A 72,089-nucleotide genomic window follows, 5' to 3' on the forward strand; every position below is an offset into this window, starting at 1 on the left:
CACGTATTTCGAGACATGCCATTGCCTCGGTTTGCGTGCCCGTGTGCACGCATTTTGAGGCACCTCATTTTCATAGCATTCTGTCATTGCCTCGGTTTGCGTGCCCGTGTGCACGCATTTCGAGACACCTCATTTTTATTGCATTCCGTCATTGCCTCGGTTTGCGTGCCCGTGTGCACGCATTTCGAGACATCTCATTTTCATAGCATAGTGCATACTAGGTTGTATCTTAGATCGCATTCTGTCATTTTCTCGATTTGCGTGCCCGTGTGCACGCATTTCGAGACATCTCATTTCCATAGCATTGTGTATGTTAGGATTGTATCTTAGTTGCATTTCATGCATATCATGCATATTGCATCGTGTCCGGAATAGGAGTTAGTCCGGGCACGGGAAACGAGGTACATTTCGTACTCCGAGTGACGGAATGTGTCTCAATTCCCCAGTCACCGACACTCCGGATTATCCATGATGGAGTTAGGTTTTAGCTGTAGTTTCATGTGCATTCATCCTATATTGAGTTGTGCATTTCGACTCCTCTGCCATCATGCCTCGGTACGCGTGATTGGTGGTACGAGGATCGAGACATGCATATATCTGTGCAAATACATTGCTATGCCCCTTTCCTGCTCTCTGTTGCAGCAAAACGAAGAATCAACGACCTTTTGGGGCTTGGCACGCATTTCAAGACAGGTGTAAACAGAGGCTAATTGGGGCATTCCGGTGGATTTCCGCGCAAGGCAACCCGGACATGCATCATCCATCAGAAGCAAAGCAGTCCCTGGCTTGCACGCCAGTTTTACTTGCTTTCTTAGTTAATTCATTAATTAATTGGAATTTTGTAATATTTTGGACTGTAATATTCTTTTATTCGGGACTGTAATATTTGGACTGTATATTTATTCGGACCCTCCGAGTGGGGGCACAACTGTAATAAGTGTGCGTGAGTGTGTTGTATGTCTTCCAACCCCACGTCTTTCTCCCTTTTATTTACCTGCTTATGATGGTTAGATTAGGGCATGTTTAAATTAGCATACAGTATGACAGCATGTTTACATCATTCATCTGTATTGCATGCACCGGGCTCGGCGCATCATACTAACTGCATTGTACCTTCAATTTCAAAGTTGAATACATGATAGTTGTAACATTTCATATGCCATCTTAGAATAGCCGAGCCTGCTATAATTGCATTTTGCATGTGTTGCATTAGGCATTTCTGTATAGTTAGGATCATGCATGATTTCTAATGAAGTTTCTATTTTGGCTTGGAGTACTCGGTAAGCTTTATGCTTTAGCATCCTTGCATGCGTGTGAGTGAATGCCATGATAGCATGCTTACCATGAGGCTATGTGCTTATCTGATATATCTGCCTGAATGCCTGTGGGTGAAGGTTGGGTTACTTAAATTGGAATAAATCATCAAATGTTTTAAAGCCTACCTGCGGGTAGCAAACCACTTTAAAAAACAAGCATGAAATGTTTCGTTCCAATTCAGGCGGCTCGGTCTATATTTGTATGCTGTGCGCATCACATAGTAACCTAGGCTAATAAACCGGAATAAGAACTCACAATGTTTTCAAAAATTGATATCATGGTTAGTAGAGGCCGGTCTATGATCGGGCGAGCGGGGGTGCTCACGAAGTGACCTTCCCCAATCGTACCCAAGTTCCCGAGCCGAGGCAACTTTGGTGATGACGGACACGTGGCCTTTTGGCACCGAGTCAGGGTTTCCTAAATTTCCCAAAATAAAATATTTAGGTGGCGACTCTGTATCTAGCAAAGCAGTCCATGTTTGGCACTTCTTTCACAAAAATCTGTTTTCTAAAAACGATTTGCCGGATTTGGACTCTTTGGTTCAGATTAGGAACCGTGACTACAAAAAGTCGAGTCCGAGCTGTAGCGAGGTCCTCCGCGGGCTTGTTATAGGTATGTGAACTCAGGGGGACGATAAAGAAGGCAGAGCACCTGAAAGAGGTATTAAATGCACAACCTGCCATCAAAAAGGGCAAAACAGAAGCTACGAATGTCATATCATTCTCACACAAGGACCTAGCAAGACTACATTGCCCTCACAATGACGCACTGGTGGTAACTTTGCGCGTCAAGTTCATGCGAGATAATGTATTATGAAACCTTCAAACAGCTGAAACTAGAGGACAAAGACTTGGCCCCTGCAATATCCCCCCTAGTTGGCTTCAACTCAATGCCAGAATGGCCAGTAGGCAAGATAATCCTCCCAGCCAAAGCTGGGACCATGACTAAACAAGTGGAATTCTGGGTATTGAAGCTCCCTTCCACTTACAACATAATCCTGGGAAGAACATGGCTGCACGTCATGTGATCAGTAGCGTCAACCTACCATCAAGCACTGTGGTTCCCTAACGAAGCCGGAGTAATTAAAAAGGTCTTGGGAGACCAAATCATGTCAAAACAGTGCTTCATCACAGTAAATGGCAGCCGGGCCGCAAAAGGATATGTACAGATGATAGAAGAGCCTGAGAGCAGTGAACTATTTGCAGATGTTGGCAAGACAGCAGAACAGAAAGGGTAGTGGAGGACTTGGTTGAGGTAATGGTAGATGAAAAGAACCTAGAAAGGTTCTTTTTGCTAGGCTCGTCTCTGTCCAGCACTGAAAGAACTGAGTTAATGGAATTCTTAATTTCAAATATCGAAATGTTCGCCTAGACGCCATATGGCATGCCTGGTATAGACCCTACCTTCATCTGCCACCAACTTAATGTCCACCCAAACGCCAGACCAATCATACAGCGCACTCGCAGATCAACACTCCACCACGCGGAGATAGTGGCGGAGGAAATGGGAAACTTGCTGGAGGCAGAAGCCATCAGAGAAGTGCACTATCCCAGGTGGATATCCAATACTGTAGTAGTGCCAAAAAAGAATGGAAAATGGCGTGTTTTCATGGACTACAAAACAGTCAACAAGGCATTCCCAAAGGATACCTTTCCCTTAACCAGGATAGACCAACTGGTAGACTTGATTGCAGGGCACAATCGACTTAGCTTCCTTGATGCGTATAGAGGTTACCAACAGATCGCTATGTATGAACCAGACTAGAAGGTCACATCTTTTACAATGCTCAGAGAACTATATTATTACAAGGTCATGCCCTTTGGCCTAAAAAATACAGGGGCCCCATTCCAACGGATGATCACCAAAATGTTTGAACCATTGTTAGGAAAAACAATGAAGGCTTACATAAATGACATGGTGGTCAAAATCAAAGATGAGAAAGACCATCTCAGGGACCTAGACGAAATGTTCCAAACACTAAAGTAGAACAAGTTACGTCTAAATGCATCTAAGTGTGCGTTCGGCGTAAGATCGAGAAAATTCCTAGGCTTCCTGGTGACCAATCGAAGTATAAAAGCAGACCCCTCTCAGATCAAAGCAATCCAGGATCTAGAGAGATCCAACACAGTAAAAGAGATGCAGCATCTCACTGGTCTAGCTACCGCATTCAACCGGTTCATAAGTTGGTCATCAGACAGATGTCGATCATTCTTCCAAGCATTGAAGGCCAAGCTTGAGTGGGATGAAGAATGCGACCGCACCCTAGAGAGCTTGAAAGAGTACATGACCTCTCCTCCATTGCTAGTAACCCCAGTATCTAGAGAAGAACTCTTCTTGTACTTAGCAGTTTCACAGCATGCGGTCAGCGCAGTGTTGGTCAAAGCGGAAGGAATCCAACACCTACCTATCTTTTATGTTAGCAAGACCTTGCTAGGGGCAGAAACCAGGTACCTACCATTGGAAAAGCTGGCCTTAGCTTTGATGATAGCCTCAAGGAATTTATCACATTACTTCTACGCCCACACCATAATCGTCCTGACAGCTTTTCCCTTAAAAGCTTTGTTTGAGAGGGCGGACTTTTCTGGACAAATCTTAAAATGGGCGGTGGAGTTGGGACAGTTTGACATCAAGTTTCAACCTAGAACTGCAATAAAAGTCCAAGCTTTGGCAGACTTTGTGGCTAAGTTCACACCAGGAAGCCATCACATCTGCCCCAGTTGACTTAACTGATACAACCGAAAAGGGAATGGAAAATGCTGCAGGAATTGTGCAACCCCCCAAACAAGACGCCTAGCCACATCCCAAGTCATACTGGATTAAATAAATGGAGTAAGAGGCAAACCGTGCTATACCCGGTAAAGACTCATCAACAAGTAAAAACTTGGTACAGTCAGATAGTGAAGAGCAAACCCCACCAGTGGGCATGGACTTGGAAGAAAACATCAGTAACACTCGTAACCCCAAGACATCATCCGACCCCTCCAATTGCTGGAAGCTATTCATTGAAGAGATGTGGAAGCTCTTCGTGGATGGAGCATCCAATAGGCATGGTGCAAGACTTGGCATAGTCCTCATCTCACCAGATGGCCAGATAGTGGAACAAGTGGTCAACCTTGGCTTCCCAGCATCAAACAATGAAGCAGAGTACGAAGCACTTCTAGCAGGCCTAAAATCAGCACTCTTCATGAAGGCCACCGAGCTAACGGTTTACAGTGACTCCTAACTGGTAGTAAACCAGATTTCAGGCGACTACGAGGCAAAAGATGAGAGGATCGCTAAGTACCAAGAGTTAGTCAGAAAGGAGATCATGAAGTTCGAAGTAGTGCGAATAGAGCAGATTGGCCGAGACGAAAACAGCAGAACAGACGAACTGGCAGGTTTTGCCTCCATGATAGACACATCTATCCCACATCCATTGCTGATTGACTTCTTACCCAAACCAAGTATTGAAGAACCCAAAGTAACAGAGGTATGTTATGTCGAACTAGGCCCTTCATGGATGGATCCCATTATTGTATTCTTAAAAGACGGCATCTTACCCAAAGAGAAGAAAGAGGCCAACAAGATCAGAGCAAAGTCGCAGCGATTTTGGCTCTCTCCATCATTGGCGTTATACAAAAAATCCTTCATAGGACCTTACTTGAAATGTGTCCATCTTAGCAAGGTCGAGGCATTCTTGTTCGAGATACACGAAGGCGTATGTGGAAGCCACCAAGGGGAAAGATCATTGGCCTACAGAGCAATTTCACAAGGATATTGGTGGCCTTACATGCAAGCAGATTCAGAGAAGTATGTCAAGAAGTGCAAGAAATATCAGAAGTTCACACACCAAATACATCAACCAACCAGAGAGCTTCTATCATTAACTAGCCCATGGCCTTTTGCGATGTGGGGCTTGGACATAGTAGGACCACTTCCAACAGCACCAGGCAATAGAAAGTTCTTTCTCGCAGCAACGGATTACTTCACAAAGTGGGTAGAGGCTGAAACATTCGCATCAATAAAGGAGAAAGATGTTAAGAAGTTCGTTTGGCATAACATTATAACCCGATTCGGCATACCAAAGGCTCTGATATCCGATAATGGCACTCAGTTCAACGGCAAGATCTTCAGAGGCTTCCGCGAGGAATACAAGATAGAATACTGCAACTCTACACCAGCATACCCTTAAGCAAATGGCTAGGCAAAAGCATCAAACAAAGTTGTTTTGGATGGCTTGAAGAAAAGGTTGAAAAGAGCAAAAGGCAAGTAGACTGAGGAGTTTCCTCATGTTCTATGAGCTTACCGCACCACACCTCGGCGGTCAACTAGTGAAACACTTTTTTCTTTGGCCTATGGCATGGAGGCAATAATCCCACTGGAAGTAGGCCTCCCCACCATTAGAAGTGAAAATTTTGACCCAGACTTGAATGGAGAAGCCATAACCTTGGAACTTGACCTAGCAAAAGAGAGAAGAGAAAGAGCACTGGTTTACATTGCCTCGTACCAGCAAAAATTATCTAGAAAATATAACAAGATGGTACATCCGAGGCAATTCAAGATTGGAGATTGGGTGCTGCGCAAAGTAATGGGAAACACTCTGGTACCCGAAGATGGCAAGTTAGGGCCTAATTGGAAAGGACCATACAAAGTGGTTGGTTTAGCAGGAAAATGGGCATATCACTTGGAAGATGGAGACAGCAAGGCTGTACCTAGGCCATGGAACACTGTCAATCTCAAACTATTTTATTTTTAGCTTTCCTGTAAATACTTGTAATTTTTCTTTCCCTAATAAAACAAGTAGTTTCTCTTTCAGCATAAATCTTTCCATTGTAAAACAAGTAGTTTCTCTTTCCATTGTAAAGTTGTTCTTAGATAGCCGAGATAAGGATTTAGGCTAAAGATAGGTTGGTAGGAAAAACCTACTTTGAGTACTCTTCAGCCGAGATAAGGATCTAGGCTGAAGAGAGGTTGGCAGGAAAAACCAACTTTGAGTACTCTTCAGCCAGGGTAAGGATCTAGGTTGAAGAGAGTTTGGCAGGAATAACCAACTTTGAGTACTCTTTAGCCGAGATAAGGATCTAGGCTGAAGAGAGGTTGGCAAGAATAACCAACTTTGAGTACTCTTCAATCAGGATAAGGACCTTGGCTGAAGAGAGGCTGGCAGGAATAACCAGCTTTGAGTACTCTTCAGCTGAGATAAGGATCTAGGCTAAAGAGAGGTTGGCAGGAATAACCAACTTTGAGTACTCTTCAGCCAGGATAAGGATCTAGGCTGAAGAGAGGTTGACAGGAAAAACCAACTTTGAGTACTCTTCAGCCGAAATGAGGATCTAGGCTGAAGAGTGGTTGGCAGGAATAACCAACTTTGAGTACTCTTTAGCCAAGATAAGGATCTAGGCTGAAGAGGTTGGCTAGAAAAACCAACTTTGAGTACTCTTCAGCCGAGATAAGGATCTAGGCTGAAGAGACTTGGCAGGTATAACCAAACAGATTACAAAACTCTTGAGTCTAAATGTATATCTCAACCACAAAAAAGAAGATAAATTACAAAGAAGAGCATAACCGAACGAAGAGTTCAAGAAAAAAACACATTTCATTCCATTCCAAATATCACAGTACAGAGGAGGGGCCTTAGCCTGGTTACAAATTCTTGGCAGTAAAAGAAAAAATCAGGCAAATAGATCGTCCAAGGCTGCATCAAGGTCAACCCGAGCTTCACCACTCGGCATCCCAGTCCCAGCAGGAAGGTCGGCCGTAGGCACATTTTCAACCGTGCTTGGCGCCAATGGCTCCACCCGAGTTGATTGAGCAGTCTGGTGACCTTGATTTCTGGCAGGAGGTGGGCGTTGTTTGACTCTGGGGACTTTTCCTCCTCTCCCTCTTGCAGAAACTTCTATTGAATGATGTGGGCATATTCTGCCATATAGCTTAGGATGAAGTGAGGAGGAGGGTTCTGGAATACCTCGGTTTCTTCCCCTTGACCGAGCTTTAGGACGGCTGCCTTCCACCCACACTTGAAGAAAATATCTTCTGTAGCTTCGCACTGCAAAACGTATGTGGCTTCTCTTTCCTTATAACCGCGGTCCTCCGTGTCTTCCATCTTCTTCTTCAGCTCGGCTATCTTGGTGTCTTTTTTCTTCTCAAGCTTAGCTAGCTCACGCAGATAGCGGTTCTTTTGCTCGGCCAAGGCCTTTTGCTTGCCCACCTCCGCCGAGTTGACCAGCTCGGTGAGTCGGGCTACTTCAGATTCGAGCCCAGTCATTTTTTCCTTCACTTCTTGTAGCTCGGCTGTCCTGGTGTTGGCATCTGCCACGACCAGCCGTGCTGTCTTACGAAGCTCCAAAACTCACTTGTGAGCGATGTGGTTCTTTTGCATGGCCTACAAAAGAGGTGACAGTTATGAACAGAAACCGAGCAAACAGTTGTTGATTAATGAATGACAGTTAGGGGAACACTTACCAGCACCATTGACTTAGTAGCCGAACTGATGGCCTTCAGCTCGGTGAGGTAATCGTGGTGCTCCATGTCAACGGGCAGACATACGCTTTTGGCAAGATTGAAAGCGAGCGACTGGTCCTTGTCTGCTACCATCGAATCAATACTGGAAATAGGCCGGTTATTGTATGTTATCTTTGGGGCCCATTCAGAAGGGCTAGCCCAGTCAGAACCCGCGGGCTCTAGGCTCGGTTGCGTGGACTGGGGGAGCAAGACGTCATCTTCATCCACAAGGTGTTGTGGCTCGGTCGAGGGAGTACAAGCGCGCTTATGCGGCCGAGATGACGAAGGCTGGGCTGATGGAAGGGCTACCACGGCTTCTTGTGTTTGGCCAGCTTGTGATGACACAGTTTGATCTCCGTTGGCTTGAGCTGTTGTTTTAGTGATCAAAGCTCGGACAGCTCGGCGCTTTGCCATTTCTTGCTCTTCGGTTAAGGGAACAAGGTTGATTTGGGCAAGAGTTGGATCTAGTTCTGGTGAAGGTTCCAGAAGGAAATCTGTCGCCCTGGTCTTCCTCCTACTGTTGTATCTTTATGTCGGTTCAAAATTGAGTAGCTCGGCCCAACCTCGATCGCGATATCGAAGCGCGGCGCGGAGAGCGTCCAAATTAGGGTATTGGCATTGAGACTTGAGCTGGTCCAAGTCTGCATAAGGAAAAAGGCAAACAGTTAGTGTGGTAAGAAACTTACAAGCAGCAAGGATAAAAAAACATACAGAAATAAGAACCGAGGTGTCCTTACTAGCAGGCCCTTTGTTCCAATTTATGTTATAGCCCGGTATTTGGGCTTCCTGGTCCTCGAAGTTACCAGAAACCCAGAAAAAGTCATCATCATTTAGGTCTTTATCCGGTGTGTTTTTTATTATTTTCTCTCGGCGGTGTCTTATTCTTAAATAATATACCCAACCATCTTCATTCTGGCCAAGTGAGTATTGGTGAAATAGCTCGGCCAAACCGAGGTTAAAGCCAAGCGGGTGATTTAGCTCGACGATGCCATTTATTATTCTGTAAGAATTGGTGCTAAGTTGGGTTGGGCATATTCTAGTCTGCCTAAGGAATTCGCATAATAGTGGTTGAACAGGGAATCAGAGTCCGGCCTCTACAATAGAAATGACGGTGAAGGGAACGAAGTCTGGTTTTCTCTATGGAGTGGTATCTAGTTCGACTAAACTGAGATGAACATCATCAGGGATGTTGTAGTTGTCACGACCCAAACCCGGCCCTATGGGTTTAGCACCGTAACCGGCCAGTAATCCGAGATTACCGAAGGCCTGCTTAACAGTAATACAGTAAAACAGAGTACAGGGCCTGGCGGAAGCCAATACAGTAAATAAATAATGTCCATTGAGCTGTGACAGTCTGTATGCCAAAAGATTTTTCATACATTTATACATAAACAATACAGAACAGTATGCACAATATTTACATTCATTCCAACTAGGGACTCTACCCTAGATAGCAGTACAGTGAACAGTCAGTCTATACAACACAGTGAAACAGTACAGAAGGGGGAATTCTTAAAACACCCCTAAGCCTTAGCAGATAGGCTCGGGACCTCGCAGTGAGGCACAAAGGCTGGCTTGACAAAACTGGAGTTACCCTGACGCTCCTAGCTCCGATCTGGTGCCTGTACACCTACATATATATATGAGCAGTGAGCTAAAGCCCAGTGAATAACATAAAGCGTAAAGGGGTTTAGAATGAATGTCCTTACAGTAATGAAAACAGTTCATTTCAATCAGAATTTCAGTTGCTCAGTACAGTAAACAGTCATATGTGGTACATCCATTAGCATAACAGTAACAGTAGGTCTTAAAAGACCGAACGGTAATGATGGCCATCAGTCAGTAAACAGTAGTGGTTCCAACAAGGGAACCGACAGAGATTTCTGTCACGGTAACAGTAAACAGTAGGTGCTAAGGATGCCACAGTACAGTTCAGAAATAAAGGACATACATTCATTCAGTAAATAATACCAGTTCAGTAAACAGTTCAGTTCAGTATTCAAAAGATAATCAGTTGAACATATCTTTACACAATTGTTACTCACAGAGTTCGGGCTACAGTGTGCTAGAGTGTGTCTCTCCAGTCGCCAACCCTACACAGTTAACAGATTGAACACACTAAGCTACATAGTTGGGAAATCTCATAACTTAATCCCTAATTTGCCTTGGTGTGTTCTACATCGATATCCTCATCAAGATGTCTTAAACTAGGCCTAAGAATGCCTAGGATGGGATGAGGATGCAAAAATACACTTAGAAAACATTTTCAGAAATTTCAGTGAAACAGGGTCCCGCTCGAGCGCAGGTTTCCCCGCTCGAGCGTACAGGCAAACAAAGGTCCCCGCTCGAGCGTGTCATCCAGTCCTCCGCTCGAGCGCCCAATACTCCGCTCGAGCGGACTGTTCTACAGTGCAAGATGCTGGAAGCTCGATTTTACCGCTCGAGCGGCACTACCCCCGCTCGAGCGGACGACTGAAATCTGGAAATCCCAGATTCGAGCTCCAGGTTCAAAACCAAGCTTAGATGCATAAAATTCGATCCTCTTGGGCCAATTTTCTGGAAAACTCTTTTAAACACATAGAATAACATATTTCAAAACTCAATTTAGGAAATCAAAGCCCAAGGGTGTTTAATTTAAACCCAATTTCCAACCATTTTCCAAGAACAATCCTCAAACATGACATGCATGACCTTAAATCATTTTTAAAGCTTCCATGCTGTTTCAAAAGAGCTCAAACCTTCAAAAACAAGATGAACTCATGGAGTATGACCAAAAGATGGACATGCATGTGAGGTATTATGAACTACAACCTCAAAACTTCAAGAATGGCAACATGCATGCAACAATTAAGCTTCAATTCAACCACAATGAACCAAAACATGACTTAGTTCTACAAGGAAGCATGAATCATGCAAGAATCCACTCAAAACATGAATAAGAAGACAATGGAGCTACCTTTAGTCTTGTATTTCAAGAAGGGAGCTCAAATATGCAATCACTTCAACAATTTCTTCAATTTCCAAGCAAAACCAAGCCAAAAGGGGTGAAATCTAACTCTCTCCCTTAACTCTCTCCCTCTAGTCGGCAAAAGCAAGAATGAGCTGAGCAAAATGTTTGATTCAAGCATACCAAGGCTCTAACATGTTATAATAAGGGCCCACTAACAATGGCAAAACGGTAATTAAGTCCAACTCTTCAATTAGCTTATTTTAATCTAATTTAATCATACCTAAACAGTTTTCAGGTAAATATACCGTAAAATCACATTAATTGTGAGGGTCACGGAACATCAGTCGATTTCTAATTCGGCCGCCGATAAGGCCTTCAATTAGCAGTTTAAACATACAAACAGGAACAGATAGTCAAACAGTCAAACAGATAGAACACAATTTAACACACACATACTCAGTCAATTCGATTCCAGTTTTCAGTCAGTCAGTTCAGTACCTTAGGTAGTTCAATTATCAGTCAAAATCAGTCTCGGTTAACAGTAATTAGCGGTTAATCAGTCATTAATCGGTAAACAGTATGAGGGTTGTTACAGTAGTCCTTGCGGAACTCGGCAATAGCCTCGGGTGAGTTTACTAAAAATCGGTATTTCCCCATGATTAACTTAAGGCTGTGAATAATTTAAACCTAGCTTGCTCCGACTGGGGCCTTGGTTGGTTCGGTTAAGCAGAGCTACCTAGGCGTAGGGTGCAAATGCGTGCCTAGCCAGCACTAGTCAAGTCTGCAAAGTGAAAATAACAAGTGTTATGCCCAGATCACTGACTGGGCTAAAAAAGAAGAAAGATAAATGTAAAAAACCCTAGTCCGGCTAAAAAGGTTGCAGCCCATTCTTAGTTCGGTTTTGGCTAGGTCAGAGAGCTGGATTGGCCTCAAGATTTAGCTCAGTCACTGGGAAAGCTTTCTAGTTCGGTCGAGTACACACCTAATACAAACAGGTTCCTAGTTCGGTCATGGTGCTATTCTGGATCAAAGGGATTTCATAAACGGATTGATCGTGATATCCAGATAGAATGTGATTAAGAAGTCTAGGTGTGTGAGTTTTGAAGATTTGTGTTAAAACTACAAGAATGTGTTTCAGAAAACATGTTAATATATTGCTATACTATACACACTTGCAAAAGTAAAAACAAAGAAGGAGAAAGAATTTGAGTCACTTACAGCTTTGAGATGAGGGGACGAAGGTCAGGACTGTAGGGCTGCTGACAAAAACACGCAGCTTTTCAGATGCTAGGATGGAAACTCAGAAGGCAAGAAACGAAGATGAATAGTGGTGTCTCTAATTCAAAAAGGAGGTTTTTTTGTATAAAGCAAGGATTTGGGCAGGACTGTTCAAAATTTGCGAAGTACGAAGACGGCTGTGACAACTATCCTTGGCCAATGGTGTCCTGCCACGTGTCCAAGGGAATAGAAAGCGAATCAGATATGCAGGGACTGAAAAGACGTTTTTTGACTGGACAAATTGGTAACCCGGTAATACTTTAGCTAGATTGAAGGCTAACTTTGAGCTCGGTTGGAAACAAGTAATCCCATATCATGTTGTGTAAATGGAATTAAGGGGCAATTGAGGGGATAATTTATAAGCAAAGTGGGCCAAGCTAAAGACTTCTTTGGAAGTTAGGCCACACGTCGGACCGAGATAAGAGCTGCTCTAGCTTGGTCTAAAAACTAAGGAAGTTGGGCCAGATGAATTTCGGACCGAGCTATGGGCCGGGGTGTTTGGGTTTCGCAAGTTGGACCTCGTCCTTGTTAGCTCGGTCAGCGACGGCTGCAGTTAGGTCGGTATAAACAGACAAAACCGAGGTACAAGAGAATAAGGGCCGAGCTAGGTGTTGCGTATGAAGGCACCAGATTTGAGTATGACAAAGAGCTAGTGTTAGCTCAGTCATACTGTTATCCAACCGTGGTAAAACTATCTCACTTAGTTTAAGTAGTGTAGAGGGTGTTGAGGGATAAGTATTATCCTTCAGGAGTGTGATTCCTAGGAGGACTCTACATTAAGGAATAAGAGTTCTACTAGGATTGTGCCAGGCGAAAACTATAAAAGCTTATGACAGAACCTACGTACAGGTATCACAATTTTGACTCTCGAACACACTAAGCTATTTGTCTATTTAGCTGACTTAGGCATCGGAAAGGTACTTGGCACACACCCGCCGACTAGCTCACGCTTGTGTTTTCAGGGAGTGAAGCGACGATGTTTGGAAGAGTTCAAGTTTGATCAATATAATTATACGAGAAGATTATTATGCGCTCGTATACCAATATAATTATATTAAAATTGTCAAACTTATATTTTTTCCAAATCTTTCCCCTAAAAATTTTGTAACAATTTCTTGAATAAGAATGTGACGGACATAAGCTTCTTTCGTGAATTGATAAGTAACTACATGAACAACTATGAACAAACAATACAAAAATAACAATATAGAATGTTTCTTTCAACTTTTTTTCTTTTCGCTTTTATGTAGTAATTACAAAAATCTTTATTACATTTCCTCTTCCGTTGAACTCTTTATTTCTCTGCTTCCTTTTGTGTGACTAACAAATTCTCAAATATTCATCAATCAATGAATTTGTTAAAAATAAAAAAAAAATAAATAAATAAAAAAAGAAGAAGAAGAAGAAAAAGAAAAATGTAATCTAAAAATTATGAGAATGACCTCAATCTCTTGCCCTCAAACATCTTCAAAACCCCATCTGACCCACCGGCCGCAAGTGTACACCGATCTTCACCCACTTGCCTCCAACAGACACCACTCACGAACCCACACTGACCATCGGCTCGACCCACTGGTTCGGACCCATGCATCCAAATGGGCTCACCCCACCTCTTATCATACACAAAAACTTGGTTGTTTTCTGACCCACATCCAAGCAAACCACCGTGTCTCCACACCGATAACCCAACAAACCTCCGTGAATTCACGTGACCTTGGTATGTCCGAACTAGGCTCGAATCCTCTGTGTTCCACATCATCAACCGTCCGTCAATCCCCGAAGTCATCACCGTCCGATGATCGACAAATCGGACGTACGCCACGGTTTTCGAGTGCCCATCGAGCACCATAACCGGGCCCCTCAAAGTCCTAAGATCATACCCGTACGCTTTTCGGTCAGCACATCCAACGGCTACCAACGCTCCACCGAATGGATTGAACTCCACACAACACACGGCACTGCCGGACACGCTGGGCTGCACCGCCGCCACACATTTCCCTGATTCGCAACGTGGGTCCCATAACTGCATCGTGCCGTCGTCTGAACCCGACCCGCCTACAACCGGATCCCAATGCGAATAGTCCATGCTCCATACTCGGCGCCCGCCATGCTCGTCACGTTCAAAAACAGGCACTTTTGTCTCCAAATCATACTCCATAACAACCCCATCGTAGTCTCCGGACCCTATGACCCGCCCACCCGACCCGGGCTTCCATTTAAGGCTACTGAGCTTTGCTGGAGTACATATGTAGTAATCACAAGCACTGTTATGATCAAACAAAGAGACTTGATCATGATCAGGTAACAATGAATTCAAAGAATAAAATCTGATTTTTCTTGCAATCCCTCCTGTAGCCAAGAGGGTATCGGACGGGTCGAATTCGATTACTCCGAGGGTGTCGGAGGCAGCTCCGGTGGCGGTGGATGATGAAATGATGGTGGAGAGAGTGAAGTTCCATTCACACCTGGCTCTCTCTTCTCCTCTTTCTTCTTGTTGTTCTTGGTTTTTTTGTTGTTTTGTTTGTGGGTTTTGTGGGGTTGAATGTTCTGGTTGGGTTTGAAGATTGGAGTAGTTTTTCATTGCCCATTCATATGAATGATTATGAAGAAGTGATGTGTATTGTTTTGGGTGGTAGTGATGGTGGTGGAGGTGGAGAGATGTTTGAGTTTCTTGAGATCTCAACCAATGAAATGCTCAACTTTGGGGTCTTTTTTATGGGACGTGGATATAAGCACACTACACAATATTATGCTTGCTTTATGGATATTCTTTTTAAGGATTGGCTTCCCTCCATGGATTGGAGGGTGCTGTTGGATCTGTGAAGATCTATTACGGATTTTGTTTTAATAATTTGAATCGTTCAATCTGTAGTACTTGTTGAGTATTATATGTCTATAAAAAATTATTTTGATCGGATATTGATAGCTATTTTATCGGGTCAGATTTTTACTAACCATTTATTTTTTTACCGTTCATTTTTTTATACAAAACTGATTTGATCACGTAACTATCAATATCTGATCAATGCGATTTTTAGTGACACTTTAGTACTCAATAAATTCTACATATTAACGATTCAAATTATCAAAATGAGACTCATGATGGACTTCATGGGCCCAACGGCACCATCTGGTCTGTAGACTAGAGGAAGCCAGACCCATTGTTTAATACTTCTAAGAGGTTGTGCTATGGAGAAATATTAAATTACTATTTTTTAAAAATAATATTAATAATTAAAATTTTAATTTTAATTTTTTGTATAAATATATAATTATTTTTTGAAAATTCTACTGGCATGTAATTGCCCATTTTTTAAATTTAATATGATCCAGTGTATTATGTGTCAAATTTTTAATTTATTAAAAACTCAATTATATAATATTTAATTTTTTATTATATTATTATGAAATTTAAATTGTGATTTTTAATTTTCTCTTGTTTTCTTTATTTTCTCTTTTTTTTTTCCTAAAGAAAGAGTGTTTGTGTTTTCTTTTAAATAAGATGAATTAATTCAGCTTATTTGATTAAAATTATTTAAAAATAGGTGAGGTGAAATTTTTAGTGTGTAAAAAAATACACTAAAAACTTGCATTCCAAAAGATTCCCCCTCATTTGTAAAACAGCAATGATTCAGAGTATTAATTTTAGTACTCTAATGAATCACTAATTATTGTACTCTAGTGATTCATTAGTGTACCAAAATTAATACTCTCAACAGTGATTTAGACCCCCTCAAACTTCAACCCCCACCACCCCACACACAAGTGACGGGTGGTGATTAGAGGAGGAGAAAAAAAAGAAAAAGAAAAAGAAAAAGAAAAAGTAACCAATCAAAAAAGAAAGGGAGTCCAAAGGGAGTGGGGGAAAGGGGGTCCTAATCTTTATTCTAATACTCTAGCCTCACCCACATTATTGTATTTTAGTGGACCTTTTAGATTTCTTTCAATGGAAAAAATATTAGAGCCACATTATTTTATTTTAGTGAAGCTTTTATATTTTTTAAATTTGGAAAAAAAAAATACTATAACCACATTCTTTTAGTTGAGTTTTTTTTATATATATTTTTTCTTTTTTCTTAAAACTGTATTAAACATATATTTTCAAGTTGTGAACATTGGCGCCGTTTGGAATAGGTGGGTGAGGCTAATATAGCCTAAAATGAGAGTTTTTTTTATTTTAGTGAAGCTTTTATATTTTTTAAATTTGGAAAAAAAAAATACTATAACCACATTCTTTTAGTTGAGTTTTTTTTATATATATTTTTTCTTTTTTCTTAAAACTGTATTAAACATATATTTTCAAGTTGTGAACATTGGCGCCGTTTGGAATAGGTGGGTGAGGCTAATATAGTTTAAAATGAGAAATAAGCAAAAAAGCGGCACTGTTCACAGTTTTTCAAAAAAAAAAAAAAAAAAATAGGCTCTACGCTGGACAGTGTAGGCTGTCACAGCCGGAAATTGGTACATCAACGGCAAAATTACCATTTTGCCCCTTTATATCAATTTAAAAAATAAAAAGTTAGAGACAAATTTGTCATTTTAAATTTAAACATCATTTCAAAACACTTTTCAATACAAGAACTTAACAAAAAATTCATCTCATCTTTCCAAACATAAAATTAAAAAAACCTACTAAAATAATCAAAAAATCAAATAACCAACTAAAATAATTGCTCTACAAACGAGGGCATTGATTTATTAAAGCATAGTAGTAAATAGTAATGTTTAATGGAGAATCGAGCACACAAGTCATTGTCCAACCTAATAACAGAAAGGAAATGTACAAGTTGTAGTAGGCCAAATGTCAATTCAATTAATTGGAAGGTTTTTTTTTTTTTTTTGTCAATTAATTGGAAGTTGATGCTGCCGTCCAAGTCAATTCAATTAATTGGGAAGTTGATGTTCCATAAGGTAAAAAAAATAAATTACGAATTTTGTTTAAAATATAAATTATTTTTCATAATTTAAAAAATTATAAATACCTCATTATTAATTTTTTTTATTTAATAGAATTAACTGAAAAAATAAAATTCATAATTGTTTTTCTATACAATAATAAAATTACTTAAATTGTTAATTGAAATATATTTCTAACATCATTAAAAACTGTTAATTGATTTGATGATTTAGTAATAAAAGTCACGATTTGTTATGAAATTAGAAACCTCAAGGGGTGGACTGTAATTTTCAGAACTACAAGGAGTGATTTGTATTTTAATCAAATTTTAGGAGGTGTATTTGTAATTTACCCGGTCAAAAAATATCATGATATGCATCATGAAAATTTATCATCTTTTAATAAGAGTGTGATATTTTATTATATGTGTAATTCAAAAATGAAGAATTTTTTATAATTATTTTCATGATATTTTTTTTTAATGATTTCTATCATTACTTTTCATGTTTCAATGATTTGGACCACAAAGTGTCACCAATATAATGGCCATATCAATTTATAAGTTAAGGTATTTAATTAATTACCTACCCAAAAGAAAAACTTATTTAATTAAATTTTTTTATTAAATAGTATTTAGTATGATTTTAAATTATAATTTTTTAATCTTTTTAACTTAATCAAAAATTTGAGATTCTCACGAGTCACAACTTTTTAGGATATCCTAAATATTTAAATTACAAAGAAAACTATGTGATATCGGGTTCATCATTTTTACAATTTACCAAATAGATTTACAATTTGTTTTAAATTTTAAAGTTAATAATCTAAAAAAATAATAATTATCAAAGTCAACTTTTAAATGATATCAGACGTGAAGAATCAAGTTTTCATGTTCAACTAATGCATGGAAATAATTGAAGTCAGTAGTAATCCTCAATGTGGCCTTGAGATTAATTTAGGTTAAATAGTGGGATAAGTGTAGCTTTCAATAGTTTCAAAAAAAAAATTGTTATATATAAATAGATGTTTTATCAATTTTTTCAAGTAATGCATGGAAATAATTAAAACTAGTAAATTAGCAATAATCTTCATTGTAGCCTTGACATTAATTTAGGTTTAATAGTGGAATAAGTATCTTTCAATAGTTTTATCAATTTTTTTAGGGAGAATTACAATTCAATGACTGTTTAACAAAATAATTACGGATTAAATGGAAAGTTTATAATTTTAAATATTAATATTCATAAAATTTATCACTTATCTGAAATAATTTTCAAAAAAATACATTGAATTGTAATTTCTTCATTTTTTTATTATAGAGTATTGTTGACAAATGTATTGGTATTAGTTAATAAAATTTAAAATAATTGTACAGATTTTACAACACATATTTATATTTAAAAAATGTATAACTATTTCAAAATTTGTTAGTGTCTCTAAAATAATCCATAGCAAATTCTTCTATTATTAGACTAAATTATCAACTGAGTTGGACTTTCTAGTATGAGTTAATGTCTGTTTTATATATGAACGTGTGCTTCAAATAAACGAAAAATAAAAAATCTTACATATATTTATTCAAATCTTAACATCAACTCCATATTATCTTTCAAGGCCAAGACGTGTATTAAGAAATATCAACAACACTATATATTTTTAAAAAACCAGCCCCGGTTCTGAGATTTTTGGGGCCCAAAATCGATAATTAATTAATAAATTTCTAGGGTCCTTCATATTTTTTTTTTCATTGAATGAAAAAAAAAAAATTGAAAGTAAAGGACAAAAAATTTATGTCAAAATCACAAAAAATACTTAGCATTACATTACAATAACTAATAAGTATCGCTTGATCCTCACTCTTATTTTTAGAAGCAAATAAATCAATCATATTTGCATAATCTAATTTTTTTACAAAATCATTTTCAATGAATAACAATGCTAATTATTTTAAATGAGCCTTTCAATTTTTTAATGGATTAATTTAATTTAAGTTAATTTGGGCATTCCTTAATTTTTTTTTTTTGGACTTAAAATATACTTAGGCCTCGTTTGGGAACATGTTAATTTAGTAACTTTTTGACTATTTGACTAAAATATGAGCTAAAAAAAACTAGTATGTTTGGGATGATTTTTTGACTCTTTACGAAAAGATGTGCAAAAAGTAGAGAGAAAAAAGAATTTTTGACTTTTTGGTATGGGTTGTTGGCTTTTTGACTTTTTTAGTAACTTTTTGACTTTTTGGCTAAATGAGAGGGTTTCCAAACGAGGCCTTAATATATTAGACTAAATTATAATAAGAGAGACCCTTTTTTAGGTCTATTTTCAATGGATAGCAATACTAATTTTTTTGAATGGCCTTGCAATTTTTTAATAGGTCAATTTATTTTAAGTTAGTTTTGGTCTTTTTTAATTCTTTTAGACTTAAAACATATCTAATATATTACACTAAATTATATTAGGAGGGGCCTCTTTTTTTACTCTATTTTGAAGGGCCCTAGACCATGTGGCCTATGCCCCAGGGTCGGCCTTTAAAAAAATATTTTAAAAATTTCATGTACAAATCACAATTATTTTGAATATTCACAATTTTAAAGTGCACACCATAAATTTAATATTTATAACTTTACTACAAAATAGCATAATATATACTACAAACATTCATAATTTTCATCTAAAAAATTATAATTTTCATCTAAAAAAAACGTCGAGGCATGGGAGCCTCACAATTCGTGGCCCAAGCATTTCCCTTATACGTAACCAAGGAATCTCCACATCTTGACCTTTGAGGTGTATGTGATTTGATGGTCAGTTTTTGTGTTTTTTTTCCATGTCTATCACTTGATTCAACAACTCCATCTGCATAGTCACCGGAATGGGCAGATAACATGCCAAACCAAACCAAATCAAATTAAGTCTTAAGTCTCATTAAATGAGATTAGTTTTATGAATTCTTTTTCTTCACGCGACTTTATCAAACATCATTTTATTAGTCAAATTAAGTAGATAACATGCTTTGTGTTAACATATAATATACATATAATATATCCCCCACTATATATAGCTGTAACCTTGCATCTGTAAAGGCTCCATGTGTAGCTGTAAAGAAGGGAACTTCACTTTAGCTTTAGGCATCCAATGCTAATTGTCTCCCTCTCCTCTCTATAAAGAGAGGGAGCTTGCTCTCTTGTAATATACTGAAAATATAATACAATAACACCAACTTTCAGTCCCTCTCTTTTTCTCTCCCTCGTTACCAAACTCACATGGTATCAGAGCTTAGAAACACAATTCTGGCATCCCTCAATTTTAGGTCTTAGTTCCGTACACAGTGGACTATACCAAACAGCTCGGAATTTCCCTACGATCCCAACGGCACCAAGCCCATCACCAAACAAGCCTTCACGCGCTCTCACGCGCCGCTTCTTCTCTCGGCGCGTCTCTGCTTCCGTTGCCACTCTCACACGCGCTGCCACGCGCCTTCCATCCTGCCCTGTCGTGCGCCGTACCTGCTACCGTGCACCAGCGTGCGCCGTTCGACTACCGTGAGCCGCGTGTGCGCCGTTCCGCTATTGTGCACCCGCGTGCGCCATTCTACTAACATACGCTGCCAGTCCCCTCTGCTACCGTGCGCCGCACGCCCTTCCTGCTAACGTGCGCCGCTGACCTCATTTTCCACCCTGCTGACATCATCCTTGCACAGCCCACCTTTCCTAGCTATTTTCGACCTTCCGGACTCACTGGTACACTCTGTTTTACCTAATTTTGCTCCTACAGGTCTCTCTCTATCCATTTAGACCTCCTCATCTATTATTATGGATCGTCCTGATGCCTCCCATCCTATTTCCGTTATTTTGGATGGTTCCAACTATGTTCTATGGGCACAAGCCATGTCTTCCTTCCTCAAAGGAAAGAAGCTCTGGCGAATTATCACCGGGGACATCACCCAACCGGTCAAAGACACTGCTGAAACCACTATTTCCCCTGCTACTCCTACATATGAAGATCGCCTTGAGGAATGGGACAGTAAGAATTACCAAATCATTACCTGGTTTCGGAATACGTCTGTTACCTCTATCAGTCTTCAGTTTGGCCGCTTTCAGCTTGACTCTGTCACCACTCCTGCCAAAGATATCTGGGATTTTTTGAAAGAACGCTACCAGACTACTGGTCTTGCTCATCAATATCAACTTCAGAGCCAACTTCATCGGATGCGCCAAGAATCTAGTCAGTCCATCAATGACTTCCTCTCTCAAATGTACTCTGTGTGGGACCAGCTTGCTCTTTCTGAACCAACTTGGCCTCACCAAGCAGATGCTGTTTTATTTACTGCTTATCGTAATCAGCAAAGGTTGGTGCACTTTCTTATGGCTCTCACTTCATCTTTTGAGCCTGTACGTGCCTCTCTTCTTCATCGCCATCCCTTGCCCACTCTGGAACAAGCTATTTCTGAGTTGCTATCAGAAGAGACTCGTCTTGGTACTCTCCAACCTCATCATGTGGACTCTGTTCTTGCCACTCCCCCGTACCAACCATCATTCCCCCAGCGGACCACTGCCTGTCTCTACTGTCAGAATCGGGGCCTTCCTTCCACACATCTCCTGGTCAATTGCCCAGTCAGAACCTGCCGATATTGCAACAAACTTAGTCCTGGTCATCTGCAACAGGATTGTCTTCGCCATCCATCCCGCTCATCCTCCAACAACCACTCTTCTCGCGGTGGTTCTTCTCGGGGGAGCTTTCATCGTTCCAGAAACCAATCTCATCCTGGGAATCAGTTTCCTCACACCGCCACTGCTGCTGCTGCCGCTGAGGGTTTTTCTGAGTCTCCGGCTCCGTCTACCCCTCTCTTTTCTCCAACAGATGTCGAGGCCATGTTCAAACACCTTCTCTCCCCTTCTGGTACACCTCCTCCTACTGCTTTGTCTGTAATTCCAGGTAACTCTTCTTGGTATTTTGATTCTGCCTGTTGTAATCATATGACCTCCAGTTCAACTATATTTTCTTCTATCTCTTCCTCTCCTCATATTCCCTCAATTCAAACTGCTGATGGTTCTCTCATGACTGTCCGTCATCTTGGTACTGTTTCCACATCTTCCTTAACTTTACCTCAAGTTTATCATATCCCTGCTCTCACTTTAAACCTTATCTCTATTGGTCAATTATGTGAACTTGGTCTAACTGTCACCTTTTCTGCTACTCATTATTTGGTGCAGGACCCTCAGACGAGGCAGACTATTGGGATCGGCCGTAAGCATGGACGTCTCTATGAGCTCATTCACCTTCATGTTCCTGCCTCTCCTCAGATTGCTGCTCCTGCCTCTGCTTCCTCATTATCTCCTTTTCAGCTTTGGCATTGTCGCTTAGGACATATTTCTATTACTCGCTTAAAGTCTTTGGTTTCTAGTGGACAATTGGGTCATGTAATTCCAGATACTTTCGATTGTATACCCTGTCAACTTGCCAAACAACCTGCTTTATCATTCAATAAAAGTACTTCTGTTTCCTGTGCACCTTTTGATCTTATACATTCGGATATTTGGGGCCCTTCCCCTACCACTACTATGGGGGGATCTCGTTATTTTGTTGTTTTCATTGATGATTTTTCACGGTTTACCTGGATTTTTCTCATGAAAACTCGGTCTGACCTCAAAACTCTTTATTATCGATTTGCCCAAATGATCCACACCCAATTTTCTAAAACCATCAAACTTTTTCGCTCCGACAATGCTATGGAATATCGGGATTCAGATTTCCTTTCTTTTCTTCAGAGTCATGGTACACTGCCTCATCGTTCCTGTGCTGGCACGTCCCAGCAAAATGGCCGTGCTGAACGGAAACATAGGCATATTCTTGACACTACTCGCGCTCTCCTTCTTTCTTCTTCCTGCCCTGAAAACTTTTGGGGGGAAGCTGCCCTCACTGCTGTCTACACTATCAATTGTGCTCCTTCCCCTGTCATCCATAATCAAACTCCATTTGAACGTCTGCATGGCACTCCCCCTCCCTATGCTAATCTTCGGGTTTTTGGCTCTGCCTGCTTTGTTCTCCTTCAATCTCATGAACGCACCAAGCTTGAACCGCGTTCTCGTCTTTGTTGCTTTCTTGGGTATGGAATTGAACATAAAGGCTTTCGCTGTTGGGACCCTCTCTCTAAACGTCTTCGTATCTCCCGCCATGTAGTTTTTTGGGAGCACCAAATGTTTTCCTCCCTATCCTCATTTCACTTACCTGCACTTTCCACTACTGTACTGTTTACTAATCCTTCCATCGATCTCTTCTCTGATGATTTTGATACAGGTCCCTCCGTCATTGAGACGCCCTTGCTCACTCCTGCTCCCCACCAGACTGCTCTCCCTGACGGTCCACCTCTCCCTGCACCACCTCCCTCTCCACTGGTTCTTCCTCCCACCGATCCTCCTACGGGTCGACCACACCGGGTAACTCAACCTCCTATCCACCTTCGTGATTATATTGTTGGGTCTGCTGCCTTTTCTACTTATGAACCTACCTCCTATCGTGAGGCTTGTACTAATCCTCTTTGGCAGCAAGCTATGACTGATGAACTTCAGGCTTTGGACAAAACTCATACTTGGGATCTTGTTGACCTTCCTCCTGGCAAAACTGCGATTGGCTGCAAATGGGTTTACAAAATCAAGACTCATTCTGATGGCTCGATTGAACGCTACAAAGCTCGTCTTGTTGCCAAGGGTTTCAACCAGGAATATGGGATTGATTATGAGGAAACCTTCGCTCCTGTTGCTCGGCTTACCTCTGTTCGCAGTTTACTGGCTGTTGCTGCTGCTCGCCACTGGGAGCTTTTTCAAATGGATGTCAAAAATGCCTTCCTCAATGGTAATCTTCTTGAGGAGGTCTACATGCAACCTCCCCCTGGGTCTACTTTTCCCCCTCATAAGGTTTGCAAACTACAGCGTGCCCTCTATGGCCTCAAGCAAGCACCCCGTGCCTGGTTTGCTAAGTTCAGTTCTACCATTCATGACTTTGGGTTCACCTCCAGCTCCTATGACTCTGCTCTTTTTCTCCGGACTACTCCTCATGGTACCACTCTTCTCCTTCTGTATGTGGATGATATGATTATCACTGGTAATGATGCAGCTGGTATTCTCCACCTCAAACGCTTTCTCCACCGACAGTTTGAGATGAAGGACCTTGGTACTCTCAACTATTTTTTAGGCCTTGAAGTCTCTCATGATCCTACTGGCTCTTACTTATCTCAGGCCAAATATGCATCCGATCTTCTGGCTCGTGCTGGTCTTACTGATTGCAAAACTACATCTACTCCAGTTGATCCTCAGATTCGTCTCACTCCTCTCGACAGGGCTCTCCTCCCTGATGCTACTCTCTATCGTCAGCTCGTCGGCAGTCTTGTCTATCTCACAGTAACTCGTCCTGACATTGCCTATGCTGTTCACATTGTTAGTCAGTACATGTCGGCTCCTCGCACTCCCCACTATACTGCTCTCCTTCACATCCTTCGGTACATCAAAGGCACCCTGTTCCATGGCCTTCACTACTCTGCTTCCTCATCTCTGGAACTGCGTGCCTTCTCTGATGCTGATTGGGCTGGGGATCCTACGGATCGATGCTCCACCACGGGCTTCTGTTTCTTCTTAGGGGATTCTCTTCTTACTTGGCGTAGCAAAAAACAATCCCTCACTGCCCGTTCTAGCACCGAAGCTGAATACCGAGCTCTTGCCGATACTACTCAGGAACTTCTCTGGCTTCGCTGGCTCCTCACTGATATGGGTATTTCCTCTTCTGGCGCTACCGCTCTTTATTGTGACAATCAGAGTGCTATTCAGATTGCTCACAATGATGTTTTCCATGATCGCACCAAGCATATTGAGATTGATTGCCATTTCATTCGACAACATGTTACACGTGGTACTGTTCATCTTCTCCCAATTGCTTCTGCCGATCAACCTGCTGATATCTTCACCAAGGCTCATTCTCCTGGGCGCTTTCGTGATCTTGTTTCCAAACTCAACTTGGTCGATGCCTACCCTCCTTGAGTTTGCGGGGGGCTGTTAACATATAATATACATATAATATATCCCCCACTATGTATAGCTGTAACCTTGCATCTGTAAAGGCTCCATGTGTAGCTGTAAAGAAGGGAACTTCACTTTAGCTTTAGGCATCCAATGCTAATTGTCTCCCTCTCCTCTCTATAAAGAGAGGGAGCTTGCTCTCTTGTAATATACTGAAAATATAATACAATAACACCAACTTTCAGTCCCTCTCTTTTTCTCTCCCTCGTTACCAAACTCACACTTTGAATTAACATGCTTTGAATTAATTTTTTTTTTTTTAAATACTTTAATCAAGATTTTAATTATTGGTTAAAATTTGACATGCAATCTATTAATACAATTTGAATCGTACAATAATTCAAATTCATTTTAACACGTGAATCCACCTGCATGTAATTCAAATGCAACCTAAGGCTTCATTTGGGAAGTAGGTTAGTTTTTTGATTTTTTAGTTTTTTTGATTATTTTAGCTTGGGTTAAAAAACTTAGTTTGGGAAGGACTTTTTGACTTTTTAATTTTTTTGACTCTTTTTGTGAGAGAAGAGTGTAATGATTATAGGTTGAATGTGATTTTTGTTTGTTATGGCTAAAATAGCATATTTTGTCTTTTGTGACTATTTTAGCCAAAAAAATCCAAAAAACAAAGTCCAAAAAGCCTCTTCCCAAACAGAGGCTAAATGGAGTTAGATTTAGAACTGTATATAATAGGTTTGCTTAAAATAAATTATACAATATATTCATAATTTTAAATAAAGGTATGTCAAGATGAAAAGATTATGAGTAGATAAAGTTGATACCTTACAAAAATGTACATTTTTATCTTTATGTTTTTTTTTGAGACTCACCACTTTTTTTTTTTTACTTTTTTTACATATTCTTTTATAAAAAATCAAAAAATATATTTATTTAGATCATTTCAAATACTCTCTTAGTATCAAAATAATTAACACGCTTAATTAAAAAAGTTGCATCATTGTTGATGTGTTTTGAACATAAACATATTACTTTTGTGTTTAGGGTGATGGTTAACTTTTTTTTTTATACTTGATTTAATAGTTCTGACAAAAAAATATATATTTATGATTTGAATATGATATTTTTTTTATTGACTATTTTAATTTATTTTGTCTTTATTAATTATTTGAGAAATTGGTGATAAATCCAATCTAAGGAATGTGTAAGGCATTTGGTCTAATGAATATTTTTTGTTGGTAAAAGGGCACGTTTTGTAAAATGCACTACAACAAAAATAGTCTTTAGAGACGAAAACTAATGACGAAATTTTTTGTCACGATAAACGTATCTTTTAATGACGAAAATCATATTTCGTCTCCAAATGTACCATTTTTTGGAGACAAAAATAAAATTTCGTCACCAATCTAAATCATAATAAAAAAATTAGGTGACGAAATTATTTTTCGTCATTATTTATAATTTTTTTTGTCATCAAATATTTTCCCGCTAATATTTTCGGAGGGTGCCAAACTTTTGAGACTTTTAGTGACGAAAAAATTAGTCACTAATTATAAAATTATTAATGACGAATATATTTTTGTCACCAATAATTTTTAATATTCTAATATTATTTAGTGACAAAACGATTTTTGTGGCCAATATTTCTATCTTTAGTGAAGAAATAATTTTGTCACTAATAAATAATTTAGTTACTAAATATTTAGGGGGGGAAAAAAATGTTTTGGCACCAAAGAAATAATCTTGCCACTAATAAATAATTTAGTTACTAAATATTTAGGGGGGGAAAAAATGTTTTGGCACCAAAGAAATAATTTTGCTACTAATAAATAATTTAGTTACTAAATATTTAGGGGGAAAAAAAATGTTTTGGCACCAAAGAAATAATTTTGCCACTAATAAATAATTTAGTTACTAAATATTTAGGGGGGAAAAAAAATGTTTTGGCGCCTCAAACACCCACAATAATTTATCGGTTCAAACCTATTTCTCACACACACACACACACACACACACAGAGGCGACGCCGCTGCTCACTCTCCTCATCGATTCAGACACAGATTCATCGCCGATCGGCTCACTCTGCTCACCGCCGTCACCCTCTCCTCACCGCCGCTGATCTGTTAGCTTCTCCTCTCCTCACCGCCCCTCGCTGCTGTGCCGATCTAGCCTCTCCTTCCCTTGCCGATCTCATCTCCTCTTCTCACTGCCGCTGATCTGTTAGTCTCTCTCTCTCGTTGCTCTTTTCTCTCGATGCTCTCTCTTTCTCTCTTTTCTTTTGCTACTCTGTGTTCTGTATACATTATATTGTTATACATATAATATATATATATATATGTATCCTGCTCTATTTTATTTATAATTAGATTCTGAATATAATTAGATTCTGAATATAATTAGATGATTGCAAGTTTACTATTTCAGGAGCATTCACAACCAAAATTATAGTTGGAGTAGAACTTCTTACTCTTACACTCTAAAACAGGATTTTGTGGTACACCAATTATTTTATAAAATCCACAATGAGTTGCGTGTTTCTTTCATTCTCATCATGCTCACCAAATTCCAATTTGATTGGAGATTGAGAGATATCTCATCCATATAAAACTCCAAATTATAGCCATGAAATGTTAGGAAGTAGAAAAGACCATATGGATTGTGTGGCCACTAATTGCTGATTAACAAACATGATGTGAAAAACAAGGACCAAATACTTCAACATAAGTTTGACAAATGTGAGCTCCACAGAGAAGTTACTGAGGAATGTAAGAATATGAAGCTTAAAACAATATGTAATTTGATCCTGCCTCAGCAGAAATATTTTACATCCATGCATATATATAAAATACAATATACTATTACATTTGTCAATTCAGATTGGTCAACTGGAAGATATAAAGATACCAATTATTCTCATTATTACAATTTTTCTATACTCTCTTTCTTTATTTATTCTTCATTTAGATTTAGATTTTCAAGTAGTACATCAGTCACAGAGTATGACAGACTAGGGGAACATTTGATGTGCTTCTCTGTTCGTTTGAAAAAAAAAAAAAAACAAACAAACAAACACTGAAATCATCATTGGCATTTTTGTGATGAAAATTTCCAAGTGGTGATTTTTAAATGGATAACTACAGCTTTCAATTAAAAAGCTTGGTTTGTATCCTTGTTTGATTTTAGTAGTAGTGTCCGCTTAATTGGCTCTATGACATGTACTCTAAGTCGTACATTTTCATGTTCACAGAGATGAAAGTCCTTTTGCAGTTCTACAATGAATTTTTAAAATCTGTTACACTTTCTTTGAAAGGCTTCTACTAAAAAATATATATAATTAGCATTTGGTTTTATCAGAAAAATCTTGAGTTTTAGCCCTTTCTTCCACAGAGACATTCTTCTTTTTTGGTCATCAACATCATAATCTGGTTTTCAGTTCTTGAGGTTTATACATTTTCTTCCTCTCCTTAAATGCCAATGGAATTGTTGTTGTCTCTGTAATGCATTTTAGGTAAAAAGATAATGCCTCATATGAGGATAAAAGTATTTCCATAGCCTCCTGTCTGACAGACTAACATAAAAGACTCATAGATGAATTTCATGTCCTATTCATTGTACCATTCACATTATCCAAATTCTTGCTGTTGTGTTTGGTTAGAGGATTTGAAAAGGAATTTAAAAAAAAAAAGAGAAAAGGTATGTAAAATTAGGTGAAATGTAGGTATATTTTATTCACATTTCACTTATCTTTTTCTTCTATCTTTCCAAATCTCTTCTCAAATCCCCTAACAAAACACAACTTAAGAGAGCTTAGTATGGTGTATGCAATTCCAATTCATGTTGGGTGATATATTTCTTCTTCAATTCCTTTTCATCTTATATATTTCTTACAACCTGAAAACAGATGTCCCAGAGACAAATTTTTGTCATGTTACTTCATTGTGTTAGCATAAGGTGGACTAGATTGAGGAGTGTCAACACTGCACTGTGTCAAGGAAAAGTGGGGGAGGTGATTGAACTTTTCATGTAAATTTTTAAAAAAATTTAAATTTGATATGATTCATGAGCCAATATACTAATTTTTATAAATAAAAAATAAATAAATTTAAATTAGTACTTTGAATTGTGTTAATATATATATTAAATAGTTTTTAATTAATATGAATAAAATTTTATGTTAGACTTACCATTTAAAGGATTTTAAATTTCAAATTTAATATGATTTAGATATAATAATTACAATTATATTTGGACTTTCCATATAAACATTTTTAAATTTTTAAATTAGATGAGGTAAGATAAAATTTCACTATGTGATAACAATAAATATAATGATTTTTTTTTTTCCTTTCAAAACTTCATATTTATTATAATTCTCATTTGATAGTTTTTATTTAATGAGAGGATTCCAAAATACAAACTTTATTTTTATAAAAAAAAAAATAGAAATTTAAATCAAAATTATTGAATTTTTAAATTTTCAAATTATTCGAAAATAACATAACAGTGCTAACAATTGGGGGTATTCTGGATCCAAACTAGTCTGCGAAACTTTATTGTTGTAAAATCTTATCATGAGGAGAGATTGCTGTGTATTTTTTCCTATCCAATTTTCGTTTATTTACTCATGCAAAATGAATAAATATCAGTAGTTCCATCGTCACCACAAGCATCAAAGCATTTGGGCAAACATAGTGAAACTGTCCATCCAGGAATTAGAAAATCAAATGTAATATATGATTAATGCAAGACATAATTATGTTAAGCATCAATGATCATCAATCCTAATTGGATTTAAAATATATGCAATACAGGAACATCACCTCTTTTAAGAAGAGGATCTCTTGTCTTGATTTTTTTTCCATGGAAACCTTCACTACTCTACAATATGATTTAAAATTTTTGCGTGAAATATTAATTCAAGGGATTGGAACTTCCTTGTTATGAAATATTTGGAGTTAAAATTATGCATTACAATTCGAAACATTGGGATTATGTTTGGGATTATGTTTTTCTTCTTTTATTTAATGGTGAATAATTATATTGCCTATATTTTCCAATTAAAGTTGAATTATGTTATATAGTTGTAGAAAATGGTCAAAGGAAAAAGACAATGGCTGAAACCAGGTGATTTGAGAACTAAGAAGCTAACAGAATATGAGAAACAAAGAAATAAGCGAATCAAGAAGAACTATGAGGTAATGAACAATCTTGGAGTGAAGAATATTACAAATTCTTTGATGAGTGTGGTTCAGCCCAAATGTGCAAATACAAAGGAAAAGGGAATTAGGGTTGAGGTAGATGATGATGATGAGTATAATCCGTCAGGGAGTGAGAACGATAGTGATAACGAGTCATTGGGTTCTTTTTATCGCAAGGTATTATATACATTATTTTATATTTGTGTGTGAACATATCATTTACTATTTAAATATCTTCTTCATATATCTTAAACATCATATCTTTTTTAAAATATATTTTAACTGTGTTAAATATCTTCTTTACTATTCGATTATGTTATTTCAGGAACAAGAGATGCCACCGGGGTTACGTTTACAGCCTTATTCGAGGCCATTAACTCCCACCCCAGAAGAAGGGATGGATCCCCCACGTCAAGAGATTGGTACCCAACCCTTACCACCTCATAATGTGCAACCTGTGCATGAGGTGACTGCATCTAGTAGTGTTGGTAAGTTTGCAAAGTTGTTTATATTTAATTTAAGGTCTAACTTGCATTTGTTTACTTATTAACTCAATTAACATTATGTCCTTACAGCATCACATGACAGACGTGGTCGTGGTCCAACACGCGGCATACAAACCCAACGCATTGTCCAGAAAAATGGAAAGATGTTGGTTCCTGTACCTGAACATTTCCGTGCGCCAGTGGGAGATCAAGCCTCTAAGTTGGCCTCCAAGATTGGCATAGAGGTTCGAACGCAATTACCAGACTTGAGCATTTGTAGGTGGAATAAGGTTCACGATGCTGATAAGAAGCCGATGATCCAACGCTTGGAGGTAATTATTGTCAAGTAAAAGAGGCATGACACATGAAAATTGAAATTGAAATTGAAATTGAAATTACATGGTAATTATTGTGTGAAAGAAATACTCTCTTTGTTAGGGTGATTACAAAAACTTGCTGCTAAACAAGATATTACATGGTAGCATATCAAAGACTTCTAGTTTTGGAACGAATTTAACGATTAGTAAGAATGCAACTATAACTATGTATTTAGGAAGGTCTTGGCAATATCTTCACAGTAAAAAGCAATATTTACAATAGTATACACTTATGATTCACATATTCTTGCTGTTAATGTTTTTCATTACAATATATAATGCCTAGAAAGACATGTAGGACATTTCATGTCAAAGCTTGACATTGAATTTTTAGGTTCCTGTAGACTGCCTAGAAAAACATGGACATCATATTCCTCTGTTAACACATCTGTTGCAACTGTTACAATATATAATGCCTGCATATCTAGGAATTAAATTGCAACTGTTAACACATCTGTTGATGCAATCTTTTTTTCTTTGTTGTTTAATCAGGCTCATTGCTGCTTGTCTGAAATTTAGGTTATTTAACTTATAAAAAAAATGATTTGATTTTGTAGGATCAGTTTGATCTACAAGGCAATCCGAGTGATGTAGCAAGGACTTTAAACACACAGTTTGGTCGGCGATTGAGTAGCTTCACCTATAGGTTGCACAAACAATACAAGCAACTTAAGGATGCAAGAGGGGAGGAGTACGCGAGAAGCCACCCACCTAAAAGTGTTACTCTTAATCAATGGACATCTCTAATTGACAAGAAGTGGAATAGTAAAGAATTCATGGTATAATGTTTTATGTTAATTGTCAAAAATTAATTTTCTTCTTACTAATGTTAAGTTTTGTTGTTTTTATTGGTGTTTCAATCGTGTAGGAACAATCACTAACTAATGTGAATAATAGGATGCAAATGAAAACAAAACATAGATGTGGATCAAAATCAATCCCGGTTAGGGTGCACAGCTCGGTGTGTTCTGCTATTTTATTTTATCAGATTAGTAGGCTTTGTTATTTAAATATTTGAAATAACATTCAAAAACAAATGAATCAGATAATTGCAAATGGAGAAGTTCCTGATTTGGCAAAGTTTTACAAGTCCATCCACTATAATTCGAACACACATGAATGGATTTCGTCGGAGAGCCAAGCTAATTATGTATGTACAAGGCAATGCATATTAATTTTGATAAAATTATTTATTTGCTTTGTAGGGTAGAATAACTAATAATTGTTCGATTTATTTTAAATTAACAGGACAACATGATAAAGACGCAAGCCGAACACCTCTCGCAGACTGGTGTGATCCCTTTAAGCCAAGAGGAGTTGTCAGTTAAGGTGCTTAAGCCAAGGTCAGGTTATGTGAAAGGACTCGGCTTGAGGCCTTCTTCTTCTATGAAGACTACTGTTGTACCTGCTGAAAATAGTGACTATGTTCAACGCCTTGAGATGCAAATAGCACAGCAAAATGAACAAATTGCAAGGTTTCAAAAGTCAGAGAAGAAACAAAGCAAGAAGATACAAAGTATCATAGAGTGTTTGACGCAGAAAGGTATCACGGGAAATTTTGAGAATGGGGAAAGTTCAGATTCTGATGAACAAGCTTCTTGGTTAGTATATTATGTTTATATGTTAATTTAGTAGAACATTTCTTCATTAACTAGGGTAGAATAAAAAACTACTTTTTACATTTAGGCACAAGGTCCCGGGAAAATAGTGAAGTATGTATCTAAAGGCCCGAAAAACATCACAAACACCTTGAGATTATCAGAAATTATCACGAACACTTTGGGAGGAATCAACATAAGTTGTGAAAACTTACAGAACAATCATAGGACTCTCGGTTGGAAAACATTTAGGCTTGAAAATAGGCCGTTAGGGAGTAAAATCTTGAAATAGTCGTTAAAAGGCCAAGAAATATTATGAACACCTTGGGAGGAACTAAAGTAAGTTGTAAAAATTTACGGAACAAGCACGGTAAAAATTTGGTTTAAAATTTACTTTGAAATTTTTATTTTTTTCTCTTATAGGTTGCATATTAACATATTTAGTGAATGGTTACCTTAACATTTTGTTGTTGTCTTTTTTTTCTTTTTTCTTTTTTAAATGGCAGATTGGAGATGAACGAATTTGGTAACCTGCATAGCAAGAGTTTTTTGTTGATATTACCAGACACATCCATCACAGTGTAGTTGTACTTTTTGTTGATATTACCAAACATGTATTTTGACTATGTTGTTGTGGGCTATGATTATATTGTGATGGATCTTATCTTTTTGTTGATATTTTATTGAATAGATTAAAATGAACAGGTTTTTGTTGATATTACCAAATGAACAGGTTTTTGTAATGATTTGTAATGGATATTATATTCAGCAGGTTATTAAAATGCACAAGTTATTTTGATTGTGTTGTAGTTTTTGATTTTACTAAAATAGATGTTATAATTTGGATGTTATATATTAATTTCTTGATACTATGAGACTTATATTTTGCTTGGGTTGTTTTATGATAATGAACAAGTTAATTTTATCTTGATTTGTATTAAATATTTTATTTAATAGATTATTAAAATGTACAGGTATTGTTTATTGAAAAAAATATATAAATTGCAAATATAACCCTCCCCTCAATTTTTAAAAATTATTTATTATTGGTGACGAAAAAAATTGACACTAAAACTTTCTAATCCCAACAAATAATTTTGTCACACATATTCACTATTTCATCACTAAATTAAAATATTTCTTGACAAAAAGTTTTCGTCACTGAAGGGTCTTTTTTTTCATCTTTTGGTGACGATATTTTCGTTACTAAAAACTTTATCACTATTTTTAATGACGAAATATTTTGTTATCCAAAATAAATATAATAAAATTTTATTTAATTTTGGTGACGAAATGGATATTATAGATGACAAAATATTTAACATTTAGTGACGAAATATTTCGTCACCAAATGCCAATAATAGGTGACAAAATAAATTTTCGTCACCGGGTACTTTTAGTGACGACGAATTGGGGACGAACGTGGTGACGAAATTATTTCGTCACGGATCAATTTGGTGACGAAAATTTCACTATTGGAGACGAAGTGATTTGTCATTAAAGTACCATTTTGTTGTAGTGATGGTTTGGTAAGAAATCATACAAGACATTTTATTTTCAATTTTACCCATTAACTTTTTTTAATTTGTTTGACTTTTCATTGACTATTTGTTCAAATTTATATTTATCTATTCAATTTTTTTGACTATCTATTCAATTTTTTCCATATATGTTTAATTTTTCTCCTAAATTCTACCTATCTGTTCAATTTTTTCCCTAAATTCTATCAATATGTTCAATTTTATATCAATTTGTTCAAAATCTTTGACTATCTATTAATTTTTTTCCTCTATGTTGAAAATATGTGTCAACTTTTTTGTTTATCTATTGCAATAATCATCATCATGAACATCAATTTTTTTCCAGATCTATCTCATACATTCACACACTCACAGATATACATACATATATATATATATATATTTGTATAAGTCATATAAGTCTAAATACATTTGGACAACAAATACTAACATATATATACACAAATAGATCAACTACCAAAAAAAAAAAAAAAAAAAATCTGTAAAAAAAAAAAATCTATTTACCAGTTCTTCTCTAGTTTCCTCTCTCTCCATCCGTTCTGTCTCACCTTTCTCTTTCTCCCTTCTTCTTTCTCAACCAGCACAACTCTCATCTTCTTTTCTTTGAGATATAGTACATCTGGATTTGAGATCTGGATATGTGGTAAACTCATCTTTAAAATATATATATATATATATATAGTCATATATATATATATATAGAAGACCTTCAATGGTTGTAAAATAAGCCTTACAGGACACAAATCAACAAAGAGTGATAGAGAGAGAGAATGGCGACGAAGATCGGATCTAAGACAGTAGAGGACGGCGGTGGGCGACAATGTATGAGGCGGAGCTCAAATCTGAGTCATCATCATCATCATCATCACACACACACACACACATAGAGAGAGAGATAGGAGAAAGAAAGGTCGCCGGCATCAGTTCTGCGATGCGAGGTCGCTAACATCAGTTGTGCTGCCACCAGATCTGAGTTAACTAACGTAACAATGGTAGCAGGATCGGCGATGGTTGTGTCGAGTGTGTGAGAGAGAGGGAAAGAGAAAAAAGAATGGAATCTGTAGAGAGAGAGAAAGATGAGGAGTGATTGTTTAAATGAATTAAACAGATAGTATATCTGTTGTGAGAATGCGTGTGATGGGTATTCTAGTCATTTTGGATAATTGTGTCCTAAATAGAAAAATTTAGGAAAAATTTTATTTCTACACACTTGATTACTCCAAGTTTATTGATTAATTTTTTCAATTCACACACTAAAAGTTATAATTATATCCTTCAATCATAACTATTGTACACACACCATTTAACCCTCTTTTCCACAAACTTTTGATTTACCCAACTTTCACATTTGCAAAGCCACCCATGTGAAAAGCCTTGAAGACCAAAGTCAAATTTAGGATTGTTAGATTTTCCATAGTCGTCTTGGATATGGTTGACCCTTCTTTGCTGGGACCTGACTGGATTGTTTTATCAAGCAATTCTAGTTTGATTTTGCTTGATTGGATGTTGTTTATTAGGAGGTTTTGGAGAAAGTAGTTCAGTTATTCATAAACGCAAAGGTCATCTAAGTTTGTCTAAGATTGATATACGCAAAGGTGGTGATGGTGCTAGTGATGTTGATCCTGGTCCGTCGATTTCGAAGGTTGGTGCTGCTAGAAAAGACGAAGTTGATCGGAGAGGATCAATTGTTATAGACCCCGTAGAATTTTTTGATGTTTTACGAAATGTAATAATCAGTGTAAAAAATAGTGATGTGACTCAAGATATAATAGTTGATGATACAGGAAATGTAGAAAGTAAATAAAAATTTGAGTGGTTTCATAAATAAAATTAATAAAAATTTTCATTAATCATGACAGTGGTTACACTTACATTAAACCATTCTCTCATTTTTGGGGACATTGCATCTAACCAACTACTATCCCCATTAGTTAATATAATACAAGGAATGCCTCATCTAATAGTGAGATTTGGTTGGAATTTAACAAATACATGGAAGTCTCTCTGGGAACCTACTAAATTCTTTATTAATTCGGTAAAGACTGTCGAGTATTTAATGTCGTCTATGACGTTGTAAATGGCGTCTTGATTGTAGTCTTTGAAGCTTATTCTGCCGGAGAAGTAATTGTGTCATCCGGGACTTCTAGCCCAGGCTATTTTTCCTGTTTTTTAGGGTCCTTCGAGATAGAGGGAGATTGGGCGGATGGACTGCTGTTCTGGATCCTGTTATCAGAGGAGGAGGGGAGTTCTTCGTCAGTATATAAATTGTTGATATTATTTTTGTGTATCCCTAATTTAATCCAGTCATCTTCCCTTCAAAGGGAAAGACATCAATTTTGACAAAACTCGTATTGTACAAAATTTTAACTTACAAACAAAATATTATTTTCTGCCTATTTTTTTACTTCTTCATTTAAAAAATAAAATGAATTAAAGGGGCTAGTATATGGACGCATCTCTCGTTTGTAATGATCCCTAAAAAATATTTTAAATTTGGGGTATTTTGTGATGTAATTGGAAGGACATCTTTCTTTGCAGAGTGCAAAGAGTTGTTCCTCCATTTCTGCTTCTGCAAATATTTCTCGCCAGAGTTCATCTCTGTTCTTCGAGAGACTTTTCCCCTTCGATGAAAATTCTCTCCATTCTACGAAGTCGCCCCCTTTCTATATATACTGTCGACTTGCTGTTGGAGAATGGAGTTTTTCTATGTTTGGATGATAGATCCTCCCATTAGTTCCAGTGAGATCGAAAAATCTCTGGTTGGAGGTTTGGATCTTCTTCGCGCATTGAACCATGGTATGAAGGTGAGGGTTTCCATTTTCGTGGAGCTCCCTTGCGACAAGTATGTACTATGGATGACATGTTCGTTGGAGAAGGGATTGGAGGAGTTCTAAGAGTTGTTCTTTTAGGCAAGGGCATTGTGAGTAGGTGAGGAAAACATTCTTGGCATAGAAACAAAAAGAGGGTTGGCGAGACATTTTGTAGTGGTAAATAGTGAACTCACACCAGTCGTACAAGGTCTCTCTATTCGTTTAAAAAACCCGGTGTGAATGGTATGAGTGATGTGACTAGGGAGAGCTATATTAATATTACCAACGCCCCCCATTCTCTCCCCCTCGGCACTGATTTGGGCCATCCATTATTGTACTTGTGGACACGTGTATGGATGGAGTTAAAAGGAAGTCACACCTGGGCCCAAGTATAAGTGGTGTGAGTACTTTTAATTCCTTTGCCAGATAGTGTAATACAAGTGTCATGTTTCTGGTGGTTTGCGTGGTTGTGAAGTAAAGATATTTTCAAAATAATTGACATAAAACAAATGCGGGAAAATGATTAAGCTTTTGATTTATTTTGAATGTGGGGAATCTTCGCCCTTACACACGGGCCAGTTTTTCTATTTATTTGGTACCAGAAAACATTTGATGGTAGAGAGGAATATGCTTTTGCAATAACATAGCTATTGTGGTGACGTTGTTTTCTGGTACCTTATTTCATCCCTCATTTTCTGTCATTCTTTTTTGTTGATTGTATTGGTACACAATGTTGTACTCCTTAGAAGAGTATCCCGAGAATTACGGGCAGTTCACTCAAATGTATGTAGATCATGTTTTGACGTGGCAAATAGGACTTTGGGAAGAGAGCTGTCGGTCAGCTCCGATAAAGTTTGCTTCGGTGTACGAGGAGCATAGGGAAAAAATATTAAAGCTAAGGTGTCTGAACATAAGGATTAGCAGAGGTAAGAGAATCTGCTTAATTTGTAGGATAAAAGATTTGGAGTGTTTTATCAAAAATAGAAGGAGTAGTAAGCAGCCAGTATCAGACTCCCTTTGCGTACCAGAGGTCAAGGATACCCACGGCCAGTGGATGTATGCATAGTTACCATGGTCGTGCACCTTTTAAGGCGGTGTATGTACACAGGCGGTACGTACAAAATATTCATCGATATATTAAGAAGACTAACAGGGAAGTAAGAAAGTTACAACTGCACGATGAATAATTAAGGGACGTTAAATTTGATAATAAAGGTGTAGAGAGATTGCTAAATGATATTGAGTTGGGTAATAAGAGATGTGACCGTTAATCAGACAAGATCGTGGTTAAGGGTATAAAATTAATTGGGAATGTTCAATTGGGACAAGATGCTAAAAACGAAACTGTGGTCCTCCGCATATTGTTTTTCGTCATAAGTGATAATAGTCCGTCAGATTCCGTCCCCACACCTAACAAGATATTTATTAGAGTTGGTGATGGTAAGCTTGAGACCTGGATTGTTGATCCTGACCAGTCCAACCGGTTTCGGATGTTAAAGAAAATGATATTCAAGCTCGTTTACGGCAAGGACAATGAGTACGTTCGTCACGGAATAGAAGTTGTGGACCGATTCTTCCCAGTTGATGTTTGGACGGATGACGAAGATACGTTGTTCGGAAATGTTGGAAGTATTCAGAAGAGTGCCATATATTTAGTGGCTGTTATTGTTAGTGGAAAAGAATGCAAAATTACGTTAAGGAGTCAAATGTATTTTAAAACTGTTTAGAATTATAAATTTATGTATTTTTATTTGTAATGTTCAAGTGAATGGAGGTGGACGATATAAAAACTGGTGTTGTTAAAAGTGTTTCAACAAGTAATTTCAGTTGTATTAAACTTGTTTTGCCTAATTTATTTTCTTAGTTGAGGTTGAAATACAAACAAAAGAGTATTAAGGTTAATAAAATATTGATAAAATATTCCCCCCTTTGTACACCCAATGCCAATGGGTTTTTCAGAGTAAATGTATATGATCGGAGGTTAGATAGTAATAAAAGTTTGTCGGCGTATTTTATTTTCCCTGTGTATTGTCAATGCGAGTTAGTGTATTATGAGAATGGTTATTGTTCCATTAACGATAAACAAGTGCCATGGATGGTGAAGTTTCGACTTGAAAATTTGAACATTAAAAGGGATATTACGTATTGTAAAATGAAGGGGAATAGTCCCTTGAAGAACAAAGACGAACTCTGGCGGGAAATACTTACAGAAGCAGAAGCAGAAACGGAGGAACAATTCTTTGCACTCTGCAAAGAAAGATATCCTTCTGATTACGTCACAAAATACCCCAAATTAAAAACATTTTCGAAGGATCATTGCAAACGAGTGAGGCCTCCATAGACTAGCCCTTTTAATTCATTTCCTTTTTTAAATGAAGAAGTAAAAAAATAGGCAAAAAAATAATATTTTGTTTGTAAGTCGAAATTTTGTACAATACGAGTTATGTCAAAATTGTTGTCTCTCCGTTTGGAGGGAAGACGACTGGATTAGATTAGGGATACACAAAAATAATATTAATAATTTATATACTAAAGAAGAACTCTCATCCTCCTCTAATAACAGAATCTAGAACAGTAGCCCATCCGCCCAATCTCCCTCTACCTCGAAGGACCCTCAAGAATAGGAAAAACAGCCTGGGCCAGAAGTCTCGGACGACATAATTACTTCTCCGGCAGAATAAGCTTCAAGGACTACGATCAACACGTCGTCTACAACATCAAATACTCAACAGTCCCTACCGAATTAATGAAGAAGTTAGTAGGTTGCCAAAGAGACTTCCATGTATTTGTTAAATTCCAACCAGATCTCACTATTAAAAGAGTAATTCCTTGTATTATATTAACTAATGGAAACAGTAGTTGATTAGATGCAATGTCCCCAAAAATGAGAGAACGGTTTGATATAAATGTAACCACTGTCATGATTAATGAAAAATTTATTAATTTTATTTATGAAACCACTCAAACTTTTATTTACTTACTATATTTCCCTTATCATCAACTATTACATCTTGAGTCACATCACTAATTTTTACACTGATTATTACATTTCGTAAAACATCAGAAAATTCTGCAGGGTCCATAACAACTAATCCTCTCCAATCAACTTCGTCTTTTCTAGTAGCACCAACCTCCGAAATCGACGGACCAAGATCAACATTACTAGCACCATCACCACCTCTGCGTATATCAATCTCAAACAAACTTAAACGACCTCTACGTTCATGAATAACATAATCAGTTTTCCCAAAACCTCCTAACAACAAATCTCTTCGCCTCTCTGGTAAACCCATAGACATAGTCCGGGTCAGAATCGGAATAGCCTTGGTTGGAGCACAGTGCCAAACATCAACATTATCATTAGTATATTTTTTAGATAACACAACAATAGATGGGGCCCTCATCTGCGAATCTTCTGGCATGTCACTCATAGAATACTTCAAATACCCTTTCATTTTACAATACGTAATCCCCTTTTTAATATTCAAATTTTCAAGCTGATACTTCACCATCCATAGCAACTATTTGTCGTTAATTGAACAATAACCATTCCCATAATAAACTAACTCGAATTGACAATCCACAGGAAAAATAAAATACGCATGCAGACTGTCATTATCATCTAACCTCCTATCATACACATTTACTCTGACCAACCCACTGACATTGGGTGCGCAAAAGGAAGAATATTTTATCAATATTTTATCAATATTTTATCAACCTTAATACTCTTTTGTTTGTATATCAACCTCAACTGAGAAAATAAATTAGGCAAAGCAACTTCAATACAGCTGAAATCACTTGTTGAAACACCTTTAACAACACCAGTTTTTATATCGTCCACCTCCATTGACCTGAACATTACAAATAAAAATACATAAAATTAAAATTCTAAATAGTTTTAAAGTACATTTGACTCCTTAACGTAATTTTGCATTCTTTTCCATTGACAGTAACAACCACTAAATATATGGCACCCTTCTGAATAATTCCAATATTTCCCAACAACGTATCTTTATAGTCCGTCCAAACATCAACTGGGAAGAACCGGTCCACAACTTCTATTCCATGACCAATGTACTCTTTGTCCTTACCACCAACGAGCTTGAATCTCATTTTCTTTAGCATTTGAAACCTGTCGGACTGGTCAGGATCAACAATCCAGGTCTCAAGATTACCCTCGCCAACTCCAATAATTATTTTTTCAAGTGTAGGGACGGAATCTGACGGACTATTATCACTTATGACGAAAAACAATACGTGGTGGACCACAGCTTCATCTTCAGCTTCATCTTCAGCTTCATCTTCAGCATCTTGTCCCAATTGAACATTCCTAATTAATTTTATACCCTTAACCACAATCTTTTCTGATTGACGGTCACATCTTGTATTACCCAACTCAATACTATTAAGAAATCTCGTCACACCTTTATTATCAAATTTAATGTCCCTTAATTGTTCATCATACAGTTGTAACTTCCTTACTCCCCTCTTGGTTTTCTTAATATATCACAGAATATTTTGTACATACCATCTGCGTACATACGTCGCTTTAAAAGGTGCACGACCACGGTAACTACGCTTATATCCACTGGCCGCCGGTGTCCTTGACATTCGGTACGCGCAAGGAGTCCGGTACTGGCTGCTTACTACTCCTTCTATTTTTGATAAAACACTCCAAATATTTTATCTTACAAATTCTGCAGATTCTCTTACCTCTGCTAATCCTTATGTTTAGACACCTTAGCTTTGATATTTTTTCCCTATGCTCCTCATACACCGAAACAAACTTTGTTGGAGCTGACCGATGGTTCTCTTTCCAAAGTCCTATTTACCACGTCAAAAAACAATTTACATACATTTGAGTGAACTACACGTAATTCTCGGGATACTCTTCTAAGGAGTACAACATTAAATACCAATACAATCAACAAAAAAGAAAGACAGAAAACGAGGGACAAAACAAGGTACCAGAAAACGAGGTCACCACAATAGTTATCCCACTGCAAAAGCATATTCCTCTCTGCCATCCAATGTTTGCTGGTACCAAATAAATAACAAAGTTGTCCTACGTATAAGGACGAAGATTTCTCATTCAAAATAAATTAAAAGCATAATCATTTTCCCGTCCTTGTTTTATGTCAATCATTTTGAAAATATATTTACTTTACAACCACGCAAACCACCAGAAACGCGATATGTGTATCGCACTATCCGGTAAATGAATCAAAAGTACTCACACCACTCACAACTGAGCCCGGGTGTGACTTTATTTTAACCCCATCCATACACGTGTCCACAAGTACAACAATGGATGGCCCAGATCAGCGCAAGGGGGGCCGCTGGTAATATTAATACAGCCCCCCCCCCAATCACACCACTCACACCATTCACACTGGGTTTTTTAACTAATAGAAAGGCCTTGTACGGTTGGTGTGAGTTCACTGTTTACCACCACAAAATGTCTCACCAAGCCTCTTTCCGTTTCTATGCCAAAAATGTTTTCCTCACCTACCCACAATGCTCTTGCTCAAAAGAACAACTCTTAGAACTCTCCAAATGAGTTGCTCTTCGTTACTACTAATTTTGTTGTGCTTCGTTCTGTTTCTTCCACCATTGTTCTGTTTTCTATTATATCTTTGTTGTGTAATGATGCATATATATATTTTTTTTCACCTTGGCCTTTGATCTATTATTGCTTCATTGTAATTTCTCCACATCAATAAAATCTTTTTTTTTCTCCGATGAAAACAAATTAAAAAAAAAAATTAAACATTTCTGGTAAGACTACATTAGCATCAACACATATCTCTTGACTTGATACAACTCTTCCATATCAAAACTAAGCAAAAAATGTGGAACTAATAAGAAAATGATATAAATAGTAAATTTTAAACCTAGAGATTAAAGCAATATGAAAGACGTTTTGAGAGTATTGCTTAGTATAGAGTGTGTAACAAGCAAAATGACAACAATGGAAAAACTTTGTGTTTGGTAGAGCTTTGAAAACGTGATTCCATACCTTGGTTTGAATGTTGTGTTTGGTTAAAATTTTTAAAATTTGATTCCATGCTCACTTTTGAAAACATGTCTATCCGGTCATCTCCCGGACATCTAGCCGGTTGACCGAAACAGTTTTTTTTTTTTTGAGCCAATTGGCACATGTTATTTTTATATTTTAAATAAAGAATGTTTTTGAAATTTTTTAAAATTTTTTATGAGTTTTGAATAGAATTTTGAGTTGTGTGTTGGGTTATGAGTTGTAAGTTTTTGAAACAAACAACTTTTCTAGTTTAAAAAATTTAAAACTCTTTTCAAAACTCATAACCAAACAAATTTTCTCTTTTCAAATCATAATTCCAAAACTCACAAACTCAAAATATAACTCTATTTTCAAATCAGAATTCTAAAACTCTACCAAGGGTTTATTTTTTTAACTCAAAAGGTGTATATTGAGATTTTTTTTGTTCTTACAAGATGTGTGCAGAGAATTTTTTCATATAATATTATGGGTGTTCTTGGATGTCTATTATAATCATTTTAATTTAGGATATAATTGTCATTAAATTAAAATGTCATTAAATGTGTGTCCTGAGTTAATTAAGTGTGTGGAAATTAAAGAGTAATGATATATCCCTCTAATTTTGGAATTCTAATTGAACTTTAATGATGTGGCAGAGAATAAAAAAATAAAATAAAACTAAGGCCAAAATATCACATCACAGTGGAGTCCACTCCCATTAGAGTTCATTAGAACTCCTTTATTAGAGCTTCCAATCATTTTTCATAGCCTAATTATTCAACCTAACTTGCCAAACACCCCAATTATAACACAAAACTAAGGGTGTAAATCTGGCCCGGCTAAGCCCATGTCGGGCCTCGCGGGCTCCCGCCAAAATTTGAGCCGGGCCACGAGCCAAAAAATTAGGCCCATACTCAGGTCCAAGCCCTGGGGTATTCGAGCCTTGGACGGACGGTGGACCTGTGCCTGGCCTCGGGTTTCAGCGGGCCTGATCATTTTTAAAATTTTTTCTATCAAAATTTAATTATTTTTTACTAAAAAATACACTGAGTCTCGAGCGGGTCGAGCCTTGAGTGGGTCTTAAGCAGGCCGAGAGACTAGGCCACGAGTAGGGCCAAGCGGGCCGGGATTCAAAACAATGGCCCAGGCCCTGGCCGAGGGACTCAGGCTGGACTCGGGCTAGACTTGGGTCTGGATCTATACTGGGCCACAAGCAGACTTCGAGTTGCCCATTAACCGTGGGCCATCTTTGCACTCCAACACGAAACCAAAATGACTGACCAGGATTATCCTATCAACATCTTATTAACAAATTTGAAAATGAGTGTGGTCCACGTGCCAGTTCTTTGGACTTTGGCACTCATTTTCCCTAATTAAGAGAGATAGTGTCCTATTTTGAAAAGTAAATCAACTAATTTCTATTTACACTCATACATACAATTGTTTTTCTCATATATACAATTGTATTTAGAAATTCCTTACTTTATCTTTTTTTGTTCTTTTTTAATTTTTTTCAATTGGTAAGCGTATTTACACCATCCAAAAAAATGGTAGGAATATTTACAAAGTAACCAAATACAAGCAGACAAATCATAATTCAAGAAATATATAAACCCAGCAACCCGTCTCTATAATGAGATAAAATCTAACAATCTAAAAAGAAGCCTCAAAATAAGGGGAAAAAAAGCAACACAACAAAAATCCAAAATTATCCAACTTTTATATTTAGTAAGAATTGTTGGAACAATTCATCTTGAAATTTTCAGTTGGTGGTCTTTAGGTTTTCAAAACTTGGCGATGATCTTGTCTATGTAAAATAGAAATTTGATGCTTCAAGTCGCATTACTAAGTCGGTTTCCTAAAGACAATATTTGCAACCACCAAAAGGTGTGCAAAGGGTTATAGCAAATTTGCCTTCAAGATACAGTGAAGCCTGATCCAAAGATCAAGTCTACCGGTATCTGCACTGACGACAGTAGATCAAAATACTCTTGATATAATCAAGAAAACCAAGACACTGATAATCAAATCTGTAGAACTTGATTACCAGTAAGAAAAGCAGAAATTTGTTTAAGAAACTCTTGATTGAAAACTCAAAATCAAGAGAGAGAGAGATAAAGAATTGCAGGAATGCTTCTAAATTTTTTTTTGATAGAATGAAATGGCTGATTTTATAGTCTATTTATAGGCCTTGATGGATCTGATCAAATGGTCATGTCCCTTGATCGCATCCGATCAGATCTGACCGTTGGATAGATGATCTATGGTGTAGATCATTCTCACACCGAATAGCTACCTTGACTGATCACACGTGATCACGATCGAGTGTCATCTCATCCGTATGATCGCGCGCATCTCCAATCAACGGCTATGATCAAACCGCTCCAGATCGGACACACAACCGTTCGATCGATTGGTTGACTCATCGCCAACGGACGCCATATCACTGCCATGTGGAGCTGACTGTATTCCACATCACCCATGCCACGTTGGATCCATGTTATCGTTCCAACCTGTCCGATGTAAATAGGAAAGCGCCCTCATGGCACCTGAAAGCTAGTGTGCATGCACCCACACCACAAGAATTGATTATTTGAGTTTCAAATAAAAATGTACAAAGATGGCCAATTACGCTAGCCCAATTAAATAAATTCACACCAGTTTTGTAAATTCCATAAGAATCTTCTCATAAAAATTCAGCATTATATTTTAAGGAACTCCCCTACTTTGTTAACCTAAGATTTGTTAATTCCCAGGAGATTTCAGTTAAAGAAGAGTTTTAGAAAGACTAGATTCAGTAGGGGTGTACAAAAACCCATAAAACTAGAGAACCAAACCAACAAGACTTCTATGGATTGAGATTGTTCAGTTTTTTCAATATTTTGACTTGGGTCTGAGTCTTATAATCATGAATTCAATAAGATTTGTTCAAAATAAACTATGTTTAAACTAAATCAAACCAAGACTTGAACTTCTATTTATATATATTATATAAAATTCTGTTTATGTTAAATTATCTTCATATTCTTAGTGGAAAGTAAATACATATTTTTACACTTAATCATGCCATATGAGAGAAAAATTAGCGCAAACCAAAGTTATATTTTGATTTCCACTATAACACTAGTTTTGTTCTTCTTTGTGTTATGTTAAAATGTCAAGATTTTTTATTTATTTGAAGAATTTTTTGATCACTTATTTTTAATAAAGTATTACCTCAATTCTAACTTGAAGTAACCAAGTTACATCATGTTGGTTTGGTTTGTCTCCAATAAAGAATTAATTGGATCTAAAAATCTAAAATCGTAATCGCTTGGTTAAATTACCTATGCGCATTCTCAAGATTTTAACAACCTTGCCTTTATTTTAAGACAGTCTATTTTCGTAACTCAAACCCATGTCACCACAAACTCTAACAATAAGTCTTACCGTTTAACCAAATTGAGTCTTTCAATATTTTCTCAAATTAATATACATGTATATAAATAAAATAAAATAAAAATTAAAAAGGAAGAAGAATGGAAATATAATATACAAGAAGTATAAATGTTGTGGAAGTAGGAATGGAAGGTGGTGTGCACTTATTCATGATGAGATGTTAAACAAGTGGAGGAGGTTCAAAATGGTGTGGTTGCTTTTCTACCTCTATTCAAGAATTTCATGCTCTGTGGATACAGGCTGTTTGTTTGTGCCTTTGCGTGGTCTATACTAAGCCTTTTGTCCCCTCAACCATTTTTGTCAAACCATACTTTTCATTTATTCACATTAGATTATTTATTACATTTTATATAGTTACTTATAATTTTTTTTATTTTAAAAATAGGGGTCAAAATAGTTTCGATTTATAACTTATGAGAGAAGAACTTTAAATAAGTTGATTATTAAGAAATAATTCTATTTTTTTACTTTTAACTTTTAGTTTGTGAAACTAAACTAAATAGACTATACATGATTAGAGATTTTCTATTTTCAATTTTTTTTTTTTTAATTCTAAATGTATTAAAAAGACATTATGGTAAAAATATTGAAATAAGAAAATTTCGAACCAACAGGAACACAACTTTTGGAACATTAAAATAAAATAAAATAAATAAAACTTATTATATAATCAGTATTTTCTCACCCTCTTTTTGGGTGAATATATTTTCTCACCCTCAACTGGAATAATATTATTAATTACAAGGCCCAAGATTGATGTTCCCATACTGACAAGTTAGACTAAGGAGGCTGCATGGCTGCTTCCAAACCATAGCTTGGAATTTTATTTATATTTTTAATTTAAATTTTTAATTTTTTTTTTCATTTTTAATTTTTATTTTTTTGTGGATAATGTGCATGTGTGTGACTTTTTGTGCCAAGCAGTGTCCCAATCATATTATCATCATCATACCATTAATGTGTTACCATAAAAGTAACATAGTTATCCTACTCGTTGGATAGGGTTGGAGGACCACAATTGTTTTTGAGTAATATTATATTAACCTATCACCCGTATTATGTACGAAATAATTATAAATATTTATATTTATTTTAATTTTTTTTAATATAAAAATTATATTTTTTAAGTTTTTTTATAAAAATAATTTAACAATCTTATCACTAATCATAGTATACAAGAGAAATTAAAAAGATTACTGCAGTAACTATGGACAAGCTGTATCTATAATTATTTGTATGAGAAGATTTTAAATACTAATTAGGGATTTTAACCAAATCAATAAATGTAGGCATGTGGATTGGAAAAAGTTAATAAATGCTGATCAGGAAATTTTGACCAAATCAATAAATACTGAGTTTTTTTTTTTTTTAAATCAAAAATTTAGAAACTTAAGATTGAGAGCATGGTTTTAAAAATCGAACCGGATCGGCCGGTTGAACCGTCGACTGGTCGGGGTTCCGGTCCAGATATACCCTCTGAATCGGTTGAAACCAAAAACCAGTGTATTTAAATAGAGCTGGAAAAACCGACGGTTCTTTAATTTCTCTGTCTTTCTTTTCTTTCTTTCTTTCTTATTTTGTGTATATATATATATATATATTATATATTATATATATATAAAAGAAAACTTTAATTGAAAACTATTTTTCAAGGGTATCCTCTTGTGAGGAATTCCATTAAGAGCTTGAAATTATTGTGAGAGTCTCTACCAATTTATAAGAAAAAAAAATCTTCCAAAAAAACTCAAAAAATCCATGTGGGATTCAATCAAATTTATTGGAGGAAGAATTGAAATTTTGATATCCGTCCAAAATTTTAGTTCTTCTTTCAGTTAAATTATTTGAATTAAAATCATATGGAGGAAATATTGAATATTTGATTTTCTCTTTCATAATTAAAATTATTAATATTTTAAAATATATTATTATATTTTTTAGTAAAAAAAATATTAGGAGAAATATTTTAGATAATTTAATATTTTATTTTTTAAAATTTTTAATTTTATTACTTATATTTTTATTTAAATGTAAATTTAATATATTTATTACGTCACGGTTCCATTCCGGTTCAACCCAACGGTTGAACCAGTGACCCGTCCACCCGATCACTTTTCCGGTTCGATCACCAGTCCGGTTTTTAAAACATTGATCGAGAGATTGGAGCTCCCACAAGGCTTGGGGTTTAGAAACCCTATTTTTCTTAATATATTTACAATTATCTATATATGTGAATTGCGATTTTTAAATGTTTTTTTTTTCTTTTTTTTTTAAATATTTTCTTTTTTTTCCTTTTTATATTATATTAAAGTTTAATATTTTGATAATAATCATATGTGTTGGACTTTTCAAGGAATTAAATGTTTTCTTTTTTTTATTATATTTTATTAAAGTTTAATATTTTGATAATAATCATATGTATTGGACTTTTCAAAAAAAAAATTATGCTTATTTTTAATGCATTAAAGTGTTATTATAAGAGTAAGACTTGGGGATTGGGAGAAGTTAATAAATGCTAAATTTTGTTTTTTAATAAAAAAATTAAGAAATTTAGATTGGGAGATTGGAACTCCCACAAGACTTGGGGTTAAAAACTCCCTTTTGTTTAATATACAATATAGATAAACCAATCAGTGTATTAATTAGTATATCAATTAATGATGTGATATAATTTAAGAAATTTTTGATATTTGTAATGTAATTAATGAGTGAGGTCAATAATAATATCATAACTAATGTTAGTACACTAATTAGTATACTAGTTGGTGCATGTAACATCATTACTTACTTTTATACCTAAGGAATGTTAAGAACTCGAATAAATTATTTAATATTTTATATATAATTATTATAAATAATTTTTAGCATTTTTGTTCATATATATATATATATATATATATTTAAATTTGTGTCAGTACAATTTATATTTATAATTTATAAAATAGAAATAATTTAAATAAGTTAAATTTTTTTATTATTAATAAATATTAAGGGAAGAGATACTTTTAATTTTTAAAGACATACTTTTAATTTTTAATTTTTAAATATCAATTTTCAACTTATTAGAAGTTTTACCCAATTGCTTTTAAAGCTAATGACAGTTTAGACTTTAAATTGTTGTAAGTAGTTGCGCATGGAATAAATGTTGAGTGCAATAATATAATGGTTTTGTATAGTGTCATTCAGGGGATGAGCTAGGATTTTGATTATGAGACAACATATTAAGTTGAAACTTTATTGAGATATATCACAATCTAACTGCCTAATTTTCATTTAGCCGTAGAACAATTAAAGTGTGATGCCAAAGTTATATGTTAGAATTATATGCTCGAGTTAATCAATCAAAAAAAAATATATGTTGATTCTCTATTGTTTTTATTATTAATTTGACAATTTTTCTTTACTTTATGAACATGATGATCATTCATAGTTTAAAATGTGATCACCATGCTTCCATAACAAATGATGGTATTATTTTAAGATGCACAAAAAAATGATAAAAAAAGGGTAGACAATCTATACTATATATTAAGCGTTTTTAACCCTCAAGGCCTATGAGAATTTCAATATCCCAATTTGAATTTTCTAAATTTTTTATTTTAAAAAAAAAGCTCAGCATTTATTGATTTGGTCAAAATTTCCTGATCAGCATTTATTAACTTTTTTCAATCCACATGTCTTTTCACATGCCTGCATTTATTGATTTAGTCAAAATCCCCTGATCAGCATTTAAAATCCCCTCATACAAATAATTATAAATACAATCTGTGTATAGTTACTGCAGTACCCTTTTCAACTTCTCTTATACACTACGGTTAGTGATAAGACTGTTAAATTATTTTTATAAAAAATCTTAAAAGACATAATTTATATATTAAAAAAATCTAAAACAAATATAAATATTTATAATTATTCCGTGCATAACACGGGTGATAGGTTAGTAGAGAAATAATATAAAGTTTATAAGAGAAGATTTTAATAAAAATTAAACACTTAAAGTGATAAATTACATGAATATTGCTGAAAAGAAAAAAGAGAGTTATACTTGAAACTTCAAAAAAACAAATTGAAAGATAAAGTACTATTTTTTTTTAAAAAAAATAAAAAGAAAAGGAAAAAAGAGGATCGCGTGGTTCTCTTAACCCTAATATAATTCTGCCATAAGTGTCGCTAGTCAATAAAATATAATTCTGCCAAATCCAACTATACAAGTCTTCCTAACAATATTTGGCTTCTTTTTTTTTTTTTTCTTTTTTTCTTTTTTTCTTTTTTCTTTTTTTTTTTTATAACAAGAGTCATGTCTACATTTTTATGCCTTTAACTTCATGACATACACTTTGGTTAAAATACAAAGGTTTCATTTCAAAATTTAGAAAAATTATTCAAAATTTATTTTAAAATAAAATATATGTACCAAATATATTTTAAATATGACTCATATCGCATCAAATTTAAATATACCAAACACTTTTAACAATCCTCAATTATAGCTTCTAACCAAATCATCCTTTTAAAAATCAAAACATGCCGTGTGATCTGAATTTATCTAAATCCATTTATTGATTCTACCATTTTTTTTAAATATCTTTATAATAAATATAAAAACTAAATAGATTTTTTTTCCCCTCAACCTTGATGCTGTGTTCTAGGCCTTGTTTGGTTTGTTTTTCAGAAAAATTATTGGAAAGAATTCTTTACAAAGAAATTTTCAAGAGTAATCAAACTAAATAAATTTTTTTAAAAAAATATTCAAAATTTTGTTTGGTTGCCTACTTTCCAAAATCACTCTCACTCTCACTCTCATACACATAAAATCAATCACTTTTTTTAAAACTCTTTCTCCAAAACAATTTTCTAAAACCATTTCTAAAAAAAGACAAACCAAACAAATTTTTGTACTTTTTATCTCAAAAATTACTCTACAAACACAAACCAAACACACGTTTTTCACCCATTTGACTTTTGTAATTAGGGATTAGAATTTACCTTGTTCAGTTTTCATCTTGTATTTCCCCTATTTTTATCTATATATATAGTTTAATTTGTAAAAAATAATAAAAGTGGAACACTAACTCATTAATTATTGTCCCTCATATTTTATCAACTCTTATGACTATCATTCTCTTCTAAAGTGACCAAGGTGTCATTTGGCATGAAGTTGGATTGCTTTTTTGGTTAGATTAGTTACAAAAAGATAAAATAAATTAAAAAATTAATAAAATAAAATGTCACATTTAAATCATAATTATTTTATTTTTTCTCTCATAAAATTAAAAAATTAAATCCAAATAAACTTTTTAACCAGAACTAGAATAGAATTGTTTTGAAAAGACGGTTAAAAGTTAATTTTTTAAAAAAATATATATATATAATGTAAGAAATGATGTGACTCAAAATAGACTAAAAACTAAAAAATAACTTTTAAACATCTTTTTAAAATAAGCCACCGTCAAAAAACCAATCCAACTTCCCAAATGAAGCAAAATAAACAAAACACCTCCACAAAGAATGATGCAAAGTGTGGGGACATATTTTCTGGATAACAACACGTGGCCAAGGTGTCACGTGTTCTTGATTTGACGCCGAGATGATCTCGGCTAGGCCGAGGTTATCTGCAGAGATATCGGAATCCGAGATAAGCAGATAAGTTACAAGAGTCCTAGAATAAGGAAGGACTTCAGCCTGAAGAAGGATAAAAGTCTTAAGGAGTTTATCTTTATCTATTTAAGAGTCCTGGATAGGCATTGAGCCAGAGTCCATTGAAGCTAGGCTTCTATAGGGATCAGGTCAATGTTGGTTATAAAAGTAAGCACCCTCGTGGTTCTAAGGTACACTTTTGATATTCTGAATAGTGAGTTAAGCACTTTTGCTATTTTTGAGAGATAACTGACTTGATTGTCGGAGTGCCCCTTGGTGGACGAACCACCGCCGGAATCTCATCTTTCTATTACAGGTCGTTCGGGCTCAATTTATTCTGTCAAGTGCTCTCCAACTAAGTACCTGTTTAGCAGTGTGGTTAGAAAACAGCACACACAATTTGGCGCCGTCTATGAGAAAGAAAGGAGAATAGATGGCCAACGACGGACAGAAAGAAAATGGTGGGATGACATCCTGTGGACCCGCCCCGAACGTCCCAGCGCTCCGCGCGCGAAAATGGGTTGGGATTCCGTTTTGTCCATTGGGCTTACTACAGTTCGGACTCAAATGTCACGGTTCTGAATCTAATCTCACAATGTGCAATGTGAGACCGATAAATCACCAAAGAGTCCAAATCCGACAAATCGTTTTGGAAAACTGATTTTTATAAAGAAGTGTCAAACATGGACTGCTTTGCCAGATACAGAGTCGCTACTAAATATTTTATTTTGAGGGAATTTAGGAAACCCTGACTCGTGCCTAAGGCCACGTGTCCGTCATCACCAAAGTTGCCTCGGCTCGGGAACTTGGGTGTGATTGGGGAAGGTCATTTAATGAGCACCCCCGCTCGCCCGATCAAAGATCGGCCTGTACTAAGTTTGATATCTTGTTTTTGAAAACACATTTGATCTTATTCCGGTTAATTAATTAATCTTACTATGTGTTGCGCACAGCAAACAAGTATAAACTAGATCGCCTAATTTGGAACAAAACATTGCATATTCATTTGAAAACGGTTTGAAGTTTGCTACTCATAAGTATGCTAAAATGCGGATTTCAATGAATTTTTCCAATTCAAGTAATCCAACCTTCACCCACAGGCATTCAGGCAGTTAATCAACTAAGCAGTTAGCCTCATGGCAAGCATGCCTTCATGGCAACATTAACACACATGCAGTATGCTAAAGCGTAAACACTCACAGTGTACTCCGAGCCAAAACAAAGAACTAGTTAGAAATCATGCATGATCCTAGTTCGTGTTAAGATGGCTAATGCAACACATGCCAGAACGCAACTAAAATAGGCTCGGTTATTCTAGAATGTCATGTGAAATGTAACTTGGTACATGTATTCAAATTGGAATTGAAATACAATGCAGTTAGTATGATACGCCGAGCCCGGTGCATGCAATACAGATGAATGGATGCACGTATGCAAGCATAAGGTATACTAAATGAAATATGCCCTAAAACTAACCATCGTAAGCGGTTAAGTAAAAGAGAGAAAGAAATGGAAGTTGGAAGACATGCATCACACACACGCACGTTTATTACAATAATGCGCTCTCTTGAAAGAGGGACCGAATAAGAAGCTAACTAGCTAATCTAAGCTAATTAAACTAATTATTACACAACAAATTAATTAACTAATCCTACTTAACTAATTATTACAAAACGAATTGAATAGTTAACGCATTAACTAATTAAAGTACAAACCAAAGCAAAAGCGAGCTATCTAAGCATGGTAGCTAAGGAAAACAGTAAATCAAGAGCCTCAGAGGAAAAGGAATGCATGCAAGCCCGGTCGCCTCGTTCGGAAATCCAATGCGATGCCCTAATTTGCCTCTATTTTCATCTGTCCTCAGAACTCTGCACTAAGCTCTAGAAAGATGAAACTCCACCTAGGGAAACCTGTGGCAGGGTGGCCGACCACCTTTGGTCTCTCCAGACACCTGCCGACCACTTTTGGTTGTTGAAAAACTAGAAAAATGGTCGGCCAACTAGTTTTTCTAGCTGGCCGGCCAGTTGTTGCTGCTGAACTACAATTTGCTGCAACAGAGAGCAAGAAAGGGCATGGCAATGTATTTGCAAGATATGTGTGCACAACCACCCTCTCTATCATGTCATGAACTCAAGGGGGTGTGGTTCTCAACCCTCGGGCCACCAATCGCGCATTTCAATGCATGATGGCCGAGAGGCGAAGTTGCACAATTTAATGTAAAATGAATGCACAAGTAAACACATAAAGCCTAGAACTCTATCATGTATGATCAAGAGCGTCGGCGACCGAGAATTGAGGCACGTTTCATCACTTGAAGTATGAAATGTCCCTCGTTCCTCGTGTTTGGACTAACACCTATTCCAAACAACAATGCAACACATAACATAGCATACACAATGCGACTCAAGCATACAAACATGGGAGGGATAAACATGCAAACATGAAATTAACATACTAGCATACACAATGTGAATGAACTATATGGCATACACAATGCAATGACTAACATGGCATACTCAATGCAATATGATCATGGCATACATAATGCGAATCAAGAGCATGGCATGCGCAATGCAAACAACAACATAACATGGACGATGTGATGTGACATGGCATACATAATGCTCAATGGGCTTAAACCGAATGTAGGTAGACCTCAACCATGCCAAAACAGAGGCCATAATGCTAAAACGAAGACACCGAAAACACATACAAGCATGCATGCCAATTGGCTAACCAATTAAGGCACTAAGGTGCAACTCTCAAGAACACTTAAAGAGTGAAAAACATGGAAGTGTAGCAACACTAAGTGCACTGAAATGAGGTAAGAAATGATGTCAAATCATTCAAACAACACAAGTATGGCATGCTAGGGTCCTTAAAGCATGAAGCAAGTAAAGAGGACTACAAAGGAGGCATGCAATACATGGCACAAATGCATGAACTAAGCATGGACAGAGCTCAAGTAGGTCAAAATAAGGACCTAAACATGCTGAGACGAGGGCCCAAAGGCCTAGGCATGCAAGCACACAAGCTAAGGCAAAAACTAGGCAACAATGCATAACACTCAAAGACACTTAAAGCATGATTGAGGTAGGAACAGGGCAATGTTATAAGCTCTGAAATATCATGTTAAGTGATGCCAAATCGTGTACACAACACAAATGCAGCATGCAATGGTGTTCAAAGCTTGAGGCAAGTAAGAGCATTTGTACTACAAGTATACAAAACATGAAGCATGTGGCCAAGGCAACCCAAAACAGTCCTAGAACATGTCAAAATGAGTCTAAAGCATGCATGGGAGGAAGCCAAAACAAGCTAGCATGAAGGGCATGAGGCATGGTGCATACAAGGCAAATAAGGTGGATTACACTACACCTATTAAGACCAAGCATGGGATAACTTAACCAATAAAAATCAGAGTTATATCATGGCAAAATAACCCCAAAAACACATTGAAATAATGGCTCGCGAGCTAAGGCATGAAGGCATACGCAATGATTCATGTTAAAGCATAAAGGGCAAACCCTCCAACGCCTTGAATGAATGACAAATGTGAATGCATGGCCATAAAACATGGACTGAAATCACATAATAAATGATGCCAAATCATTCAAATAGGCCAAGTAAAGCATGCTAGTGGACTTGATGCACAAAGCTAACAAGCTAGAATGAACCAAAGCTATACAAAGCAAGTCATGCATGGCCAAAACAACTAAAATCCGACCTTAAACATAGTAAAACATGAACAAAATCTTCTTTAAGTTAAGCCAAAAACATGCTAAATAGACATGTTAAAGCATGATGCATGTTAGGCTATTTCATGGAATTGCATTACAAGTGCATGGAGCATGCAAGGGCCAACTAAACCAAACCAAAACAAAGTCATGACATGGCAAAACATCACCAAAAACATGCTGAAATGGAAAGAAAACAAGCTAGAATGGCATACTACTTCATGGAGCATACAAAGTTAGTTTGTGTGATTTACACTACAAGTGTATTAACCATGCATGGAGTGACCAAACCAAGCAAAAACAGTGGTATGCCTCAGCAAAATAACCACAAATACAAGCTAAGATATGGTCAACAAAAGCTTAACAAAGATGCTCAAACATGAGGCATATGAAGCAAGTAAACAAAATACAAGGAGAGGAGATGACCCTCTCCTATTTAGGACACCAAAACCACCTTTCCACCACTGAAAATCCTCTGGATTTCAGTGGTAGAAAGGTCATGCAAAGGCTTCAACAAGAGCCTAAAGGGATGGCTCAAAATAAGGCCTAAGAGGGGGTAAACCACCCCAAACGAAAAAAGTGACCTTAAACAAAGATTTTAAGCATGCAAAAACATAACTTTTTCTAGTTAAGAGTTAAGCTTAAAAACGTATGCAAGAAGGGCTAAAAGCTTAAGCAAGAATGGGGGATTTAAGGGCTAAAGACTCACCCTTGAAGACCTCCTTTATAACTGCAACTTCAGCAAGTTTTCCAAGCTTAAACCAACCCAAGAACACCAAAAACAACTTCAAGAAGCCTCAGCAACACAAGCAAGGTGTTTGAGTGTGTGTTTGTGTACAAAAGTGAGACAAATCTACACTTTAAGGCACAAAACGAGAGAGAAATGAAGATGTATAGATATAGATTATATGTATAGCTCAATGAAGTTTTTCTGAACCTAGAGGAGGGAGGAGGAGCCTCCCTCTTATAGAAACTAAAAGGCAAAGCTTCTTGGAGAAGCTAAGCTTCAAACAAATCCCTCCATACACGTGTATGGAGGATAGCTCTAATGCCCTCCAACTATGCCAGCTGGAAGAAAATATCACCAAAAATGTGTCAAAAACCAGCCGACCACTTGAAATGGTCGACCTACTACTTAAAGTGGTCGACCAACCACTGTAAGTGGTCTTCCAGAGCAACAACTAGTCGGCCAAAGGTGGGAGAGGTCTAGAGCATGAAAGAAGACTAGTGGTGTGGTGGCCGACCAGAAAATGTGGCCCAAGGACCAAGCAAGCCAGTTATCCGACCAGAAAACTAGCTGGCAAAAGGAAAAGTGGTCTCCAAGGAGAAAAAGTGGTCTCCCACCCTTGTACCACCTTCCAAACAAGGAAAACAAGGTTTGTACCAAAAACAAACCAAAACAGATACAAGACGAGAGATCGGGAGGCAAAACACGTGGCCGAAAGTCCCAAAAACTAGCTGACGAGCATCAAAAGTGGTATGCCACCACAAAAGTGGTCTCCCGGACTATAGTGTTCCTCTAGACAGAGGCAACAAGGTGTGGTTCAAAAACCACGCCAAACGGAGAACGTTAAGCGATCTCAAGCCAAGGCGCGCGGCCGAAGGCTCCAAAAATCAGAAACTAGTCTCCAAACGGGAAAAGTGGCCTACGACCACAAAGAGATGGTCTACAAGACCACTCCCTCCCTCCGAGAAGAGAAAGCAAGATTCGGTCCACAAACCGAGCCGAAGCACAAAAGAGTTCAGAGGCCCGAAGGCAAGGCTCTCAGCCAAAACTCTGGAGACTCGAAACGAGCACAACATGCACTATCACCGAGCGCTCAATCGATGACGTCGAAGTCTTAAGGTCGGTCAAAAATGGGGTGTCTACACATCCCTACTGGGAGTGGTAAGCACATTAACCCTAACGTGGAGGAGGATAACTACAACGATGAAACTCGGGATCAGAATCCCGGAGAGAAAGATGTCGGCAAGGAGGGCGACATACTAAAGAAATCAGCCCGAGACGGGTACTATGATGAGGATGACCTCTAGGTATGGAAAGATAGATGCCTGCAAAGGGACAGCGAGATGAAAGGACTGGCGAACAAATTGGCGGACCTGTAGACGGTCATCAATTTCATGATGCAGAACAACGTCATGCAGCCACCGTTCTCGTTACAAGATATGCCGATTCCAACGGCCAAGAACAATGCCCAAAAAGATGGGCAGAAAACAGTCCCTACAGTCTCCCAGCACACCAGGACCAAGGAACACTCTCATCGGCCTTCTAGGGAGGTCGGGCGAGGAGAGTCAATGAAGGGAGATTCTCGGAGGACGCATCGTACCAAAGAAGCTAACCCCAAAGAACATCGGCATGTTCAGGGAAAGAAACTCTGTTTCGATGCAACTAATGGAGAGAGGTCCAAGAGGACTCATAACGATACGGGGAGTAGCGCACCAAAAAGGCTGAAATCCATTGATAGCCGAGCTCCTAGACGAACCAAGGAGGATCTGAGGGACTACTTCCACAGGAAGAGACAAGATGTCGAGGTAACCTCACCGATCAAGCCGAGAACACCGTTCTTAGTGGAATCAGACAAGTTTGAAGCCCCGAAAAGGTTTAATACGCTGAGATTCCAGATATATGATGGTAAGTCAAACCCTAACTTTCACGTCGGCTTGTACCTGAACTCAATGGAGTTATACACCGGAACGAGCCGTTGCTCTGCAAGGTGTTCCCCTCATTCTTTGGAGAAATTACATCAGACTGGTTTCACAAGTTGCCAAAAGGAACTGTGAAAAGTTGGAAAGGCCTAGCCGAGATGTTCATAGCTAGGTTTGTGGCAAACAAACTACAGCCATTGAGGGTAGACGCCCTGATGACTCTAAGAATTGGCGAGGATAAAAGTCTTAGGGCCTATGCGAAAAGGTATTATGAGGTGTTCAACCGAATACTAGGATGCAACCAAGAGGTGGTAGTCGTGTCTTTTAAGAACGGCCTAAAGGAATATTGCCTACTTCGAAAATCACTGGCAAAGACATTGCCAAAAAGCATGGAGGAACATATGGCCAGGATAGAAAAGTTTGCCAGGGCCGAGGAGGACACGCCGGGAACAAAGCTATCCAAACAAGAAAAGAAAAACGGTTCACCGAAGCGAAACCGAGGTAATGGTGGATATAATAAACCAGAAACAGAACTAAGGGTTGCACAGGCAGTCACAACCATATTCCGAATTCCAGTCTACAAAGTCTTGGAAAGAATTCGGAATCAGCCCTATTACAGAGCACCAAAAAAGCTTCCTGGCGAATTTATGGGAAGAAGTCTAGGGAAACATTGTGCCTACCACAATGAAAATGGATATCTAACTCAAGGGTGCAGAGCCCTAAAGGCGCATCTAGAAGACCTGGTAAGACAAGGTCATTTAAGATACCTGATAAATGAGACCAGGATAAGGGAAGAGCAAGCAAGACTGCCTCAGGCACCGGCAGCACCTCCACCAACACCACAACCGTAGGCAGGCGGACCTCGAGTGATCAATGTGATTCACTCAAAGGTGAATGAGAACGAGATACGGGGGGAAACTCAGAAGGTAAAACACCTGCAACATGTGTATCAGGTCAGGCAGAAGAGACCTAGGGCAGACGAGTGTCAGGGATCAATGATGTCCTTTACTAAGGAAGACCTGGAGATGGTGCAACATCCACACAACGATGCCTTGGTAATATCTCTCCAGATTGGAGAATGCCAGGTAAAGCGAATTCTGATTGACTAGGTCAGCTCTTATGACATCATGTATGTTAGATGTTACAAGGAGCTTAGCTTTCATCAAGATGATCTTGAGCAGTTCAATGGGTGGACGTGGCTCCTGGGAGCAGTAAGTTTAGAGGTGCAGGCTGGCACCAAAAAGGCAAAAATTGAGTTCACAATAATTGACACTTCTTCCCCTTACAATGTTATTTTGGGAAGGACATGGCTGCATGCAATGGGGGTTGTTCCCTCAACATTACACCAGTTGTTGCGATTCCTAACAGAGCATGGAATTGAGGAGGTTAGAGAAGATCAAGTGCAGGCAAAGAATTACTACATGGCAGCAATGAAATCCACCTGCAACATACGAAAAGCAAAAGCAGCAGGATTGAAGATGAGGACATGGAGGTCCTTGAGGACGTCAGCAAGGAACCAGCCGAGAAGAGTGAGGAAACCCTGAAGAAGGTCTTGGTCTAGCAAGGAGATGAAGAGCGCTGTAGACACCCCATTTTTTACCGTCCTCAAGACTTGGACATCATCGTTTGAACACCCAATGATTATGCATGCTCGTGTTCGTTTTGAGTCTCTGAAGGTATTGGCTGAGCACCTTGCCTTGGAGCCTCTCAACTTGTCTGTTTTGTACTTGATTGTGGACCAAGAGCTTGTTGCTTTGAATTTGGAGAAGAAGATGGCTTGTCGGTCATCTCCAGTGTCCATCAGCCATGGCTTGTGCCTGTTGGCCATTAGTGGTGGCTGATCGACCACATTGATGGCCGATTGACCACATGTGTGGCCGGTCAGCCACTACTGATGGTCAACGGCCATTTTTCTCCTTTTTTAGATATTTATTTGCTAGTTGGTGCCAGCTGTTGATCACTGAGTGTATCCTCCATACACGTGTATGGAAGGATGAAGCCAAGCTTTTGGCTTGTTTTTCTATATAGGGTGAGGTCCCTCCTCCATTTTGAGGGTTCAGAAATTTGAGGAGCAAAATTTCACTCACTCTCTCTAGAATCCTCTATCTCTTCCTATTTAGTGCTTGAAAGTGAGTTACCTTTGCATATTTGCCTACAACCCCTTGACCAAATACCTTCATCTTGGAGCTGAGGTCCTTGGAGGTCCTATTTGAGGTCTAAAGCTTGGCTTTAGCTCAGAATTGTACCTGTTTTGCAACTATGCTTCAAGGGTAAGAACTTAACTCTTTTAAGTTTTGTTTTAGTCAAGTGTTTAGCCATTTTTTTATGCTACTTTGAGGCTGGTTTTAACCTCTAAAAACTCTGATTTTAAGGTTTTAAGATGGTGGTTTAAGCCTTGTTTGGTTAGGGAGTGGTTCCCCCCATTTGCTCTTTGGCTTGCAAAGCTTTTTGAGCCATCTTTCAAAACTTTTGAAATAACCTTTTCTTGGCCTTTTAACAACTGAATTCCAGGAAAATTTCAGTGGCAAAAAGTTGGTTTTGAGGTCCAAAATGGGAAGGGGCCCCCCCTCGTCATGTCTTGTTTGCATATGTAGTTGGCCTAAGAGGTGAGCATGTTTTTCTATCCTTTTGGGACTCCATCTCAGCATGTTTTTGCTATTGTTTTAGCATGTTTTAACTCTATTTTGGTTGGTGTTGGTCATATGACTCATACTTTGTATGGTTGTAGTGTAAATGGCCTTTACTAGCTTTGTGTTTTGAGGCCCCTAGCATGCTTTGCTTGAGTTATTTGCATGATATGGCATCATTTGGCATGTGATTTCAGAGCATATACCTCTGTTACACTCTCACATATATCACTCTTTCATTGCTTTTAAGAGTTGTACTTTGAGCCTCGTTTGCGAGTCAACAAATGAGCACGTTTTTCTTGTCATTTATGCTTCAACTCCAGCCTCTTTAGGCCACTGATTTAGCGTGATTTAGCTTTGTTTTGAACTGATTTGGTTGTTTAAGCTTGATATTGCATGCTTCTTGTGTAATACACTTCACTAGCTTTGATGTTTTTGGCTTTTGAACATCACTTGTATGCATTGCTTGTATGATTTTGTGTCTTTAGCATGCCATATCAGCACTGAAAGTCTACCACCTCCCTCCATTCTTCACTTTTTAATTTTCTTTTGAAAGTGGTCTTGAGCCCCTTGTTGGCTTGAGCATAAAATTGAGGCACTCATACCTAATGGTCTTAATACTCTCTTAAGAGTTTCTACTAACCAACAGCATGAGACATCTTTCATGCTCAAAACACTTGTGGCTTAGGCCATCTTTCCAATTAGAGGACTTTCACATTGGACTTAACCGGTTAAAGGACTAATTGGTAAGCTAAAATGTGTAAACAATAAATAGACCAAGTAAAACATGAACAAGATAAGCATTCGTGTCGCATTGCATGTGTTTGGATCGGATGCTAATCCAAACACAAGAAATGAAGGACGTTTCATACTCAAAGTGATGAAACGTGTCACGTTTCTTGGTCGCCATCACCCTTGATCATGCATGATAAGGTGGTGGCCCTTCGAGTCTTATGTGCGCATTTATTAACATTGTACGAGCTTGATTCTTTGGCCATCATGCATTGAGATGCTTGGTTGGTGGCTTGAGAGCCAAGTGTCATACTCCTTTGAGCTTGAGATATGATAAGGAGGTGGCAGTACATACATTTCCTAGCAAATACACTATCATGCCTCTGTTTGCTCTCTGTTGTAGCAAAAGGAAGAATTTCAGGGAAGCAGTGGCCGACCGGCCACATATACCAGCCAACCGGCCATCAGTAGTGGCCGATGGCCACCATTTCTAGCCGATCAACCCTCAATATGTTCTTGAGATGAAACAGAAGCAGTCTGGAAGTTGGCATAATTTTTAGAGGTCCAAAGATGTGCAAACAAAGGCATCAAGAGGCAATGTGGTGGATTTTCGGAAGGAAGCCAACCGAGCATGCATATCTCCCTCACCCGCGAGGCCACCTTATTGTTTTATTAGCTAGTTGTAGCTAATTAATACATGCGTTGTAATTTAATTAGTTTAATCTGTTTTGTAATATTTTAATTAGCTTAGCATAGCTAGTTATTTAATTGTGTTATAATAATTAATTAGCTAGAATAGTTAATTAGTTGATTTGTAATAATTAGCGTAGCTTAGTTTAGCTTAGCTTATTTATTCGGACCCTCCTTCGCGAGAGCGCAATATTGTAATAAGTGTGTGTGTGTGTGTGCATGTCTTCCAACCCCACTTCTTTCTTTCTTTTATTTAACCGCTTTCGATGGTTAGATTAAGGGCACGTTTTGATTCGCATACCTTATGCTTGCATGTTTGCATCATTTATTTGTCTTGCATGCACTGAGGCTCGGCGCATCATTCAAACTGCATTGTATTTCAATACTTCTTTGAATACATGTATCAAATTGTTGCAATCATATGTCATATTAGATAGTCGAGCCTATTTAGTTGCATTATTGCATGTGTTGCATTAGTCATCTTGTATAATTGGGATCATGCATTGTTTCTAACCAATTTTTGTTTTGGCTTGGAGTACACTGTAAGTTTTATGCTTTAGCATATTTGCATGAGTGTGAGTGTTGCCATGATAGCATGCTTACCATGAGGCTATTTGCTTAAATGCTAAACTGTATGAATGCCTGTGGATGAAGGCTTGATTGCTTGAACTGGGACAATTTGATAAAATGTGAGGATTAACTCACTTTGCGAAGTGGCAAATCATGTTTCAAGCCCATCATATTTGATGGGAAATCCGCGCTTTAGCCCACCTTGAGGGTGGCACTTTCAAACTATTTTCTTACGATTCTTACAAACATGAGTTGTTTTGTTCCAATTCTTACGATTTTAGTCTATACTTGTATGCTGTGTGCATCACATAGTAAGTTAGCTAATAACCAGAATAAGAACACATGTGTTTACAAAACGACATATCATGCTTAGTAGAGGCCGATCTTTTGATCGGGCAAGCAGGGGTGCTCATTTTAGGACCTTTCTTCTTGTACCCAAGTTCCCAAGTCGGGGCAACTTTGGTGATGAAGAACACGTGGCCTTTAGCACGAGTCAGGGTTTCTTAAATTTTTCAAAAATAAAATATTTAGGTGGCAACTCTATAATCTGGCAAGGCAGTCCAGTTTTGGAAATATTTGATTTAAAATCTGATTTTTCAAAATGAATTGCCGGATTGAACTCTTTAGTGTTTATCAGTCTCACATTGCACTTTGTGAGATTAGATTCAGAACCATGACAGGAGTCCAAACTGTATGAGGACTAATTCGCACCCTCTCCGAAAATGGGGCGCGCGAAGAAAGTTGAGTCCACAAGCGCTTCTTCCTTCTCGGCTTAGGATTGGCCGAAGAAGAGGAAAATGAGTTAGAGGCATTCCTGAGAGCAAATCTTGAGGTATTTGCATGGACACCATACGAGATGCCAGGCATTGACCCCAAAGTCACTTGCCACGGACTGAATGTAAACAGGTTGGCCAAACCTGTCATCCAGCGAGCAAAAAGGCCGACACTAATGCATGTTGAGGCAGTAGAAGAGGAAGTGGATAGACTTTCAGAGGCCAGAGCCATTCGAGAGGTAAATTACCCAACATGGTTATCAAACACAGTGGTTGTGAAAAAAAAGAATTGTAAGTGGAGGGTCTGCGTAGACTTCACCAGCCTGAACAAAGCTTCTACCAAAGACAGTTTCCCATTACCCAAGATTAACCAATTGGTGGATGTCACTTCAGGGCATGGAAGAATGAGCTTCCTAGACGCTTACAGGGGGTGCCATCAGATAGCCATGTACCCCCCAAATGAGGAAAAGACTGCATTTATCACCCCAAAAGGGCTGTATTGTTACAGAGTGATGCCTTTTGGACTGAAAAATGCAGGAGCAACTTACTAGAGATTGATGACTAAGATGTTCAAACATCTAATTGGCAAAACTGTGGAGGTATACATTGATGACATGGTCGTGAAGACCAAGGAACCTAAAGATCATCTGGCCGACCTGAAGACAGTCTTTGACATCCTAAGGACATTTCAGCTCCAACTCAATGCATCAAAGTGTGCATTTGGAGTTGGTTCAGCGAAGTTTCTAGGATACTTGGTCACCAGAAAGGGCATTGAGGCAAGCCCAGATCAAATCAAGGCCATTCTGGAGTTAGAGAGCCCAACGTCGGCAAAGCAAGTAAAGATGTTGACCAGAAGGGCTGCAGCCCTAAACAGATTCATAAGCAGAAGTTCTAATAAATGCAAACCTTTCTTCAGTCTAGCAAAGAAAGCCACAGATTTCTTATGGACAGACGAGTGCGAAAACGCCTTGGCCGACTTGAAAAAGTACTTGACTGCAGCTCCAGTTCTCTCAAATCCAGTACGTGGAGAGGAGCTGTTCTTATACTTGGCGGTCTCAAAACATGCAGTAAGTGCAGTAATAATCAGGGAAGATAAAGGAGAAAGATGGCAGTCTACTACGTGAGTAAAATCCTAGCAGATGCAAAGACCGGATATCTACCCTTGGAAAAGCTAACACTAGCTTTGGTAATGGCCTCTAAGAAGTTGAATCATTACTTTCAAGCCCACAAGATTATGGCGTTAACTGAGCATCCTCTAAAGTCCCTGCTGCAGCAAGGAGATCTGATAGGTAGGATAGCCAGATGGGCAGTGGTGTTGAGCCAATACAACCTGGAATTTAGACCCAGAACAGCAATCAAAGGCTAAGTCTTGGCTGAGTTCACACCAGGTGCCATCGCATATCGGGCTCCGTTAATCCGAGGTACGCAATGCCCAAGTGAACAAGAAGAAACCCATTTGGAGATAGCCAAACAGAGAAAAGAAGAGAAACTCAGGCCCTGCAGTTTTTACATCGGTGACTCCTTCCATCTGTTTGTTGATGGAAGTTCAAACCGACAAGGAGCGGGGGCAGGAGTAGTGCTGAAATCACCGGATGGACAGATGCTAGAACAATCCATTCATTTGGGGTTTAAGGCCTCGAACAACGAAGCAGAATATGAAGCATTGATAGCAAGATTAAAGTTGGCAGCAACAATAGAAGTCGACGAGGTAATGGTCTTCTGTGACTTCCAGCTTATCGTCAACCAAGCAACAGGTGAATACGCTACCTAAGATGAAAGGATGGTGGCCTATGTTAAGGAGGTCGGCAGATTGATGGCATTGTTCCAAAATTGCCGACTACAGTAAGTCAGCCGAGATGACAACAGTCACGCCGATGCCTTGGCCAACCTGGCTAATGCAATGAAACCAAGAGAGACAAGAACAATAATCGTTGACTACTTGCCAAGACCAAGTGTAGAACCACTGAACACAGAGCATGAAATAATGTGTGTGGAGATGGGACCAAGCTGGATGGATGCAATAATAGTATTCCTTAAAGAGGAAAAACTACCAGATGATCATAAAGAAGCACACAAGATCAGATTGAAGTCAGCAAGATTCAGTCTGACAGCAGAGGGGCATCTCTACAAAAGATCGTTTACTAACCCCTTTTTGAGGTGTGTGCATCCTTCACAAGTTGAAGACTTCTTGTTTGAGAAACATGAAGGAGTATGTGGAAGCCACACTAGGGGCAGGTCACTTGTTCGTAGGGCCATTACTCAGGGGTACTAGTGGCCCTATATGCAGAAAGATGCTGAAGCCTATGTCAAAAAGTGTAAGAAGTGTCAGAAGTTTGCACCTTTGATACACCAACCAGCAGCAGACTTAAATCCAGTGTCCAGCCCTTGGCTATTTGCCCAATGGGGCATGGATCTTGTTGGACAACTGCCTCAAGCAACTGGACAAAGGAAGTTTCTGCTAGTGGTAACAGATTACTTCACCAAGTGGGTTGAAACTGAACCCCTTGCAAAGATTCGGGACATTGATATGAAAAACTTCATGTGGAAGAACATCATCACCAGGTTTGGGATCCCAATAGCAATAATAGCAGACAATGGTATGCAGTTTGACAGTAAGCTAATCAAGAATTTCTGTGCAAAATACAAGATCAAGAACTATTACTCTACTCCAAGCTTCCCTCAGAGTAATGGCCAGGCAGAAGCATCCAACAAAACTATATTGGATGGGATTAAGAAGAGGCCAGAAGCAGCAAAAGGAAAATGAGTGGATGAGTTGCCTAGTGTACTCTGGGCATATCGGACTATGCCGAGAAGATTCACTGGGGAATCTCTATTTGCCATAGCTTATGGCACAGAGGCAGTAATCCCACCAGAGGTCGACATCGCAAGAATCAGAACCCAGGGAGTAGAAAATGGAACCAATGATGCTTTTTTAGCCCGAGATCTGGACTTATTGGAAGAAAGAAGACAAAAAACAGCAATTCAGCTGGGAGCATACCAGCAACAATTTGCCAAGGCTTACAACAAAAAGATCAACCCACGAGAATTTCAAGTTGGGGACCTTGTCTTGAGAAAAGTTGTCGGCAACAAGAAGGATCCGAGAGAGGGCAAACTTGGCCCAAATTGGGAAGGACCTTATAGAATCATCTCGGTCCTAGGCAATAGAGCATATCGGCTTGAAGACAGTGAAGGCAAAGAATTGCTAAGACCTTGAAATACTTGCAACCTAAAGTTTTTCTATCATTAAGATTTTCTTTTGTTTTCAAGTTTTTCTGTTGTTAGCCGAAATAATTAATAAAATCTTAGCTCGATTTTTTATCTCAAACTTGTGTAAAACAATTGATCAGTCACTTACCGATGTTTCTGATCAAAACATGACGAATGACTTAGACTTATTATATACCAGAGTTGAATTATACTTGCATATAATAGAGTTAAACTAAGTCGGCGATGTTTCTGATTAAAACATGACGAATGACTTAGACTTATTATATGGCAGAGATAAATTATACTTGCATATAATAGAGTTGAACTAAGTTGGCGATGTTTCTGATTGAAACATGACGAATGACTTAGACTTATTATATGGCAGAGATGAATTATATTTGCATATTATAGAGTTGAACTAAGTCGGCGATGTTTCTAATTGAAACATGACGAATGACTTAGACTTATTATATAGCAGAGTTGAATTATACTTGCATATAATAGAGTTGAACTAAGTTGAATTAACCTAGATTTGCTGTGTTAACAGAATGAAAACTTTGACCAAGGTTGATCACCTCAGCCAGTCTCTATCATAGGTACATACGTAATGTGAACATAAGTGAAACTTAAGTTCACATTAGGGGGCAGAGAGTTGGAGAATAATACTTGGAATTTGGAATTTACATGCTAGTTTAACACTTGTTGAAATTTTAAAAATTTACAAGTTGAGGTTAAGCCGAGGTCATGTTGAAAGGAAATTGTGTTAACACTTGTTGAAATTTTAAAAAAATTACAAGTTGAAATTAAACCAAGGTTATGTTAAAAGAAAGTTGGTTTAAATACTTGTTGAAATTTCAAGTAAAATTTACAAGTTGAGGCTTAAGCCAATGTTATACCTACGTACTTGCCGAGATTGTCATATTTACCAAGATTTGGAAAATAATGGACGACGAAAGTCTTGATAAATTGAAAGTGAAGTGGCATGTTAAACACTTGTGAAAACTTTCTTACAATGTTTTCCAAGTGACAAGATAAGGCCTGAGATAAATAATGAGTAAGAATATCCGAGGTATTTTTCCCCCGTAGAGATTACACAGTTAAGGTATGCCTTGAAGACATGCAAAATATTCTAAGTATAGAGTCATACAAGGCAGTAAAGGAAGGATAAGCATTCAAACACTTAGTCAAAAAAGGAAGACTTGCATTTAAAAGGAAATAAGGAACTTTGGCTTACAGAAGGTTACTTGTTCAGAATACAGAAAAGGGCACATCGATGAATTAAAAAAAAAAAATTGTTCAAGAAAGTACAAGAAAAAGGAAAAAATTCTAAGTACTTGACTTGGCTTGATCAGAGGGGAGCGTTGCAGTCCTCTCTGCTTCAAGCTCAGCGTCAATCTCTTGTAAGGTTTCATCAAGGCTCTTTTCGGCACAACAAACTTTGGCTTCAGAAGTTGTTGGAGTAGGGGAGATGCCCTTGGATGCCAAGTCATCCTCCTCATCCTAAGTTAAGTCAATTTGCTCATTGAGGATACGAGACTTGTTATCAGTGGCAGCCTCCACATCCTCTTCATCGGCCTCGGCTTTTTCATCATCATCTTCATCATCAACATCGACCTCTTTATTCTCTGGGGGGAAGGGCACTTGGAGCTTGCTGATGTCGCAAAGGTCAAAATCCATAGCAACATCCATCTTGTTAAGGGCCGCCATCCAGCCGAAGTAGTAACCTCGGTTGGAACCCAGGTTGACTTGCTCCCTGTATTGCTCACGAACGGCTGCTTGCCCCTCTTCGAAGGCCTTTTCATCGGCCGCCTTAACCTCGGCCTCTTTGTTTGCAATGGCCTCCTGCAGCTTGGCCTCCAGATCGGCCACTTTGGCCTTAATAGCTGCGAGCCCGGCCTTTGCTGCCTCGGCTTCGTTGTCTGTAGCCTTGGCCCTTTCCTCAGCCAGACTTTGAGCAATCTTGGCGTCTTTGGCCTTGTCCATGAGGGCACGGTTGTTGGCCTCGGCTTTATTTAGGAAGGTGAGGAGCTTGGCTGTTTCTATTGTTTTCTTCGCCAAGTCCTTCCTCATCATCTCGGTCTTTGTTGCGTAGGAGTGAGGGTGCTGAATGACCTGCAAGGAAGAAACATAAAGTTAGCAAAATTTTACTAAGTGTTGAAAGACTGACAAAAATGGAAGGCAAAATACTTACCAGAACTGAATGCTGCATCATGAAAGGTAGGTCTTCATATTCATGAAGCTCGGCCATTCTGTCCATGTCCTCGAGCAGAAGAACTGCCGTGCACAGGGCGACACCGACCTCAAGATTAACAGCACTATCACCGGCGGTAAGAGGTCTGTCGTCGAGCATAATCTCGGGCGCCCAAACCATACCTCGGGGATAGCTACTGCCCTCTTGAGGATTTGACCTCTGCTTCTTAGCATGAGGGACCTCGAATTATGGGTCCTCGGCCGAGCTCTTTTCAACAGATGGGGCGGTCTTCTCAACCTCGGCTAATTTGAAAATAGGAACAGTGTCCTCAGAATCAATCTAAGTCACTGTAGCCTTCGCCTTGGCCTTCTTCATGCGTTTTGGCTTAGGGGTTGGCTGAGGAAAGGAAGAAGATTAGACATTGATAATGCCGGGAAGGTTGGCGAGCAAGTCTTCGACGACTGCAGGTTTTTGGCTCATCTCGTCAACAGTGGCGGCGATTGTGACCCTTGTACCAAAATGAATTGCTGGTAAAGCTGTTGGTGGATTTGTTGGATCGAAAGATGACGCCTCAGCACATCGGCGTCTTCGACTTCGAGTCCTGCCTGTTGGTGCTTGCAGTGGAGGTCGACGTCGGCGCTGGCGTTGAGACGGTGGAATCAATTATGGAGCTGAGGCAGATGGTTGTTCTACTGGATCAAAGGTGGATCACTGATCTGGCCGAAGTGAAGAGGTTGTTGCAGGAGTTGTAGCACAGGGAGGTGACTTGCTCTTTTTGGGAACTTCGGACAAAGTCGATCTGTAGGTCGAGATGAAATTCAGAAGTAAAAGACCCTTGCGCTGATTAACAGGTAGGTCCAGCAGCTTCTTGAAATCCTTACTGGGGTAGAAGTTTTTGCGAAAGTCCTTTGGGGGCTGAGGAAGAACTGCAAAGTAAAAGCAAACAGAGGTTAGAGCATACAGAGATATCAAAGTAAGAAAAAACTAGAAAGCAAATAAAGGTGGCACTTGGCTTTTACCATCTCCCTCTCTGAAAACTGTTCAGCTTAAGGGATAGAGGTGAAGGTCATCATTTGGTTGAAACTCCCAGTTGCCCGAGACAATGAAGTAATCGTCCCCAGCACTCTTGTTGGAGTCAGGGAGGTCGGCAACAAGTTTGTATTCCATAAACCTCAGCTTAAGGTAATAGACATAACCTTTTTCCGACTTCAGGTCGCACATGGTGTAACAATATTGGATGTCGGCAATGGTAACCTTAGCATTCTCTTTTTTAGCTAAGGCAATTATACCATTGATAACTCAGTAAGAGTTAATGGCTAGCTGCATTGGGTTCAGTTTATAATAGTGAAGGACCTCGCGAAAAAAGATGTCAAGGGGAAGCCTAAGACCACACTCAGCGAAGGCTACTACTGGGAAGGGCATAGAGTCGTCCTTGGGCATAATGGAGTCTTCCTCCCCAGCCAACCTGAGATGAACGTCAACCGGGATGGAAAACTCCTGCCTGAAATATTCTAACTTGGTTGGGGTGTCCACCCTATACCTCCACATACCCATGATGTCTGCTTGAGGGGAAAGTGTCGAATTTCATAAGGAAGTGTTTTGTGAAGGTTTGAGGAACCATGACTAAAAACTGCAAGTGTGCTAGGGCAAAATTTTTCTGAAAGATCTAAAGGGTTTTAGGTTCAGTTTTCCTAAAGATTAAGGTTTTACAACAAATCCCAAATCCTAAGTCTATGGAAACAAAAATTGAAGGCAAGAATCTGAAAAAAAAAAACAGCAAGAAAATAGAAACAAAAACACGATTCTAACTCGAAAAGACAGGCAAGAAATCAAAGAACACTGAATAAATTTGTGTAGGTGTGCAAGGCCAAGAACAATGGTAGAGTGGTCAAAAATCAAGAACTAATTGGACAAAGCACAAAAAATTGCAAGACAAGACTTGCTCAAAACACGCGCATAATGAAGATTGAGGCACAGATAACGATTAAAGAACACAAAGACATTTACCATGGCAATAGACAATGAAGTTCTAAACTAAAAATGGGGAAAAACAGTGACTTACCACAAAAAAGAACGCCGATATGAGATACGTCGGAGTCTGACGGTGGAAATGGGTAGAGCAGAGCGGAGAGAGCTTCGCCAGAAGAGAAACGGAGTGATTGCAGAGAGCTTCAAAGGAACGGAAATGGCAGTTTGAGAGATTTTCAAAAAGAGAGGCTCAAGAGTGGAGAGAGAAGTTATGTTTACACAAGTGAAATGGCGAAGAGAGAGAGGAGTATTTTTGTCAAAACACAAAAAGGCGACAAAATGTAATTAATATGCCTAAGACGATGTGCTTGTCAGACGGCGCACACAAATGTGACACGACTTAACAGCACGTGTCAGGTACAGTTCAACGGGGAAAAGACACGTGGCAAAAACGGTTGAAATACCGTGCGTAACAACTCATACGCATGATAAAACTCTTGGAGTTCTTGATTTAATGAAGCAAAGACCTCGGCTGGAGGACGTTCTCGACTAAATAAACTTGAACAAACTTAGTTATTAGTTCAAAAGCATTGATGCAAACACACTGAAGCGTTTATCATATGGAAGCCGATGTGTGACAACCTCGGTAAATAAAAGATAGAGCAAGCTTAGCCGACGTGCTGTGGGTTCGAATAATATAGGTTCTATCATCTCAGGATGCCGAGGTAATAGAACCTAGGGGGGAGTTGTGGGGACATATTTTCTAGATAGCAACACGTGGCTAAGGTGGTACCGAAGTGCCAGCCGAGGTGTCACGTGTTCTTGATTTGACGCCGAGATGATCTCGGCTAGGCCGAGGTTATCTGCGAAGGTACGGGAATCCGAGATAAGCGGATAAG

General features: G+C 37.9%; 3 protein-coding genes across 5 annotated transcripts; 1 reads left to right on the top strand and 2 right to left on the bottom strand.

Annotated features, from left to right (window-relative positions):
• Positions 1 to 2,332: 2,332 nt before the first annotated feature.
• On the bottom strand, positions 2,333 to 14,790 carry LOC114302891 (WD repeat-containing protein RUP2). Of its 3 annotated transcripts, XR_014337476.1 has the most exons (3): positions 13,468 to 14,790; positions 7,759 to 8,438; positions 2,333 to 7,678 (listed from the first exon to the last, which is right to left on the bottom strand). XR_014337476.1 is itself a non-coding variant. In XM_082882291.1 (2 exons), the coding sequence occupies exons 1-2, from the start codon at positions 14,604 to 14,606 to the stop codon at positions 8,402 to 8,404; spliced, it is 1,176 nt and encodes a 391-aa protein (XP_082738417.1). In that variant the 5' UTR covers positions 14,607 to 14,790; the 3' UTR covers positions 2,333 to 8,401. The 3 variants fall into 3 exon arrangements, 2 of the variants coding, with proteins under 2 accessions (XP_082738417.1, XP_082738416.1); XM_082882291.1 differs by having other exon boundaries at positions 2,333 to 8,438; XM_082882290.1 differs by lacking the exons at positions 2,333 to 7,678; positions 7,759 to 8,438 and adding an exon at positions 9,157 to 9,427.
• Positions 14,791 to 26,917: 12,127 nt separating this feature from the next.
• Positions 26,918 to 33,413, top strand: LOC145797636 (uncharacterized). Its single transcript, XM_082885021.1, has 8 exons — positions 26,918 to 27,165; positions 30,470 to 30,632; positions 30,720 to 30,961; positions 31,564 to 31,785; positions 31,875 to 31,967; positions 32,052 to 32,156; positions 32,255 to 32,607; positions 33,111 to 33,413. Coding segments are annotated over exons 2-8 (1,170 nt in total). The 5' UTR covers positions 26,918 to 27,165; positions 30,470 to 30,478; the 3' UTR covers positions 33,112 to 33,413.
• A 34,798-nt stretch (positions 33,414 to 68,211) lies between these two features.
• LOC114302918 (uncharacterized) lies at positions 68,212 to 70,148 on the bottom strand. The gene is made up of 2 exons (XM_028248033.2): positions 69,223 to 70,148; positions 68,212 to 69,143 (listed from the first exon to the last, which is right to left on the bottom strand). Exons 1-2 carry the CDS (start codon positions 69,400 to 69,402, stop codon positions 68,532 to 68,534), a joined length of 792 nt encoding a protein of 263 aa, XP_028103834.2. The 5' UTR covers positions 69,403 to 70,148; the 3' UTR covers positions 68,212 to 68,531.
• Positions 70,149 to 72,089: the final 1,941 nt, after the last annotated feature.

The sequence above is a fragment of the Camellia sinensis genome, chromosome 8 (assembly GCF_055761805.1).
Source record: "Camellia sinensis isolate YWXY chromosome 8, ASM5576180v1, whole genome shotgun sequence".
Classification (NCBI taxonomy): Eukaryota; Viridiplantae; Streptophyta; class Magnoliopsida; order Ericales; family Theaceae; genus Camellia; species Camellia sinensis.

Excerpts from the sequence above, each read along its gene's own strand:
- LOC114302891 (XM_082882290.1), bottom strand. The coding sequence starts at position 14,606 with ATGAAAAACTACTCCAATCTTCAAACCCAACCAGAACATTCAACCCCA. Across the intron at positions 9,428-13,467 it reads TTTGAGGGCAAGAGATTGAG|GTGTACAGGCACCAGATCGG; the intron begins GTCATTCTCATA and ends ATATATATGTAG.
- LOC145797636 (XM_082885021.1), top strand. The coding sequence starts at position 30,479 with ATGCCACCGGGGTTACGTTTACAGCCTTATTCGAGGCCATTAACTCCC. Across the intron at positions 31,968-32,051 it reads CGGTTAGGGTGCACAGCTCG|ATAATTGCAAATGGAGAAGT; the intron begins GTGTGTTCTGCT and ends CAAATGAATCAG. Across the intron at positions 32,157-32,254 it reads CGGAGAGCCAAGCTAATTAT|GACAACATGATAAAGACGCA; the intron begins GTATGTACAAGG and ends TTAAATTAACAG.
- LOC114302918 (XM_028248033.2), bottom strand. The coding sequence starts at position 69,402 with ATGGTTTGGGCGCCCGAGATTATGCTCGACGACAGACCTCTTACCGCC. Across the intron at positions 69,144-69,222 it reads TGATGCAGCATTCAGTTCTG|GTCATTCAGCACCCTCACTC; the intron begins GTAAGTATTTTG and ends TCTTCCTTGCAG.